The sequence below is a fragment of the Vigna unguiculata genome, chromosome 9 (genome assembly GCF_004118075.2).
Source record: "Vigna unguiculata cultivar IT97K-499-35 chromosome 9, ASM411807v1, whole genome shotgun sequence".
NCBI lineage: Eukaryota > Viridiplantae > Streptophyta > Magnoliopsida > Fabales > Fabaceae > Vigna > Vigna unguiculata.
The window spans coordinates 35,636,841-35,708,929 of record NC_040287.1 but is presented as its reverse complement, the minus strand read 5'-3'; the positions used below and the strand labels follow the sequence as shown (position 1 = coordinate 35,708,929).

Here is a 72,089-nt window from a genome sequence, read left to right as displayed (position 1 = left end):
TTATTCTCAAAATAACCTAGATTCCTACCTATGAAACATCGATTTCTGTGTGTATTCAGTATGATGAATAACTTTTTTTTTCTTTTTTTCTAAAAGGTAGCTTTTCGGATTCAATCCAACTACTAATCCTAATCATATTTGTTAGATTCTCTAATAATTCTTTATATATACCGGAGATACGTATATCATTAATCATATGAGTTATGTAATGTGAATTTGCTAGAAAACGTTTATTGATTAATTTATGGGTTAAATGTTTTAGTTTTTGAAAGTAAAATTAGAATTTGTCAAATAATATAAAAAGTTCTAACGTCATTTTAGTGTGTCAATAAATTTATCTCAAGTAAGAAGGATTATATTTATTTATTGTAAATTATGAAAATAACAAGTTTTAATTTTGTATTAAAATTTAGAGGTTTAAAGTATATTTAACTTTTAATTCATTGTTCTTTATTTATGTGTACACTTATACAAGTTTTAGTAAATTTTTTATGCATTAACGGAAAGTAACTTATTTGTAGTACTGCAAAACAATTGATTTATTACGCAGTGATGTTGAAGTTAATGATATTCAAATAATTGATTATTGATATATTGCCATAAAGTAAATAGATTCATGATATCTTAACATGTAAAGGAAATTACACATTGAGGTAAAATAATTTATTCTTAACATACTAAGATTAAAGTCAATGATACCTTGTGTTAAAAAAAAAAGTTCAATAGAAGTCACTAAGTGTTTATAAGGAACTATAAGAGATGTTTTTATGTAAAAGTTAAATAATTAGAATTATTGAAATATCTATACCAATTAAATATAAACTAAATATTTAAATTAATTATTAATTTCAAAATATCTATATTTTAAAAATTAAAAGAATTTTAAAAAATCATAACAAAAATTCAATTAAAAAAAGTAATTGAGAAATCCTATCCATTTCTCATCCACCTATTGTCAAGAAATGAGTTTCATGGTGGTGTGAAGTGGATTTACAGCTAACTGATTTCTCCCGACAGAATGAGATCTTTTGATAAATAAATTTAAAGAAAGATTATTTCAGTAAATAAAAATAAAAGAGATATTTAAAAAATAAAAATTGTTTAAATTATAATTATCATCTTAGTTTTTTTAATTTAATAAAATAAAAAAATTATCATTATACAATATACACATATTAGAGCTTATTATATTTACATCTACAAAAGTATCCACCGAGATTTGACTTATTATTATGCTATCATGAATTTGAAAGTGTAATTTGAACATTATTTGGCGGCCTTTCCACATGTTTCCGTTGTGGTGGTGGGATTTGGTGGAACAAAAGTCAAAAGCTATTATTCTCAGTTTGAAAGCAATTACTAATATTTGACCCTTTACAAGTTTTAACTTTTAACAGATACATTTCAAACGCGATTATTCCAATGACCGTGATTATCGTTTTCTTCTGCTCTTCCACTATGACACACTCTGATTCAATTCTAGTTTTGCACCTAACTTCGTTCTGCTTGATGGGTCACAATCATGTAAGCAAAAACTTCAACTCACTGCAGTTTAAATTTTTGAAAAGACCCAAATGTTTTTTTTTTTTTTAATTTGGTTAAAATTGGAACATAATTAATTTTGAAATAGTTGCTATCAACATAAATAGAAGTTCTATCATCTCAAATTATCTCAGCTCTGCAACTGCATTAATGGGATCAGACAAATACTTAATTGGTCTTCTTGTTCCATTGACTTTCTTTCAATATATGATAAAAGAATTTATCCTCATTTTCTTTACTCATTTAATTAACAAATTGTCTAACTTTTTATTTATTCTTTGTTTTATTTATATTAAAGGGTTAAATGATTTATTTTTAAATCATTATAAAGAATTATATTTTATTTCTAAATTAAATTATAAACTTTCTTTTTTTACTTTTTATAGTTATGTAAAACATCTTCTTCTACAGTAAAATAATGTTAAAATGTTTTTTATGGAACATACGAACCGTGCTTGCTGAAAAATATAATTTTCAGAGCTTTCAAAAATTAAAAAACATAATAAGCCTATACTTTAATTAAAAAGGAACAAAAAATTATAATAGTTTAAGACCAATAAATATACTATAATCCTGTATCATGACATCATTAATATGTCACTTTACAATTTTTTCGAAGGTTAATTAATTTGATTAAAATATTATTTATTTTTAGGAATAATCTTTTTTAAATCTTAAAAATATGAAAGTCTCACATCGATTAGAAATAAAGATATAAGACCAATTTGCAATATATAAGTAAGATGCAAATCTCACCTTATATTTATGTTTGTACCAGCTCTACTTAGCAAAGAAGGTAATTTGAATGAAATTTAGTTTAATTAAACATAACATTTTAAAATTAATTGATAATATATATATATATATATATATATATATATATATATTTGTGATTTTTAAATCAATTGTTTATGGTGTGTAATCAAAGAGAAGTAAGTTTGCAAATATTTTCGTCATAAAATAAATTGTTTTTTCAGAATTATGCTTCGTTCAACTATCCTCTGAAAAAAAGAAGAAAACTGAAATAATTTAAACCAAGCATGATTTTAAATTACATATTCAGAAGGAAAAAAAAAATGATTGTGTGAATTTGAATGGTGAGGTTGGATGTAAGATAAGTGGAGAAGGCAAAGAGAATCATTTCATTTAACGTTTGAAATGAGATTGAGAAGTGGAAGCTGATTTTCAACATCTCTCACTCTCCAAAAATCCAAACAAATAAAGAGACAGTGGATGGTCAAAAGCTGAAGAAAACTACAAACAAAAGCAACCAACGCACGTTTCAGAGTGTTGTTGAAGCCAAACACTACCTTAATGTTTCCCTTCTGTCGCTACTCACTTTCTTTCTTTCACTTCACCTTCACCTTCACCCACTGTTGCTCAAAAATATAATTCCACCTTCCCATTCGGATAATGTTTTAATTAGGTGTGAATTTTTCAGAAAAAAAAAATACTGAAATGGACACATTTAAAATAAAAATAGAGAAGTGGTGATGGAAGTTTAGGATTTAAAATTTAGAGTTTAGAATTTATGATTTAGGGTGATTGAAATAGTAAGTTAAAAATAAATCAAAATATCATTTTTTTTTAAATATATTCAATTAAAATCATATCACATTCACTTTAAAAATACTCCATACTAAAACTATGTCTTCTCAACACAGCTAACTTCTCAATAATATCATGTAAAGATGATAAGACCTACCTATGTCCATAATTTTTTCTAAATCTAACTTATTTTGGTAATTTTTCAAAAATATTACACTAGAACGTACTTTTACTTTTTAATTAACCTTTTTCCACTCAATATAAATATTTAAAATTAATCTAAGCAAGTTTGAATATTATAAATAAGTTAAAAAGAAAAAGTTTAACTGTTTGTAAGTTAATAAATATGACGTTTGGTGACTTAGGAACGTGAAATTCTGCGTTGGAAAGTGTAAGTAAACTGATTCTCAAACCATGCCAACCCTGATAAGTCTGTTCATATTTAAAACTGAAATTTTGTTGCTTGTGTTTCCAGTTTGTGTAAACTTTTCTGCATAATAACACAGTTCTGTACCAATAAAAAAATAACATAGGTGCTTAATTTTTACTCCTTTCTTTATTTTTAACCGCGTTATTTTAAAAGTTTTTGAAACTGTTATTTTTAAACTTGAATATATAATTAACGATCTGTATATGTATCTTTATCTTTAATATAATATTTTAAATTAAATATATTTTTAGTTATTAAACTTTGATATAAAATTAAAATTCATTTCTATCATATTTTGATATAGTCTTCAAATATTAAAAATGAATAAATATATCAAGTCTTTTTTACTTATTTTTACTTAGTTTTTCGTTCAAACACCAATTTAGAATACCGTTTAACATACAAACAAATTTTTAATTTTACATAAAAGTTTAAAACTAAAATTATATCTATAATTATTTTCTAACAAAATATTTACTTGATGACCACCACAACTACATGAAGAATTATTGATAATTATTTGAAATAGACCGATCTCGATCATTGCTTCAATGTGGATTTGATTTGATTTGCAATGAGTCGAATGTGTGAAATGATGATGAAGATTATTAGAGAATCATTTCCTTTTACTTGTCAAATGAAGGAAAAATTAAATATATTTTGTATTTTCTGAATATTAAAAAATAATTTAATAATTGTTGCAATTATTGTCAAACTCAACGAGTAGAATATTAGCCTCAAAGCTCGCCAATCAATACCATAAACCCAGCAAATTGTATATTAAGAGTCAATTAATGGAAATTTTGTCTCACTTAGCTGTTCATCGTGTTTAGCAACTGTGTATGATAATTGTAAAATTCAACTAAGCATCTAACCTAGATATTAGGAGGATCCAATTCTTATTTAAAAAATATTAAAAAAATTAATAGGAGTATATAATAAAATAATATCATAGACTAGTGGTTGCAAAACTGTATCGTGCACAACAAAACAAGGTGGGTTTTCTTTAACAATCTAAATTCAAAACAGAGAATGCGTCGCACACACGTGTGGAATCTTCCAGTGTTTAACTATATATAATTAATAAAGGTTTAATTAGTGGGATGATATTCATTCTTTAATTTAGATGTGTTAGATTGATACCCCTTTTTAAAAATATGTCAATTTAGTTTTAACTTTTCAAAAATTGTCTTAATCAGGTTTCTTCCAGACAAAAATTACTAAAATTGTTAACTTAATTCATGACTTTTATCACTAAATCTTAATATAAATAGTTAATTTCGTAAATCAATTTAAATATCAATACTGTTAACTCTGTTAATAATTTTTTTCTGAAAAAAACATAATTAAAACATCTTTTTAAAAGTTGTGACTTGTTAAAAGCGGATACTAAACTGACACATATGAATGAAAGTGGGTATCATTCGATTAATTAAAACATTAATAAATTAACCGGAACTCATATATATATATATATATATATATATATATATATATATATATATATATATATATATATATATATATATATATATATATAATGTTTGATCTATGTTGTGAAAATCAGATTGAGATTGTTCGTACACACCCAAAGGTCTTTTTCTTTTTTTTTAAGAATATTCGGGTTACTTCAAATAGGGTTTTGATAGAAAATGGTCAAAGAGAGGGTAGGTGTCAAGAGGAAAAATAAATGTCATTTTTTTCTTTGTATTTTATGTAAATTTATTTAAAGAAGCTAACATCAAATGTTATAATCCAGCTATCATGAAACTGATGAACCATCATTTTCCATCGAAATTCATTTGACAGCATGAATTATTTGAAGTTTTTTTCTACTTGAGAAAAGTCTTATTTTCAGCATATATTTGAATGTCAAAATTTTATTTATAGGGATATAAATTCAATAAAGTTATATATTGGAATTAAAAGAAAATATTTTTTATTATATTTAAATTTAAATTTATATATAAAAAAATGGGAAAACCAATACCCCTTTATTCTGGCTTAAGATCGTCGAGTGTTGCCACCTATACACGTATAATTTTTCTTCATCAGAAGGGAAAAAAAATCCATTATTATCTATAATAATATATAAAGGGATTCTTTTTTTTGTGTCCATTTTTTAAAATATCGATTTTACCCCTTTAAATATAATAATTTATTAAATTTTTAAAAATTGACCGTTATTTTTACAATTTTTTAATAAAATCAGATGTTTCTATTTCTTCTCTTCTTCTTTATCTATCAATGGTTAGTCTTTTATCTGTTCTGATATATTTCACTTTATTTTTAATAAATATAATTTTAGTATATATATATATATATAAACTTAATAACATTATAATATTATCACCTATTAATATAATATTACGCATATTTAAAAATATATATACACATACGCGATAGCGCCTGACGCTAGTTATAATAATAATTATTAGTACTTTAATATCAATTACTCTGTTCTAATTTCTTAATCGAGATTGTCTTTTTAAAGACTTTTATTTTTCGACCCATTTTCTTCTGGCAACTGGAAAAGTATACGTTAATGGACAGAAATCAGTCTCAATTTTAGAATACTTAATGAAACAAGTATTTAAACCAAATAAATTTGTATTCTATATTCAATCCCCTATTAAAAGTTGATATATCTAAAAATTGATTATTATTATTATTATTTTTTTTTGGTTCAATAAGTTCTTGCAAACAAAGATGATGTCATAGAAGTTATTTTAATTTCTCTATCAAGTAAAGTTTAGTTGAAACAAAAAACAAAATAGTCTAAATTATTTCATAATTTGTTACAGAAATATTTCATTTAAACCACAAACTAGTATTTTTTGATATTAAGCTTCTCTTAGGCCTAAATATTATGAAAGTCACATTTCAATTATAAATCTCAGGAGGCCAGTCAGAAATTTGAACATTATATATAATATACATCTTCAATTCTAGGTACATTGTCTCCGATTTAAACATTAAAGTGTATTTCTAAAGTATTTACTTATATTTTAAGAACTTCGTCCCAATTCATGAATCACAATTTGTAAACATTAAAAACTAAATTTACTTAACAACCACCACCATATTTTTGAAGTATTATCCATTATAGATGAAGAATATTTAAATTACACTTAATCTTGATTCATAAACAATATAAAATTTTTTAGGTAAAATTTATTAGATGTATCGGATCATATATTATTAACATTAATCATAAATAAATTAATTAGTTTTTGAATAGTAAGATTTTGTTTGGTTGAATTTTTTTTAAACATGAGGAGGAGAAAAATAAATGTATAATTTCTTTTTCATAAACTAAACATGTGCATGAGTTAAAAAACTATCTTTCTTACAAATCAAACATATTAAATACATTCTACAGATTAATTTTAAAAAATTGTTTTTTTTTCTAAAAATATTTACAAAATAATTAACCCCAAATCACAGCTTTAATTGAAAGAGTAAGAAAATCGAAACTCTGGCTGTCCAAATTGAAACTCTCACTGTCCTAAAGTATATCACCCTCCTCTAAATTCAATCCTAACTAATTACAAATATTAAATCAAACACACTTTCATAAATGTTAAACCATATAAATATAGTAATCAAATTTAATTGATTTTAGCTTACTGTGTAGAACTACCTTAAAGAAAAGAGAAGATCAGGTACTTCTTTCCATATGATTTTGTGGAGGTCATGGGTGTGCCTGCTGCACGACTTTGCATGCAGAAATCATTTAATTATTAGAAAGCACAGAAGAAGAAGAAGACGGTACTAGAAGAGATAATGGAGAAAAAAAGGAAAATAGAAAAAGTAAAAGCAGAATGAAAGAAAAAGAAAAAGAAAAAAAAATGAATAAGTGTGCGTCCATGTTTGGATTGCATTCACATCATCCTAAAGCTGCGAATCACTTCCCACTTTAAAGTTGAAAACACCTTTCTTTCCAGTTATGGGTTTTGGCGCCCCATGTGTTCCCTTTTCCACCGTCACCTCTCTCTCTTCAACTTCCCTTTCTCTCTCATTCCTGCAAACCCATCCCAATTCCCACTCTCATGGGTTACCTCTCTTGCAATGCCCAATCCGCAATCGCCACCTGCGACCCTCACTTCAAGAAGCACAAACCCATCGCTGCCAAACCAATCCGCCACTTCAACTACGCCGAAATCGCCGCCGCGGCTTCCGGCTTCTCCGCCGAGACCTTCCTAGGCAGAGGCAGCCATGGCAGAGTGTACAAAGCTACCCTCGACGGCGGAAAGCTCCTTGCCGCCGTAAAAACCACGAAGCTCGTCTCTGCCTCGAAGAACCACTCCACTAAATGCACCGGCTGCGGCAACTGCACCAGTCCTGTGGAAAACGAGATCGAGATCCTCTCTCAAGTCCCGAGCCCCCGCGTGGTGAACCTCATCGGCTTCAGCACCGACCCAAACGGCAACAAACTAATCGTCGTTGAATACATGCCCAACGGTTCGCTCCACGATCTATTGCATTCCGTTAGAAAACCGCCCGGCTGGAACCGGAGGGTCCGGTTCGCGGTTCAGGTTGCGAAAGCGGTTCGCGAATTGCACTCTGCCAACCCTCCCGTTATTCACCGCGACGTTAAGTCTTCCAATGTTTTAATTGACGAGAGATGGAACGCGAGGCTCGGTGACTTTGGCCTTGCGTTAAGGGGACACGTGGAGGACGTTCGCGTCAAGTGCACGCCGCCCGCGGGGACGATAGGGTACCTCGACCCGTGCTATCTGGCGCCGGAGGATCTCAGCGCCAAGAGCGACGTTTTCAGCTTCGGGATCTTGCTGCTGGAGATCATCAGCGGCCGGAACGCCATCGACGTCAATTACAGCCCTTCCTCTATTGTGGACTGGGCGGTGCCGCTGATCAAGCTCGGCGACTTCGCCGGAATCTGCGACCGCCGGATCGGACCGCCGCCGGACCCCGCCGTGGTGCGGCAGCTCTCGGTGCTTGCTGCCAGATGCGTTAGATCGACGGCCGAGAAGCGGCCGTCCATGATGGAGGTGGTGGAGTGTCTGAATCTGGCAAGAAAGAGGATTCGCGCGTCCCCCGTGTGGATGTCTCTGCGGCGGCGCGTGGCGCGCATGGAGAGCGCGGTGCCGGTGGTGGCGTGGGAGGAGTGTGATGATAATAGTATTAATGATTGTGATAGGAGTGAGAAATTTGCGAGCATGGTGAAAGGTGGGAGTGGGAGCAGGAGGAAGGGAAAAGTATCCAGTGTGTGGGGTGTAGGGTATGGGAGTGAAGCCTCCAATAATCATAAAGTGATAAGGTCAAAATCCATTGGTTCTTCTTCTGGTTCCATCAGAGGTAGCTGGGTTAAAATGCAGCCACACCAAACCGAACACGGGTTTGGAAGGAGGAAGGTGAGGTTAAAAAAGTCAAAATCTTTGGGGGTTTTGCAAGGTTCTGTACTTTCACATTACACTGAGAATAGTAACAATAGGAGTTATAGTCACAGTTATAATAATAACAATAATAATGGTGATGATGTATCAGTAATTGTGTCTGCAATGGCGAAGTTGGTTGTTACAGATAAGCTAGAAAAGAAAATGGTGGAAAAACCGTTAGTGAAATTGCATGATGAGGTTGAGAGTGTGAGGATAGAGAATGAAGCAATGATTTGAATTGCATTAGATTGTGGCAGGGAGATGAAGGTGATGAGATATTTGATGTTTCACCTGCTGTGCCTGTGAGTGTGGCATGATTTTGTTTTAACCTAATTATTTGTGTATGGAGAAGTGAAGGACCAATGTTTTGCATTGCATTGGATGCTTCTCTTCACTCACTCCCTTCACTCCAAGCTACCTCATACACTAAACATCATTCAACCACATTTGTACTGTAATTTTCTGCCATTAATATTACACCTAAAACAGAACTTTTGCTGTCCTTGTCTTTTTTCTTCTGCTCTTAATCCTTTAATATATCATCTCTTTTTTAAGATTTTAATACCATTAATTCTTGTATGATCAAATATATTACTCAATCTAATTGCCATAAATAGTTTAAGATTGAAGGAGTCAGTGTCTTTAGGAATATTCTTACTTTACGGTCCATCTTAAACTTGTGAGAAAGTTAATGAATTCTAAAGAACAGGTACGAATAAAGACACAATTATGGTGAGTGGTTAACTCTGGTTGTTGGAAATATAGTAAATAAATCGAAATGTATGAAAGGACAAATCCTTAATAATCTAACCACAATCCTAAATGTTACCTTAGAGACTTCAACTAGAAGGATTGTGAAGTTAAGAATCGATGAATGATAAAGTTAAACTTCCTGACAAAAAATGTCGCCAATGTTATGTTAGTATAGGGTATATACAAACTAGGAAATCAACTACCCACTTCTCTTATTTTTACTTTTTTATCCCAAAACATTAATGTTTTAGGAACATTAGTCTAAATACGATACTTCTTCCATTTCAAAATTTTAGTTTTAGAAAAAACCTTGGTTGTTTTAGAATTTTAATATTATATGTTTGTACAAATATAAACTTTGTTTTTTGGTTTATTTTTAGTGGAGCATTATTAAATTTGATTTTTAAAAGAAAGTTGTGGTGGAGTGTTTTGTTTTTCTTCTATGAAAATGTCAGATAATTTTTTTAAGATGAATGGTCAATTTACTCTCCCAAATATTGTCATGTTAAATTACGTTTTCTATTTAAAATTCTAAATATTAAAATTCTACTACTATCAGCTATAACAGGTTTTATAAATGTTATGGTACTTCTTAATTAAAAAAACGTAATAATTGTTTCATTTTAAGTGAATTTGAACATTTCTCGAATTGGTCGTTTTTATTGATCAAATATTACATCTTTTGGATGAAAATTAATATCAAAAGGCAATGAAGATGGATTATATATAAGTATATTATAGTATTTAACAAATTAATATTTTTTAATTTGTATAAAATAAATTTTAGGACATATATTTGATGTTAAATGTAGAGATGGCAAATAAACCCGTCCCTGTGGGTATTGCCCGAACCCGTCCTCGTTTTGACGGGGAATCTCCGCATTGACTGGGTATGGGTATGGGTATGGGGAATCCCCGACTTTTTCAGTTGGGTATGGGGATGGGTATGGGGATGTACATATACCCGCCATAATATTCGTCCCCGCCATATCTCCATTCTCGTTTAAATTATTAAAATATTCACAATTAATCAAGTAACCCCTATATATATATTTTTTTTTCTATTTTTTATTTCTTTTAATTATTTCATTTGTCATGAAACTCATTCTCATCTCCAATATATTTTTTATCTTATCATAACCTTTATGTAATTATGTTAAAATGATGTATGTTAATTAAAAAAAAATTATGCCTCACATTTGAATATTTATATTATTTTTTAATATTTTTATTTATTATAAATTTTTCTTTCACATGAGAATGTTTATACTCTCAATTTAAGATAATATAAAAAAAATTCTTTACTTATTATTATTATTAATTTTTGTTTAATTTGAAGAACTCTTTTGTTTCATTAAAATAATTTTCGTTATTTTTCAACCATTAATTATATGTTAATATTTGAAAAGTTTTCTTAATTCTCTAAGATATTTTTCGTCTTATCATACCTTAGTTATACATTTGATTTCCTTTGTGTGATTTTTTTCGATAGTCTCTGAAATTATTTCTAAAACACACATTTGTTAGTTTTTTAATATTTTTATTTATTTTTTTTATTTTCATCATGTAGAATAATATTTCGATATATTCTATCTAATTATTTTTTATTTTATAACTCATTATTAATCATAATGTAATTTTTTCACTTTAAATTCTGTTTGAAGTGGTTAAAATTTTATATATATATATATATATATATATATATATATATATATAATGATATTTAGGAATAGTATATGATAATTCACTACAAGAAAAACATGAAATGGTGACTGATTTAGTCAGTAACCCATATCAGTCACTATTTTTCGTCATTGGTGGTAGTAGTTGACTTATTGTCTGAATCAATGACTAAATTAGTGACCGATTCAATGATCGAATCTGTACTTGATTTAGTGACCAATTTAATTACTAATTTATATGTAATTTAATGACAAATTTTTTGGTCACTAATGATATTTCTATTTAATTTTAACCACTTCAAACATAATTTAATAATTAGTTCTGTAAGGTATTTTTCATTTTATCATACCTTAATTATACATTTGATTTCCTTTGTGCGATTTCTTTCGATAGTCTCTCAAATTATTTCTAAAACACACAATTGTTAGTCTTTTAATATTTTTATTTATTGTTTATTTTCATCATGTAGAATAATATTTCGATATATTCTATCTAATTATTTGTTATTTTATAACTCACTATTAATCATACTGTAATTTTTTCCACTTTAATTGTATAAATAATTTTTATTTACTACAATATAAAAATTTAATGTAATTGCTATGAATATTTTTTTGTCACTATCCAACATATATTGAAGTTCAAAAGATACAAAATCTATGTCAAAATTTTATTATTATGTTTATTATTTGTTCTTTGTGTCATTTTGATCAAGTGATGTATTATAACTTTTATTAGTGTATAAAAAAGAGATTCATTATAATTTAAAAAATTGAAGTAAACAAACATTTAAAATATATTTTAATTTGAATATTTGTTTTCCTTTTATTATTATGTTTATTATTTATTCTTTGTGTCATTTTGATCAAGTGATATATTATAACTTTTATTAGTGTATAAAAAAGATATTCATTAGAATTTAAAAAATTGAAGTAAACAAACATTTAAAATATATTTTAATTTAAATATTTGTTTTCCTTTTATATTTTTTGAAATATTTTTTAATTTTATCAACTAAGTTCATCAATGTTGTAGTTTGCAAATTTAACAAATGTTTTGGTTCACATGAAATTTTATTTGGTATTCTAATATAAAATGTAAACAATTATAATTTATTTTAAGGTATTTGGCATCGAAGAAAATCCTCCTAATATTGAATATTTCATAATATTATGTTTTTTTTACCGTAATTTTTTTTCTTTTATAAAAATTAATATTGAAGTAGTTAGAACACGGGTACGGGTATGGGTACGAGATTATACCCGTTACCCGGTGAGGATGGGGATGGGAAAAAAGTTTGATACCCGTTGGGTTTGGGTATGGGGATGGGGATGAATTTTTTATGCGGGGATGGATATGGGATAGCGAAACCCGTCCCCGCCCCGCCCCGTTGCCATCCCTAGTTAAATGTTATTTCTTTAAATATTTTAGAATTTATATTTAAATTATTTCTTCATGTAATGATTTATTTTTAACATCGAATATAAGCCGCTTGGTCAACCTCACTATAAATTTTAACAGTATTATGACCTTTGACTTGACTAGTAGCTGTCATAGAGATTTTTTTTTTTCCAATTTTTAAATTGATTGAGAATTTTCCATAAGAATAATTCATTGTTCAACAATGTGGTTTGACCTAAGGTAACATAAATACGAAGATTGAAACAAAACTTCGAGAAATGTTAATTTATTAAGCAATTCTAAATGTTTGAAGCGAGGTAGCAAATTGAGTTAAGATGTCTAACATAATTTTGTTCCTATATAGTGACTTATTCAAATATATTTTGTTTATTTAATTTGATTTATATAGTTATTGTGGAATGATCAAAATGATTATCTATTTATAATGATATAGTTAAAATGTTTTACTTATTTAAATAAATATTAATTACAATTACAAAGTAAATATTAAAAATGTTAATTTATATAATTTGATAAGCAAATATACTAAATATCTAAACCATTTAATATTGAGTAAAATTCTATAGTATTAGAAAATATTAAATGTTAAACTATGTAAAATAATTATAATGAAAAATATTAAAAGGATTCTTGTTAATAAGTTTAGGGTAAACTTAACTCCAATCTAACTAAAATCTTTTTGATTTGTAGTTTAAGGGAATTGAATTCAATTTGTCACACATTTATAAAAATGAAAAATATTTGTTTGACAAATTTATTTTTGACATATTTGACAATATTTCTGTAAATAAAATTAAATAAATCATTTTTTTTATTTTTTATCAAAATGAAATAACAAAGTAGTACATTTTTTATCCAAAAAAATTATTTGTCAAACTTTATTAAAATTTTGTTTATCAAAATATCATTACCTTTATACAAATTATATTTTTCAACTTAATCCTACTCACACTCATGATGAGTGATGAGTTGTGTAACTCACAAAGTTAATGTCATTTCTACACCTCCATTAGAAACCATTACAAAAATTAAATATGATATACTTAATTATATTAAAATATTAAGTAAGGAGAAAATGAAGAAGATCTGTATATTAAATATTATATAGTTGTCTCTCAAAGATTTCATATGTTTTTGGTGCATCAAATTAACTCAATCTAAATTTTGGTCAACGAACTAACAATCAATTGTTTTTCGATCTAAATTAGAGAATTTTAATTCAAGATTCTTTTACTTCAATACCCTCAAGAACAATGGATGCAAGTAACCATATTAAAAACATTGAATGTTACAACTATTTTTTATATGTTGAGAAATATAATTGTTAGAATCTCACGTTAAGTATAAATAAAACAAATTTATATATATATATATATATATATATATATATATATAAAAGTGAATACAAACTTCATCTTATAAGTTGATTTAATAGGATTGAGTTAGACTCAAAATTTAATTCTTAACATGATATCTAATCCATATGTCAGAGTATACCGTAACAAAATTCGTTGTTTGATGATTGTACTGTTCAATTTGATGTTGAACTGCTATCGGATTATCTAGACTTAAAGTCCACTTTTTAATAATACTGAATTATAATAGAAGTGTAATTTATTGTTTCATATTATATTATATTATATTATATTATATATATATATATAATTATCATTTTTAAATGCCAAGTTAAAAATAATCTATTTTAACAGTATTGGACTGTTATTAAAAAAAAGACTGACAAATTATTTAATCTCAATCTAATTTAATCTTAAAGATAGTACTCATTTATTAATTAACATCTAAGTCACTGCAAATACCCATTTCATACTTTCCATCTTTCTCTGTTTATTAATTTCTTTTGCCACATCACATTAATCTTATTACTTATGTATTTTTCCTCTTATATATGGAACTCTATATATCCACTCCTTTTAAATTATCAACAGTTTTCTTCTTTTTTTTTCTTCTACGTAAGATGAGTCAAAACAGATTGATAAATTAAAATCTCAAATTATTTCAAATTTAAAAGAAAAAAGAGTTAAACTCATAGCTCCAACAAATGTAACGCATTTGTCTCCTCTAATTTTGATAAGAAATGTCGTTTCCCTGTTATTGAGACAACGTTGAACACGCAGATGCTAATGTCTTCAAGGTGTCCTAGATAGAATTTATAGTATTTGTTAAATTCCAATGTAATCCCGTTGAAAAAAATAAAATTACTTTAGTTTCTACATTTTTACAAGTTTTTTTTTTTTGGGAGACCAATTTGAGTTACTGTGATTAATTTTGTATTTTTCAAAATTAAAAATAATCATCTCACCTACAACCCAGTCAATACAACTAAGTAAAATCTAACTGATAATGATGAACCTTGATTAGTCTTGGATCGTACCGATATATTTTATTTTTTACTTAGATTCTTGAAAAAAATATTAAATATCCTTTCATTTCTTTATTATTTTTTGAAATATATTGAAGAATACAAGATTTTCGATAGTAATTTTTTTCAAAAAATTAGTTGTTCAAACGTTTCGAAGGATGATGAAATATTTGAGAGAGGAGTCAAACTAATTCTCACTCAATATGTAAAGATATATATTTTTTTAATATATTTGGTGTGCATTATATGAAATTAGTAGAAACTTCTTATGAGGAATGTTTCAATTCAAGGTGACAAAACCTCTTCATATGGCTAAATTAAATTGGAAAACGTGTGCAGAAAATATAGAAAATGTATTCAATTTTATGAGTTTTTATAATTTAATTTTGAAAAGTTTCGATAATAAATTTATATAAAGAAAAAGTTCATACACTAATGTTTATTAAATTCCATTGGCAAACATTCGAATTGGACCTAAGTCAATTGTATTTGGTAAGAGATTTATCAACTTTGGGCTAAAAATGGGTTTGGCCATATTCTTTTGGGCTCCAAGTTAGAAAAATGATCACAGATCTCGACATTAAAAACTAATAGGTACTTGTTCGTGTAAATTAGTTTGAATGAAAGGTACTATAATTTATGTTCTTATTGATGTGCTATACTATTTTCATAATTTCGGTTCCAATAATTAATATTGAATTGTATTTGTGCAAAACAACAACTCGTTTTATATCAATATGCTTAGAGAAAACAAATTATACATATTTTTATTACTAAATTGGTATTTAAATAACTTATAAGTGCTATATTAATATAGTTGAAAATATTTCATAATAACATAATTAATTATTATGAGGTTAAAATGTTATCTAGTCATGAAACTTTGACGCGAAATTAAAATTTGTCCGTATCTCAAATCTTAATTTTATTTGCTCCTCAAACTTTAAAAATAAATAAATATAGATTATTTAACTCAATTGTGTTACACTTTTTTGACATGTCAAACAATATTTTATTTTGGTGTTTGAGTTGCTTATACCATTTAACACGTTCCAACTCGAATATAAGCTTGAGATGTAATTTAGAACATACAAATATTTTTAATAACAAGTATTTGAATTTATAACATTCGTTGTTAGTGGAAAAAACATAGTATAAATATAAAAAGAAAGAAATGAAGCTGACTTAGACTCTCTTTCACCATACTCTAACTTTCACTTCTTTTATAGTATTGTCAATGTCCATATCCCATTGTGTTTTTTTTTTTTGTTATCATCAAATTCAACATACACCATTCTTAGAAATGTTCCTTTTCTGTAGAATCAAGATTTCATATTAATAATTATCGTTAATTTTACTTCAAGATAGAAGTTACATTCATAGAAAAAAAAAATCTAAAGTTTTTTTTTTTTTTTTTAATTTGAAAACATTGAGGTGGAAGAGAAAACAAAAGGGGTGACAAAAAGAAAATGTAAGAGAAATCCAGTCCTAAGCCCAACTAAACGTTCCTTTTGACCTACCAGTCTCTACTCTTCGTCACCTTGATCCACAAAAGCTTTTAGTTATTTAAGAAAAACGCATCAAAAGTCCACCACAAATAATTTCAGGAAATCATATAAAAAAATTGAGCTTTTCAAAAACTACATACCAAATTTAAATAAAAAAATATCATAATTTAAATTAAGTTAACCCCTTCTTTGAAATTGAACATATTATGTTCGATTTAAATGTTTTAATAGAAAACGAAAGTAAGCCACACACACCACAAACAGAAACAAAGATTGCATGAAAGTTAAGATGAGAAGTGAATTGAATACAGAAATTGTGATTGAATTTTTGAGTGAATAAAGAGAAAAGTGAATAGAAGGAAAGGACATTGGAATTGAAAAGAAAGGATAAGGAATTGAGAGGGCGTGCGTGTGTTATTTGTTGGGAAAATGGATGGATGTGAAAGGTGGTTTCCAGCCAGCTGACATGAGAGTGACACAAGTACAATTGCCAACAACATAACTCAAACCCTCCTTTTCTTTCTTTCCCACTTTTCACTAAAATAATTTACTATCACTAGTAAAACTTCATTTCTTATAAAAGTAAAAGTATTTTAAGAAATGTCCTTTAAAATTAATATTTATAGGAAGTTTTTTATCTTATAACACACACCTACCTTTGTATATATCAAATATGAGATTAAATATTAACATGTAGTCATGACAATAGCTTAATATCATGTGATACACAATAGATCTAATAAACATAAAATTTCACTAGCATTGATCTCAGATGATCCAGATACTACTTTAAGCACATTTCAATGTCACTAAATTTGTAATATGAGATTTGCATCTACTTATGAGATTTATACACACTTATATGATTTTTGTTATTTTCAAGATTTACATCTACTTATATTTCTTTATCAACAATAAATATATATATATATATATATATATTATAGTGGTTTAGAGTTTAGTTTTGAATCAGATGTATTTTTGATTGTTTTATAATGACGTTATTCTTAACTAGTAACTATTTTTGTTGGTTATATATATATATATATATATATATATATATATATATATATATATATATAAATAAATAAATCATACCAATCATACCAACCAAGTTATTCCTATGATAAACTTAGTTGAGACCTTAGTTTGAATATGAAATTTGCTTTTCATCTTTTTCACATTTCTTTTGGAAGTTTTATGAAAATTAAGCAGAAAAAAAGAAACGTGAGGTGGTTTAATTGGTTGATACAATAAAAACCGTATTGATAATATACTGTTTTTTTAATAATTAAAAAAAATGATGTATTTTACAGCTTGAAGTGTCTTTTTCATTTTACAGGCTGTATGTAATATTTACTACACTTTTTATTTGCACATAGCTTATAACGGTAAACTAGTTGAGAGAATCTCCTTAGACTACCTTTGGTTGGACAAATTTTAGAAACAAGGAAGATGAGTGGATGAAAAACTTTCAACTTTTTCTTATCCCTATATTTTTGGTATAGGAAAAATTAAAAAAAAAAAATCATCTAAACCATTGGGTAAACAGTTTTTTATACATTTATTTTTTTTGTCAAAGTGTTTATATTATTATTTACACATGCTTACTTTTATTTTTTAATTATGTCATTTTCTACTATCCTTTTTCTCTTCCAACCATTCTTTTTATAACTAGTTAAAGTTCCCATTGTCACGATGGGCTAAGTTAATTTTTCTCATTAAATTCATATGTTGGTATCATAATAAACTCAGTAGTTCATATTTTATAACGAGTTCATCCAAATATACAGGTAATTAATATAAAGGTTTAGTTAAAAATTGTGAAAAATAAACATTTTCTTATTCATTGCACGGAACACTAGTAACAATAGTTAAAGAACATTAAACACACTTTTAAAAATATATCCTTAAATAATTGAAAAAAAGTCAAATATTTGTGGTATATTAATTTATAAAACGTTTTTTTATACATTATTCATATTTTTTTTAATTTCCGTGCTTCAAATATTGAATTAAGGAAGGTTCTCTCAACATACTTAATCCAACATAGTAACAGCTTAGAATTTGGAACTAAAGCAATCCGAAAAAGGTGACAAGGACTCTTTTTTTTTTTTTCTATACATGTAGAAAGGTATTTATGTTAAAAGGGAAATCTTGAATTTTTGTAGGTGAAAACAATTAGTGATGAAACATGTCACATATTTCGATATGAAATGAATAGAGTCATAGGATATCTACTATTATATTGTTGATCCCATTCTGCCAAGATATAGTTAGGTGTGTGAAATAAAGTGGTAGGTTTGTGTGAGGGTTCTTCTCTAACTAGGTCACACATTTACCATATCTTATTGGAGCATGCACAACATAGCAATTAAATAATTTGAAGAACCACTCTTGCAATATCGAAATCTATCTAAAAACCTAAATTCAGGTTAACATTCACGTGCATCGCCATAGATCCCAGCTTTCCAGAAGTTACAGCTGAAAGTCCTAGAAATTCATTTCCAATTATTTGCAATTTTTTAACGAGACAATGCCTAATAATCTAAAAGTTCTAACATTTGAAGAAATATATGCATGTGAGGGAAGAAGAGAATGGTACTTGAGAGTTAAATTGTTAGATAAAAATTTATGTTTATTCATTTAAAAGCTTATGTTTATTCATTAGCTTGTATAGTAGGGGTGGCATGCATCATGGACTTTAGCTTTGTTATTAGTATAATGGTATTATGCCTTCAATTAATAGTTACGAGAATATATTAATAATTATTTACTATTATAATAAAAATTGTGATTGTGTCAACAAAAGGACATACTTATATTCATAACAATCATATATAGTTATATAAACATGTATTTTAACTTAAATGTTTTTAAATTTATCTTATTCGTTTTGAAATTTAAAAATTCTATCACAATTTTGTGCATTTTAATAAATTAAAAAATAGTATTTAAATCTTCTTTTATCTTAACTCTTAAATAACAAAATTATTAAATATATCAGAACAACATATAAATAAAATTAAATATAAAATAAAAATATCAAAATTAATCTATAAACATGTGGATTGAATTGGTTGTGTATACCCACAAATTAAACTAACCTACATTTATAGATATTAACTCTCACGAAACCAGATAAGCTCACATGTTCAACTATGATTGGAACAGTGATCAATAACAAACCGAAGAGAGAAATTATATAACAAGAAATGACTATGACTTTTTATGGACATCTTGTTCTATTTACTAACATTTCAATTTATGATGTCATGAAAAATAATAAACTATTGTAGCAGTGACCAAACTCACAGTAAAATGATAGTCATAAATGTAAGTTTACACGTATGAATTATAAATAATAAAAATATAATATTTTTTTAGCGAAATAAGAGAAAATGGTGAGAGATGAGTGATGTCATGTGATGTCGGAAGAGGAGGGCACGTAGGCAGCTCCCATGAATGCCGACAGATTAATTTTTCCGATGACAGGTCGGTGTCCTAAGTTTATGGGGCCTCTCATCCTTTCTCTTCTGCTATTATTATTCTTCATGCACCACTCCATACTTTTCCACTATTCTATTCTAATCACTCATTAAACTTTTACTATATAACACTGAGTGAGATCCATAGTCTTGTAGATAGAAGGTGAAAAAAAGTAAAAAAGATAAAAAGGGTAATTTTCATATTTTTTTTGGAAAATAATATTTCTATAAAAATTTGTATTTTCAATGTACCTCTTTCAAAAGCGGGTAGGTCCCATGTGTCTATTTACATCTCCAATAAATCCAAAATATATGTTGTATTATTTTCTGTGTTCTGTTATATTATTGGTTGTGTGTAGAAATATTGGTGTTGCTGAAAAAAAATAAAAGTGTATTGGAAAAATGTTTATGGAAAAAGTAAAAGATTAAAAAAAAAAAAGAGAGAAGGGGGTTAAAGTAAAAGTGAATGTGTGAAGATGATAGATGCAGATGTTAATGTAATGGGAAGTATTTGAAAGGCTTTGGAGAGTGAGACACCTCTTTTTCTGCAGACGGGTCATTGATGACCACATCCTCTGCTCCTCTCTTATCTTCAACTGCGACTTCAAACAAATTAATATTACCATCTTAATATAAAATCTCTTAAATTCAATTAATTAATTAATAATTAGTATTTATTAGGAGCAATATAAAATATTAAAAGAAAAGCAGTAGTATCTTACTTATACTTATTATCCATTGCGGTGGGTTATGACTTCATCATTCAATTCAATTGACTCGGCTCCTCTTCTCTCTCAGCTAGAGTAGTTGATTGTAGATCTTTCTCTGCTACTCCCATCTCCAGCACACACCAAATCCCAAATAAAACACAAAAATTTATTTATTTATTCATAAATTTATTCTATTCTGCTATCACAAAAGGTGGAGAGCGATATGGAATTTGACGAGCAAGAAGACCATGAAGAGGAGGAAGAAGAGGAAGACGAGGAGGAAGAAGAAATGGGATTCTCGGTGGCGGCGCCGGGTTATGACTCCTTCGGAAACATGGCGGCCAGGTCTAAAATAAGCGCAGCTGAGGGAGTTCCGGCCACCGTCAACTCCGGTCGTAAAGGCAGCTCCACAGGGACGGTCAGATACAGAGAATGTCAAAAGAATCATGCCGTCAGCATAGGTGGTCACGCCGTTGATGGCTGCTGCGAGTTCTTGGCCGCCGGAGAGGAAGGCACGCTGGAGGCCGTAATTTGCGCGGCGTGTAACTGCCACCGCAATTTTCACCGCAAGGAGATCGATGGCGAAATCAGTCCTTACCAACTGCGCTCGCAGCCGCAACCGCAACCTCTGCATCCTCAGTATCACCACCAATTCTCCCCTTATTACCACCGTGGGCCACCACCTTCCTCCGCAGGATACCTCCACCACCACCTGTTAACCCCTCCGGTGTCGCAGCACCGGCCTTTGGCGCTACCACCGCTGGCTTCGGGAGGAGTGTTCAGTAGAGAAGAGGAGGACATGTCAAACCCCAGCTCAAGCGGCGGCGGAGGAGGTGGTGGTTTTGGCGGTGGTAGCGGCAGTGGAACGAAGAAGAGGTTTAGGACAAAATTCACGCAGGAGCAGAAGGATAAGATGCTGGCATTTGCGGAGAAGCTGGGGTGGAGAATTCAGAAACACGACGAAGCTGCTGTGGAACAATTCTGCGCTGAAACTTGTGTGAAGAGACATGTTCTCAAGGTCTGGATGCACAATAACAAACACACTCTTGGTAAGAAACCCTAATTTTCTCTCTTCAATTTCTCTCTTTCAATTTCCAGGTCCATATCCTAGATTTTAGTCTCAATAGAAGGAAGTGAAGTGGTGTTAATTATTCCTTAATTTGTAATCTAAAATAAGTTTAACTAATGGAGATCGATCTGGTTAGGGTTAATTCACACTCATTCTAGCTTGTTTTTTTATTTGATATATTCTGCATATGATTCCATGATGATGATGAGATTTTGGTTGTTGGTGATTTGCGGTTGTTACGTGTGTGTACTAGCTAATTCTGAGCAACGTTCAGCTGGGAATGGATCGAATCACTTGAACAGCTCTACCATGATTGCGAATTCTGAACTCTCTTAAGGGAGATTAACCAAATAAAGAGAAAGAACTAAAGTTGGAAGTTGATGGAAGGGTTTGCTATTGTTGATCATATGAGAATCCGAATCATCAGTGATGGGAGTATGGAACGGAAGTATGGGGATGAGCACAGAGAATAATTTGCAACACTGGTTGTATTTATGGTGCGTGGAATGCAAGTGCAAAGCTGTTTTAAGCTATGTTTCTTCACATTTGTCGTCTTCTATTCCTGTTTTTCCTCCCTAACACCACCCTACTTTTATTCTCCTTTCTCTCTCATATTAATGTCTCTTCTTCTTTCTTTCTTCACTTCTGCACCTCAAACTTCACAAACCATTTAATAATCACTCTAACCTTCTTATTCAACCTTCAGTTCACCCTATCTTTCCAATATTTTATGTTCCTCTTCATTTCATTTCTGCTGCTTAATCTGTATATTTTGCTCTTAACACTGCTGAAAAAGATTGTTTGCTCCATTTATCATTCGGAATACTAATTTAAATGTTATTCCCGCATGTGTGAAAAAAGCGAGAAAAGTAACCCCAACACTATGAGTGGGCGTTTCACGCGGCAAACTCGTACACTGTTTGCCTGTTGCGTCGCAGATCACAGTCTTGCAGACCAGACATGCAGACTTTTTCTGATTTTGATAACACTGCACCACGTTAATGCTGCTCTGTGCACTTTTCCTTAACTACTGTTTTCTCATCCTTTCTTTTTCTTTAACTTTCTCGTTAACCATTTCCCATTTTTTAACCACACACAATACTTTAGGTTTATTTTTCGAACGCTGTTAGTCACTAAACTTGCTGTACATATGTATATATATACATGTAATCATCTCTAAGCAGGATAATATTTTGTTCAGTTCAAGAGTTCAAAATGCATTAAACGCATATACATATGTATATGCGAGTAGTACAGACATTAACGAGACCGAACAACTTGTCTGTGATAACTTCCTACCATACGTGTTTCTTTGCTGTTCCTTTGCTTTTCAGTTTATATAATTCCCTCTGTTGGCAAAGCTTTCTTATGCTTAATGATCACCTTTCAGAGTGTCGTTTTTTCTCTTCTTTTGAAATGAAAAGGGTGAAAGTAATTTTTTATTTTGATTGGTCTTTTACTGTTTTTCTTTTTTTTGTTGCGTACTTTCAATATATTGAACATTTGAAACATGAATCTACTCGAAGCTCTCTGGAATGAGAATAGACAAGACGATCTATCATAAACTATTTCTTTATATTTTGTTTGGTTTCTGCTTTTTTGTGAGTGGTCCTTAGAACTTTATTGGCCAATTTCAATTTAGTATTTCATAACCAACAACAATTTTAAATGGTTTTAATAAATACTATTTGAAGAATTAATTATTAGTTCAGAAATGTTCAAAATAACTATAAATTGTAATTGTAATACTTTTTGAGATTGTTTTTGGATATTTTTGAGATGAAAGCATCCATTAGTATGTTTCTTTTTTAAAATATAATGTAATATTATTCAATCATAATAGAACCAAATTTTGACAACAAATTCAGATATTATACTCTTTTAACCATGACAAATACTCCTCAGTTTTTATAAATGTCTAACATTTAACTTATCAAATTTGTTAAACTTTTCCTTTCTGAATCAAATGCATTATTATATTCAGAAGGTTCAAACATAATACTCTCCTAATCAACTCTTTCTGTTAATCATTGTAATTAATTTTAATTATTTTAATTAAATCAATACAATTTGGATGCATCTTATCTGATGCCCAGGACCTTCTGATTGGTTGGTTTTAAATTTCTTTAAATATAACTGCAATCTATTAAAACTATTCACATCAAAATTGCCACTATTCACAGTGTGTGGTTCTACTTCAGTAGCACAGGATTCTCTTCCTCTGTGGTCAGTAAAACGCAAGAAAAAAAAAAAAACTAAAAGAATTCAATCAATATATACAGTAGTCTTATTTATTGATTAAATTCCAAACTAAGTACAATTAAAAGCTAATTTTATGTACGATTTTCGCAACCACATGTCTACGCCTGAGTTGATGTATAATTTCATGTTATATAGTTGGAAAGCGTAATAACTATGGAGTTTGATTTGTAAGGACATGCAAAGTGTCGGCAAAACTACCAAGTGTAATGGGGAATCAACTTAACTACCATATGTAAAGCTCAACTAATTTTACTGGCACCCCTTTAAATTGAGTACAGTAGTAGCAAGGCCAATTCAATCCAGTTAAATTGACAGGACATCTATGTACACTTGCAACCAAAATGTTTTTTCTTAACGTGTCATCTTCTAATGCACAGGGGTTGGTTCACTTAATCAACCACATTTACTGATTCTACCATTAGTTCACACAAATTATATTACCATATTGTAAGTCACTATAATCTTAATGTATAAGGTGAATGTTGGCTTTTAGAAGTATTAAACACGTCAATACACAAATTAAAAAAGTTTATTATGTATTCCAACTATATATATCTTTTAAACACAATCTTGCTAGCTGTTTTTCTTCTAAAGCAAATATGTTTTATGTTTATTTAATGTGCTCAAGTATGATAAAGTTATGATTGACAGTTGAATTTTATAAGGATGTCATTCACCGAAGAAAAAAGTCATGGAGGAAGAAAAAAAAAAAAACCCTCTGGTGGTGAGTGTACTTCTTCCTTGAGAAATGACAGTTTATTTGTTTTTAGTCTTTATATTTAGACTAAAAATTAAAATTTGTTAGATCCTCAAATTTTAAAAATAAAGTGATATAATTTTTTTAATTTAATTAAATAATTTTTTTTCTACATGTTAAATTGTTTTTCAGTCTGAGTTTAAATTATTTATATAATTTAACATGTTTAAACTCAAATATTACTTTAGAACACTGTTTAACATGTAAAAGAAAAATTTTATGATATTGAGTTAAAAATATTATATTCTTTTATTTTAAAATTTGGACACCAAAATATATCAAATTTGAAAAAAATAATAATTTTACCTTCAAATTTAACTAAAACTATTTTTTGACCCTTTAATAAATAAATAAAAATTGTTGAATGATATGTATATATGATTTCAATTTATTAAACTTTTATCGTGGATAAAAAAAATAATAAATACGGCGCTTAGCAACATCTTTCACCCATTGATGAACAACTCTTTAAAACTTCAATAAGGAGGATCACCAGCCATGCATGAAGAAGTATCTGTATCATTATCGTTTTTATGTTCTGTGTAAAATTTCAGATAAAATAATTATTTAACTTCATCACGTTCAGAATTCATTGAACCCATAACACCATAAGGATTTTACTTACAAGATCCTTCACAAATTCAAGTTTATTATATATATCGAGCAAAATTAAGTGATTAAAATACTTTTTTTTTCATATATTTAATAATAATTTAAAAAAAAAGAGGGTGTTTGTCTTTTATATATATATAAAATTTGCAGAAAATTACACAAGACGTCAATCTCTTTTAATAATGTCTTCAAATCCAAATAAACGATCATCCAAATAAAGCGTTAGACTCTGTTCACTTGGGTGGATGAGTTTGAGTGGATTTGAGAATGAAATGTATGTTGTTTTTTTTAAGGGATTTAGAGGTGGTTGTGAATGAATTTGAAAGTAAAGTTTGTGAGAATTTGTAAGTGATTTGATTGATATAATAGATAAAAAAATGTTTTAATATAAAAGAAGGAGATCACCATAAGTATTATAAATTAGTATTTGTGAGTTATAATTTTTTTTTATTTTTATTTAATACTACACTTTAAAGAAATAAATTACAAAAATTAATAAAATAATTTATTATATTATTTATATAAATAAAATAAAATAAACTGATTATTTATATATATACATATATAAAAGAAAGAAATAGATTTTGTTCACTATACATTCAATTATAAAAAAAGGTATTTTGGTCAAACATATAATGTGAACAATACATCCCCTTGTATCTTCCTCTTATTTGTGTATTTTGTGAAGATCAAATTTGTATCCATCCTTTTAAATCTGTTCTGGCATATCTCTTCAAATAATGGGAAACGAACAATTTTCATTCATGCAAATCTATTTTTGACAACAATTAATCCGCTGAAACAAGGAACGCTTAAAGAAGAAAACCAAAATGCAACACATGATTAAGGATAAAGTTACCAGAACCATTAACACTGTCATAGCAGCATCGGTGAAAGGAGCAATAGCAATAAATGCTTAACTCCATACTCCTTGTTTCTCAGGAAGATGATACACCAAATTTCAATACATTTTTTTTTAACTTTTAATTTTAAAAATTTATGGTAGCACTAACTACTAATATTTTCTTAGGCAGTACATTAAAATAGAAAATTTAATATCACTATACAAAAATCAAAATAATAAATAATGCATTAAAAAGGTTATAAATGATTTTCGTATGAAAGGCAAGTTAATTACATCTCTTAATTTCTGTATTCTACCTTGAAGAATGTACATAAAGAAAAAAGAAAGTATACTATATTTATATGCTTTTAATGCAATGGATTTTTTAAATTAAAATGACACGATATATCGTAGTCAAGTAGAGATAATTTGAAAAATACAAAATTAAAAATATATTTGACATTTTGATATGGAAATGCATGCTTGCTTATGAATTTTGGGTATGATAACTCAGAACAAGTTTGACGAACCAAAAATGATTTGACTAAAGGTTTTTTGGTTATCTCTGGAACGAAACAGTTATTATTATTACGTGGCCATGTTTTATAGCTTAAGCTGACTTTGTTGAGAGTATTCAAAATTTGATAACCAAACATGTGTTTGTGAAAGTCAACGAAAGAAGCTCTTGTTGTTGAATGTGATGTCGGGGAAGGAGCAAGACAATACAGAGAGCAATGCTTTGCGTTGATTTCTAAATTTGAGTGCATGCATTAAATGGAACTCTTACTTTGACTTCCGATTTCAACCTCATACAACTATTCTACACCAGTTGGTCAAATCAAAACTCCCACTTTTTGTTTCTCGTTCATCGTCAATTACATAGTTTTTTTTTCTTCTTTTTTCTCTTTTTGCGATTTGTAACTCAAATTTTACTATTCAACGTAAACACAGCTTTTACTTATTCTATCGTACGTACATAATATCGATTATATGACATGGCGATCATTCCGATAAACTTCGGATGATTTTAATATCTTATAATTTTAATTTATTTTGTTTACACCTAAAATATTTAAGTATCGCAGCGTCTTATTTTTTTTAATGAATATGTTTTTTTTCAGCAAGTTTCTGACAATTTGTATGGCAATTACCGTCAATGAATATGGAGAAGTAAAATACAATTACTATATTTGTTTTACCTTTCTCTCTTTCCCCGAATTACTACTGCATGCAACCACATGATCTTCTCTGTATAAATTTTCGACATTATCGTATCAATCATTAAGGATTTTTTTTTTTTACATTGTGGTCCATGCATAACTGTAGAGTTGGCTTGAATAAAAATACAGAAAACGCAGTTGAATGTTAGGTGAAATGGATTTGAAAGATGCCAAGTTTTTTTGTTTACCTTTTTCATTTTAACCAATAACTGCTTTGCTGTAATTTATGTTCTTCACCCGATATTATTATTTTCTTGCCGGGGGTTGGGGGAATTTTAAATTGTTTACTTTTTTTTTTATGTACTAGATTCTGAATTGTGATGGTTGAAAAATAATAATTGAGACAGGCTTCTGTTTTTTTTTTTTTTGACAAATAGAGATATAATGGGCCAAAATGACCTACTTGATATGAACCATAGCACATCAACAGTACTGAAGATGGACCAAAGAACCTTTTTTATTTTTTTTATCTTATCGTAATCTGACCAAGTGTCAGATCATGTCAGAGGCTATTTAGTTACTCTATGCACTAGTTTCCTGCAATTTGAAAATAAGAGGGGACCATTAGGTAAAAAGTTTCATCATATTTTTCTAAAAGATTTTGTTTTATAAACTTCTCTTTTGTCATTTTCAGTGAAAATAATATTTTGTTAATTTTTCCATGTTTTAAAATATGAAAAGTGGGGCAGATGATCCTAACAAAAGTTCACATGATACTCATTTCATTTAAAATATGAAATGAGAGAATTCTTTTTAGTGGTAAAATAGGGAGAACTCCAAAGCTGTGGAACAGAATGTTCATGATATGTTGGAACCCTATAAAAAATTAGTTTATATAATAATACACTGTTGTATACTCGTCTTGTTTAATATTACTGCCCTAACCAGTTTTCCGATGAATGAAAAACTGAATACTTCTGTTTTAATTTTGATTTTCATTCTTGAATGTTTTTAGAGTTTTAATGTTAAACATGCATAGTTATTCTAAAATCAAGTTACTAATGTCACCATACTTTCTTTAGCTTTCACCACCATTAAAGAACAGATTATGATTCAGCATACTGCACCAAGAACATGATAATAATAGTTTACTTTCATAATTTTTTGAGAAATATTTTAGATGTAATTTATTTATTCTGTCATACTGAAAAAAAAAAGAAAAAGCTGTTCAAAACAAGGATGCAGTTTTTGTTACCTCATGAGTGTAAGTCCTTGTCTTTTTCTTTTATTTTCTTATCATACTTTTTCTAGCTTGTTATGTTTGGGTCTATGTCCCTTCATTATTGAGAACATGTAAACCAACTATGTTATCATGTCTTTCTCAGCTTATAAATATCGTACTGGAAGTGACCCACATGATAAAAAATAGTGTATTAGAAAATATGTTCTGCCACGTCACTTCTTTTAGAATCATTTAGCTTGTAACAGTAATAAATCACAAAAATATACAGAAAAATTAAAGAGATAATTTAATAAAATAAAATGTAAATCCACCAACTATATATCCATTCAACTTACAACAAATTAATTAACAGGTAAAATAAATATATAATGCACACTAGATGAGTTTCAATCTATAACAGCTCCACAAACTTAAAATGTTTCATAATTTATGAATACAAACCTCATCTTTGGTATGAATGATACATGGTGTTTTTGAATCCCTTGTGTGTCACTGAGGCTGCAATGCTCCTTGAATATTTTTAACAGCGCTGTCATAGTGCACAAACCCCATAAACCAAAATTCATGGTTGTCAACAGAGATAATCTGAATATATTTTTCAGACGAGTTGGTTCTGCTTGTTGAAGCGTTCACTGCTCTCAGTTGATGCAATGGAATAACCACCTAATGCATGGGAACAAAAGCATGTGATTAAGAAAGAAAAGTATAATACATTCATGACAATGTGTCTATATGTTATCATGGAGGGAAATCAAATTTATGATTAATTGTTTTGATTAGAAGTTGTGAAATAATTAATTGATGTTTCATTTAGATTTGGATTCTTAATTTTTCTTGAGTAAAATATTGCATATTTAGAGGTGTGGACTGACTTAATACATTTTGGATTAAATATGTTTTTTTTTCCTAACGTTTCAAGCGTATTTCATGATAATATTTGAATTATTTACACCGTTTGACACATTTTTTGCTTCAATGTTAATTCAAATATTATCATAAAATACGTTTAAAATGTAAATAAACTTAATAAAATTTGATAAGAAGAACTAATCCACGCATTTCTAAAGAAGAACTAAACTGGTATAAAGTTTCGAAGAGAAACTAATTCTAAAATTCACTGAAACTTGAGGGACCAAAAACATATTTAACCCATATATTCCCACAACAGAAGTGGAAAAATGATGTTAATATTTAATTTTGCAAAGTCAAATGCTTGCAAAGTTTTTCTCTCTTGTTTAATCTTCCGTTTTTCATTCCTTTAATTGTGCTTTCACTTGCAGGACTTGTTCTTACAAAAAATGTAACGCAATTTTCTAATATTAAAATTTTAAATACATGAATACAAATATATAAATTCATATGCGGAACATCTTCCTTAGATTTTTCCTAAGAATATCAGCAAATAGACGAAAATTACATTGTTTAATCTAAAAAAAAGTGGACCAAATTACGGGAGGGACAAGTAATCTTAAGAGTTTTGTCCAAAAGCTAAATATTTTAGCATTGAAAATGATTTGGTGTTGTTTAGTATGTTTAATATGCCCTATAAAATATCAATTTATGTGGATGAGTGCTGAAAACGTTGGACTTGTTAATGTCAAGACTTTAATTTTCTATTAGTACAGTCTCATATTTTGTTAAATGCCATTGCCAAAAATTTCCTAGGATATACCTTAGGCAATAAATATTAAAATATTTTCAAAAATCAATTATTACTTGCTAATTTGTAATTGGCCTAGACCTAAAGGGTACTACAGCAATGCTGGCACATATCCTCATCATTCCATAATAAAATAACATGGATCATGATAACCATAATCTCAAAGGTGGTAAGCTTCTAAAAGATGAAATAAATTATATGGCCAACCTAACAAAAGATGGGGTCATGATGAAATAACATGGGATCATGATGACCGTAATCTCAATGGTGGAAAAAATTTAAGCCCTTACTACAAAATATATTTCTAAATAACGTGTCATCAAGGTTAGATTAGACATTTACAAACTTGTATCATATAAACATGTTAGAGTTGATTCTTAGAAAACTTCATCTACCTATTTCTACCTCAGTATCATACTTGAGGGTGAGCCCAGACACCGTAGTTTTGTGAACGCTGGTTACGGTTTTGAATTACTAAACAACCTAACAAAAGAATGCATTACTTTTTTCTGAACAATAATTATGAGTAGTTTTGGAAGAAAAAAGAATAAAGGTTAAGGACAAATTTAATTTTATTAACCAAATTAACTGATTTCCTCAATCTTACTGAATTAGTTAATTGGGACTTATAAAAGGGATTAGAGGGAGCCCGCTCAAGTGTTTAACGTTTAGACTTTGCCTAATTAGTAATTGAGATTCCTTGCCTAATTAGTAATTTTGAGATTCCTTGGCTTGTCCTTAAGAGTAGAGATATCAAAATGGGTTCTGATCCATGAGCAAGCCGACTCATTACGGGTTCTCACCAAGTAAGGTTGGAAAAGTTTCAGTTTCTTTTTCTTTTTAATATGAGTTGAACTGAATCCGACTCACTTACCCACGAGTTAAACAGGTGTAAGCCGAGTTGAAGGTGAGTTGACCCATAACCCACCAACAACACTTTATTAATCTTTTTACAATTTTTTATAAGTTTTTTATTATAATTATTTATTACTTTTAATTATATAGGTTCACAAATTAATCTTCTCAAATACTAGAATGTTATTCAATAATATTTAATAACTTGGATGTTTAACTTATTTGTTTGCCAAAGTTATATACCTTGATACTTTAATTTTCAACTACTATTTTTATACTAATATTTGGAGATTTAAGTGAACATTATTTTGTTTCTAGTGTTATAACAAAGTAAATTGAGTCAATCCACTTTCATTGTATTACAATAAATATATCAAATTAACTACAAAAATAGAATATTCGTAAGTGAGTCAACCCACTAACTAACTAACCGACCTATGATGAGTTGAGCCATGTTACAAAATTTCCATCTCACCAAAAGTAAGTCGGGTTGAGCTGACCCTTTTTAGCTCAACCCGTGATGAATTATCCCGTGTGAGCCGGGTTGACTCATTTTGACACCGGTACTTAACGGTCATCCAGTTCAAAGTTTAAGTACCTAGCTTAAGAGAAGTATTCTTGGTCATCATCCAACATCTAATCTAATACTACTTTTCTCTACAGTGAAATAGTAATTCACACATAAGCACAATAACTCTTAACTATACTACTCGGTTCTGCTTAACTAGCACACAGTTTAAAGCCAATCAAATTGCACCCTCACAAAGAGCCTACAGAGCACAGAACGACTGAACTCCATCATCGTCATTGACAGCAGTTCAAAAATACATTGCCAAACTATATAATAGTAATAGTTAATCACAATCTGAAGAAAATACTCATTCAGCGCTACCAGTGTATAGTTTAAAAACAATAGCAAACCTCATTTCTTCGCTTACAATCAGAATTCAAGAAATGGAATGTAAAAATATGAGTGTAAACAAACAAGCAACAATGTCAACAAATCATAGACAATGAAGCCATTCACGGATCAACATCATCAAATCAAACGAAACTGCATATGCATATCATAATTTCTGTTGTAGATCAATAAGAAGCAAGGAGGTTCCGCAAATACCTTATAATAGCTCCATTGAGTCTGTTCACCCATTTGGTAAGAAAGTGGGTTATCACTACAAAACGCCAGTTTCGCTGTTGACAAATACAATACTCCCATCACAGGTCCAGCCGAAGTAGACAAGTAGCATGCATACGTTTTCAGAAGCTGCTCCTCAGGAACTGTCTCAAAAGTTTGCCTAAAGATCTTCTCATACCCTCCTTCTGCAAGAACTTTAGTTCCCTGAGCAATCCTCCCCACAGCTGCATCCGCAAAACTTGGACCCGTTTTCACTGTTCCACACAAAATTAAATAATCATAATGATATTAACAAGACTCACGTTTACCAATATCCTTAGGCATTGAACAAGACAATAAAAGGAATTTGTGTATTTAGATATCATAGAGCAACTGCATTAGAAATCAAGGAGAGACACATTATTTCGCATCCCAATAGAAAATTCTAATTTTAACAGTTTTGGGTAAGTTTTCTTTTCCCTCCCGTTCAGCTGCTATACGAAACAATAAATTGTTTGTAAAATAAGTTGCAGCTAAAATCCTTTAAGTAACTTATTTTCATGAATCTGAAAATGTATCGCTTATGATTATTTTTCAACTTCATATATACGCAGACATACATCCCTTATGTGCAAGCCGGTTTGTATCATAACGAAAGCAATTAAAACACTTTTCAGTCAATTTATCTAAACAAAACAGATTTTGACCGCAACAATAATCAATTATAACATAATTTTCCCAGAACACATCCTTAATTAGCATTCTCCTAACAAAAATAGTAATTCTTGAGAATCACAGGTCAACCAGAGATACGAGCAAATGGTAGTCCAAGCCTCAGAACATGACAAACAAATTCAAACAATTTAAAACGGGCCTAAACTACTTTCTAATAATAAAAATAAAACAAAAAATAATATCGAAAAGAAAAGACGGGTTTTAAGAAATGACAGGAAATGAATACATACAGTGCTGCCACATGTTGCCGGCGAGATCCTCCGCCTTTTTGGTGGCCTCGGCGGCTTTCTTGCCCCATTTGCCGAGAACGTCCTTCACGGAATCTAAAGTCGCTGCGAAAATAATGTAAGTTTTCAAAGAGTGTTCTTGTGTGAAGTAAAATCAAAAAAAGGAAAAGAAAAATGATGAGTTAGTTACTCTTAGTAGAAGAAGCGGCAACGGGAGCAGGAGTGACATAGGGATTGGAGTCTTTGGGCATGGTGGTGGCAGCATCGCCGGAGATTGGGGCACGAGATTCAGTATTGAGGGGTACTTCTTGTTGTTGAAGAGGAGGTGGCACGACGTCGTCTGGGTCCAGTTTAGGGTACGGAGCATAATCAGCAGTGTGAGGCTGAGGTGCGGATTGGGATTCTTCATGTTTTGTGTCGACGGTTTGAGTTTGGGTTTCGTGAGGTTTGGTGGCGGAGGCTTGGGTTTGGGTTTGGGTGGGGGCTTCGGCACTCATGTTGCTGGTTTAGGTTCGGTTTGGTTGAGGATCGGAGTATTGTGAAGAGAGGCGATGGATCGCGGTGGAGAGTGGAGGAGGAAGAGTACACGTGTGTGGGACTTCAATTTCAAACGTCAAATTCTGCCAAAATCGTCAAACTGGTTTAAAAAGATTCAGTTCATGTTTCAATGCTCTTTCTGGATCTGCCCGTTTTATTCTCTGTCCCCTGCCCGTGTTTTTTTTTTACGATGTTTGTTTGGGCTTTTACGTCATTTACACACTGTTACTATGGGCTGCAAAAACAAAAAGCCCCGTAAAAAGCATGTTTTCACTGTTTGAGCCCATTACTCTTCCCTTCAACTATAGTTTTCATTTCAAGTTGTTTTTTTTCTTCCTGCACCTTAAAATTACTATCTGCATCTCCTTAATTTTTAAAATGACCATTTTACTCTTTAAGTATAGTTCAATTGTACTTCTATAATACATGTTTTAAAAATATTTTAAAACAAACTTTTAGAAACATATATGATGTTTTCTGGAATAGAATTTTCCAAAATACGATTTTTAGAATAAGTTTTTAAGAATATATAAATATGCTTATTGAAACGACTTTTCAAATAATTTTTTAGAATAAGTTTTCTACAATGTATAAGATCCTTTTTAAAATAGGACCTTCTAAACAAGATTTTTCAAAATAAAATTTTTGGAATAAGATTTCCTGGACATATAAGATGGTTTATAAAACACTTTTTTCAGAATAAGCTCTCCAAAAAATATGAGATGGTTTCTAAAATAAACATTTTGAATCAAGCTTTCTGAAATATATAAGATGATTTCTAGAATTCTACATAAACATCATCTTCCTTTTTCTAGTAATTTATAAATACTACCGATTGAAAAATCTATAAGTTTTCTAGATTAGAAAATCAGGAAGGTAAAACAAATTACAAAATTATATAATTTCTACTAGACGGGATAAACTAATAGAGATAATGTTTTAGATACCAATATGGTAATATGGGTAAATCAAAGCACTCAATCTTACCAGGCAATTACTTCGGTACCATATCCGCCACCATCGTCTCCAGAAATTATTTACCGGAATACAATAAATAATAAATAATTTTAGAAATTTTTATTCGGAAAGTAAAAAATTTTTCCTTCTAAGGAAAACATTTTCAGGAAACATTTCGATGGTGTGGGAGAAGAAGTTTGATGGGGGTGCACCTCTTACCAACCTCATTGTAATAATCTTTTGTGAAAAATACTTAAGTTTAGATCCATAATATTAAAATAAACTACTAACTTAAGTAACCATATTGTGGATGTTCTAAATTGAAATATTTAAATAGGAAAAACCCAGAATTTTTTGTCATTTATATGTAAATTCTCTTAAATATGATAACAGTAGTTACAAGCGTTGTAATTTGAATTTCTTATCACAAAATGGTTTTAGCTTAGATAAATTTATGACAATATAAACAAATTTATGCTATCATAAAACAAATTACAAATTACGAGTTTATGGATTTTTATAATAATTAGCACAAGTTATGTTAATAACAATAATATAGAAAAACCTAGCAAAATCACCAGAAAATTTAAATTTTCTTTTGCTACAACCATTCATTTCTTGAGCTACCTACACTCATTCTAAAATAAACTTTCTGAAATGCAAAATATATGTTCCGAAAAATCCATTTCAAAATGAGCCAATGTCAACACTTTTGAATATCTCAAACTTATGAATCTGAGGTACCACGATTAGTTTCATGAAAAAACAAAATGCACTTACATACTTGTACACATATAAAAGGACAATCGTACATTGACATTTTTTTTTACTCTTATTTGGTCCTTCATCATTCTTCTCTCTCTTTTTTCTTTACCAACGCAAAAAGTTCACTTTTATTAGAACTATTTAACTCTTAGAATAAGTTATCAAATGGTAATTATTGGTGTCAAATATTTTTTTTTCCACTTAAATGTGGCTTTGGAAAAAAAAAACTGAAAAAGATTACCAACATAAGTGATGTAGTTATAACATTTGGTAGATTACAAATGTGACAAATGTAAGCGATTTCAGATACGAGGTACGGGGATAGCAACTAATATCGGACAAGTACCAGGTATTCACACAATTGTTATCGTTTACATCTTACAAGACATTGTCTAAGATATTGAAAAAGGTTTTGTGCTATCGATATTTCAGATAAATACAGTTCAAGTTGACTAATTGAAGCTATCCCATATCATACGATATCAGCCGATTTAGTTATTTACTTTTACCGAGCTATAACAATTTCCGAAGGAACTGCTGTCGTTCGGGAAAGTACAAGTATATATGAACAAATAAATAGAGCACAATTCAACGTGTCGAAAGAAAAAAAGAGGCTGACATTTAAATACAACTTTATTTCCTTTGTTTTTCACAAGTTTGAGACATTTAACAGAAAAAACAAATTATCAGGGAGCCAACCGCTCAATTTTCCACAGCCGCTGTCCATTGATCTCATAGGGAGTATATTGCAACCTGTCAATAAAAGATGCACACAATCTCAGGAAAATTTTGTGGAAATTTACTTCACTATGAAAATGTGCTCTGCACAGAATGATAGCCAAGAATGCACTCTAGGACAGGGTTTCAAACAAATCTTATAAGGAAAGGAAGCCTGTGAAATATTTCTATTAGGTGTCAGTTAGTGTTAGATATCTTTTAGTAAGTGAGAGACTGGGAGTTAGAACTCTTTTCAGAAATCACAGTTGTTTGCCATGATGATAACAGGTAAATGTTTAGGGGCACTACATATCTTTAGCATCAATCAGTAATTGTTAGTGAGGGAGTTATTTTAATTGGGAAAATAAGAAAAATAATACATCTTGAAGTTTTCCGATGCTTTATCTTTGTAATAGGATATCCATATTTCTTCCTAATAAAATACCAGGTTCCTGTGGACGGGTTGTTTATAGACCAAACGTAACAAAACACCAGGATCAGATAGATAACCATAATATTCTATACCACAATAAAAAGAATTCCAAATCAAAATTACCCATCAAAGACAAGTATATCCAAATTTTAAGCAATGTCAAGATAAGGTTCGACATTTAAAAAACTTGTAAGTGGTAATTTTCAATATAAACCTCAGACTTATTTAAGTAACTCAATTTTTTCTTATGGGGATAGAGTCAATAAATCTTTAAAGTAAAAATGTCATATATTGTTGTAGATGTGGTTGATTACTTTATAACGTTATCATAGCCAAGCAGGCAGACTAGGATATAGATAAAACTCAAATTGATAGGCATACGACTCGGATCTTGAACCTAAGCCGTGGCTTGAAAACATAATAGACGTTACTGAAAAACTATTAATGTACATATTGTTTGGCTTCATCCATTCATAGAAAAAAAAAACTTAAAAACAAGAAAACCTATCACAAACGAGGATGCAACCACCTGTCATGCAAGCGAGATTTCTGTCCTTGCCAAAACTCAAAAAGTTGTGGTGTGAGTCTATATCCTCCCCAGTTAGGTCTAGGGATCGTACTTCTGCAAGTAGAAAATATGAGGATTATTAACAGCTTCCCTAGAGTTAACAAATGGGAGAAAAGTATAATCGTGGCCAAATGAGATGGTTAGCTACTCAGGTTTCCAAGTCCAAGCAATGAGAATATATGGGGTTATAGACCATCTCAAGGGAGTAACATACTTTATCAGAATTTACAAATAACATTGAGTCAAACGCAGTTGTTCAATAACTTACCCATCGGCGTATTTTTGTACCAGTTCTTCGTACTCCTGGTAAAGAACATGCCTACCAGGTACAACAGTACTCTAATGATCCAAGAAATTGAAATTATAAGTTTATATATCATATCATTTCCATAAATAACAATTAAATTTAAAGTGAGGCAGAACTAGACCTGCTTGCTAACTATTGCTCCAATCTGACTTCCTCTAGGACGGCTATGGAAATATTGTTCCGATTCCTCATCAGAGACTTTCTGAACAGGCCCTTCTACCCGTACCTAGGAAAAGAAATAAACAAAAAAGTAATGGATAACAATATGAATTACAGAGGAAATAAATTATGAAAACCGTACACAATTTCAGAAGCCTAAAATAGAAAGGAAAAAAAAATCATTTCCCTAAGATACAGATAAACTATTGATTAGCTGGTCCAACTAAAAGTCCTGGGAAAACAGAATCAGTCAATCACAATTGGCAGCCACTTCAGATTTTCCAAACTAGTATCCAACACTCCTAAAATATCATGAAATATCCAATAGTTGAGGCATGCCTCCAAAATGCAGTGACACAGTTTGCATTATCAAAATGTATGTATCAAGTTAAATTGACATGCTGACCGTGGTTCTTCGCCAATGTAAATCAAGTCAGCAAATGCAAAATAACGACAACAGCAAATTAAATTTGTATAGCCGAAATATGACTCATGTTCATCTACTATCATTTGTGCAGGTTTCCTAATATAAGATCATTTCAAGAAACAAATGGTTTAAAAAAGGTATTCAACAAAGAATGCAGGTAGGTAACTGCAGGAAGTTTTGGTGGTATTAATATCAAACTTAATGCAACTAATATAGATAAATAAACAGACTGGATTAAGATCAATATGGATTATTATTTTGCTAGATAAAAGAGAGAAAACAACAATGATAATGGACAGACTTCACATGTTCAAGTTTTATCATGACTAAAATTTCTAGCTGTGTGTTTTGACTTTAACATGGAAAATCAGCTTTTGTTAACCTAGGCTTAAGAAAATTAAAACCACATCGACAGATCGGCAAATGGATCAAGTCCTTTTGAATCCCAGGTTAATCTTACGATACACATCAACTCAAGCCTCCAAAAGTTGAAGTCTAGCGATAGTAGATATTTTAATCCCCTATGTTAGACAACCTGAGGTTTTAGTCATCCAAATCCTAAACGGTCTCTTAGGTGTTATATTGTAACTACCGATTATCATACTGATCCTCCATTTCCCTCCAAATCAAAGTACATTATGGCATGATGCACCATGTTTCCAAGAAGGCATGGTTGGATTGAAAATAAACTTCATTAACTCCATGAATAATAAGTCAATCTGAAGATGTGGCTAGCCAGAATGTAAGCAATACTCACCTGACGGTTTAAACCATCCCAGTAAAAAAGCAAAGATGCTCGAGGATTTTCAGATAACTCACGTGCCTTTCGACTTTCATAGTTTGTGTACCTGTGCAAATCAATTGCAGTAGCTGAACACAACTAAGCATTCGCTCAAATATAACAGGTCTAAAATAAAAATAGCAGATCATTACTGACCACACAAATCCATCTTTCTCGAACCCTTTTAGCAATACCATTCGTGATGAGCTGCAGGCAGATCAAGAAGAGTAATTTGCAACTTTTAGTTCAGATATTAAACATTATTCAGAAGTACGGAAAAGTAATTAATTTTACAAGACCCACTTATATTCAGGCAAAAACCATTTTAACATTAACAAAATCTTACGGTTTTCCATCCTTCCCTACAGTTGACAAGGCCATGGCATTTGGTTCCTTCAAACCAGCAGCCATTGCATCATCGAACCATTTGCGAAACTGTAGATAACAAAAATAATATTGTAAAATGGAAATCATTTGTAGTCATTAAAATCTCAGGTTTGGAAACCGAAAGAGATCATGGTAAAGTACTAAATTCCTTGACACCCACAAAAAGGGTAAAAGGACAACTCTGCAACAAAGTATTGTTTCACAGGAAAGATACCTGATTAATTGGGTCAGTCTCCACCTGCTCTTCAAGAAATTCTGGTGAGATGTAATTCTCTCTTAGAGCTGAGATATCAATTTGTGGAGGCTTTCCAATTCGAACACACATGGATGTTCCAGGATAAGGTGGAAGTACAAGTTTATATTTTTCTGCAATAGCAGGTGGGACAAATCTACCTCCTAGAAAGTGGTGAGGACCACCAAACTTCTTTGCGCCTAATTTCGGGGCTGTCAAAGAAACCTACAGAAAAAATAAACACGATGGAGGAATGGTATCTCGATAGAAACACAGTTTGTGTTGAAATAAATATCCGAGGATATTATATCTAAATTTCAACATTTAGAGAAATAAATAATGATCTGAAACATACCAACATATCAGGCTTAATGCCTGTACCATCAACATCTCCCTCTTCAACATGCCAACCAGAGGGAATATCTACAGAGACTATAACTGGTCTTTTTTGATCAATTTCATTAATATTGTGCAAAGAAACAAGTCTCTGGATCAAATCATCAAAAGGAGGTCTGGGAGAACCTGAAGAAACAGAAAACAACAAAGTATAGCCATATAAAATTTAAATGGAATTATTTGTTGATGATCCATACAGTAGTTCAGAATTCAGAGCCAATGTGATGGGATGTTAAAGACTTTGAAAACAAAAGAAAGAGTTATCTAATTTAACTGAGTGCTACTGCAGATTATAATTGTAGCAATTATATTGATTCTAACAGTAAGCATATAAATAACAAGGGGGAATAAAGGAAAAAAAAGAAGACAATAAATGATTAGAGGAAGAAAAACAGTGGTAACAGTATGTTGTTCAGTTCCTGGTTTGAAAAGCATAGGAGAGAATCAAATAGATGCTCTAGATGTGCAAATAAGTCTCAACAAGAAAAATACCTACCATGAAATGAGAATCCAAACATGGCATCCACAAGAATGTCAAACTCATTTGAAAGATCCGACGGTAGTTCTTCCACTGACAAGAAAGGGATAGACAGTGCTTCAAGCTACGGCAACAACATTCATGAGACAACGTAACTCATTAGACCAAAAAAAAAAAATAGATGGAAAGAAGACAGAAAATCAATAGCAAAAACAAAAAGAGTGGAGTTCTAAACTGTCAAAATGAGCTCCATCCAACCTGAGTAACTAATCCAGAATAGAGAGGCTTGGGGGTACGCTTAGGGTAACACACAAAGGGCTTATAACCAAAGTGATGCAGGTGCCGAGCAGCCACCAGACCGTCACCACCATTGTTACCAGGGCCACATATAGTAAGAACACGACTATGCTCAGTGGGTTTGTAAACCTGTGAGATAAAAATAATTCAAGAACAAATTCACCAGCATTAACAGACAAAAAGAAAATCATAGAGAAAGAGAATAAACTTTAGCAAAAGGATGTTTCCTCTATCAAAACTCATTCTAGTCACCTAATGCAACAAAACACCAATAAGAACACTTCACTGCGTAGCTGAAATCAAATTCACATGCGGAAAGCAAGTACCTCAGAAATGGAAGCAGCGACGCTCAAACCAGCCAATTCCTACAAATTAAGAACAAAAGACATTAACTAACTTAACCAACACAATACCACAGGAAATGAAAAAAAAAAAAACACACACACACACCATGAGCTGGTCGACGCTGAAGCCGAGAGGACCCATGAGAGTCTCATCGATCTCAGCGGCATCTCGCTGTGTGAGGTAAGTGACGGAATCAGAGGAGAAATTGGCCATTAGTGCAGAAGAAGATGCAGCAGGCGTGGGTCCACCCTTGAAGTTAGTGGAAAATGGACGAATTGAAGGTCGGAGAATGCCCTGGAAGAAAAGGAAAAGACGAAACAGAAACCCCAAGATTTCAGAGAAAAACATGGAGAGAGTTTATAAGAGAAGATGAGAGAATTGGAATTGGTTTTCTCACCGAGACAAACTGAAAGAGGGGGTTTCGGTTATTGTGGAGAGAAGATGCAAATGGATTATGAGTTTGAGTGAGAGAATGGGTAAGGCATAGACATGTCATGCTTCTTCTGCTGATTCTTCCTTTGGGAACCAATGAACGCATTGATTTAGCAATTCCTTTGGTTTCTGCATCTCTACTGTTGTTCACTAAACTCACTGACACTGCATATAGCTGAACTGGTGATAAGGTTAAACTATACACATCAAATTAAATCATAATCAAATCATAATCTACCTCTTTAAACTTTCACCTCTCTTGTCTCTCGGTGGTGCCCAGTGATCACCCTGTGAATTAAATTAATTAGCTGTTACTTTCGTTTACAAGTTGGGTTTATTTCACTCTTCAGTCAGTTTAATAATAACTATTTTTTGTAACTTGTTTTTTTACATACTTTATAATTAATTATATTTTTATAAATATAATAAATTTGATTAACTTTAAAAAAAACTAAATAAATAATAACCATCTGATAAACTATTATAAGTATTTTATAATATTATAAAAGTTAATAAGTAAGTTAATTCTATAATTGTTGTCTGTGTATCTATTTTTTTATAACTTTAATATAAACTTTATTAATATTTTTATTTTAAAAATTATTTTTTAAATAGTATATAGTTTATAACAATTAATAATGTTGATTTTTTATAATTTTATTGTGTACACATCTTTGACGCTATTTAAACATGATCAACTTTATATAAAAATACAACTAAGGTTAAAAAAGTTCTACTATAATAGTCAAAAGTTAAAAACTTAGTTTGTCAACACTTAATTTGTTTTGTAGTTAATTCTCTTGTTTTGTTTCATAATCTTAATATTGATCAATTGTTTTGTTATTTAATTTGTCTCCATCAGTAAAGTAGAAAAATCAAACAATATCTTTAAAACATAATGAAATACTAGCATGTATTGTAGTAGATCTTATGAAAAACATTTTTTATCTATTTTTAAGTCCATGGTTTTTATTTATTGAAGAATTTAAATTATCTCTCTCATGGAGTAACATTCAAAACTGATTAATTTAAAAAATATGAGTTTAAATTTAGTCAGACCTTTTTATGTTAAATAATTACTAACACGGTTTGAACATTACTTGGTTTAACAAAATTACATACCCGGTTTTATTACGATATTATATTTTTTCCAGTACTGTTATTTTAGTACGATTAGTTGTTAAAATATAAACAACGATTAACATGTTTCTCCACGCTCTAATTTTGAACCCATATTTGTTATTTTCAAGTCACATCCACCTTGAACATTGGTAATTAGCTTTTTTATTGGTTTCCACTTCACTATTTGTAAGAAAACATGTTAACCCTAGTTTAACAAACAAAATCAAAAGGAACAGTAGTAAAATTAAGTATGAAGCTTAAGATGAAGAAGGGAACTTGAAATTCATCAAGAAAAAAAAATCCTGCTATTGCCAGGTTGAATTGTATCTAAAGTCCGCACCGCAGGTAACTCCCAATTTTGGCCGCAGAATGAACTAACTAATACAACCCAGCAACGACACTATTTCAGTATACACATTGGTGAAGTAGAACCTAGAAACAATTCAAAAGTAATGTAAGGAAGCCATATCTATCTCTATCTAGTTATCTACAAATCGGAATTTGTCACCGTGCCCTCACCATTGCATTCAACAGGCATAAGTCGCCGCCTCTTTGGAGCTTGTTCCTCACACATATCAGGTGCCACGCCATCAATAGTCTCACCATCATCTACTGCATCAGAAATTTGTTGCAATGGAATTGCGGGAGTGTCCTCATCAACTGCCGCCTGTGAAACTTGTTGCAATGTTATCGTTGGCGTTTCATCATAATCTGGTACATGAGAAACCTGTTGCAATGGTATTGTCAGAGTTTCTTGACCAGTAGAGTGGAGATCTCCATTGTTATCATCACACGTCATAATTGAGTCTCCAGAATTTCCCACAACAGTGGTGGAAATATCTCTGACATGCTCAGCATTTACCATGTCCGAAAAAGTTTTCTCCCCTTGTTCAGCTTCATTAGATGACCTGGGCTCATTCACAGAAGGGCAGTTTTCTGTGATCCTTACGTCTTCTGAATCTTCTAAGGCACCATTTGATGAATGTAGAGAAGACTCAACCACATCATGGTTCGCTTGAAGAGAGATTTGTGGTCTATGACATGTATCATCTCCACACTCCCTGGGAAGATATGGCAAAGAACATGTTTGAGGAATAATTCCTGCCACTTGCTGGAAGTTGGGATCTGTAGGCAGGTACATAAACTGCTCACCAAGATCAGTGTCCTCCTATTATAATACAACAAAAAAAGAGAGGTGAAAGGTTAGTTTTACAACATAAATGTAAAAGAATGTAATGGGATCTAAAATAAATATCTTGCCAGCATAAAAATGTACTCATCACTGAACGGCTACATTTAGGAACGAAAGTTGATTTTTCATTGTATAATGTACAGCAGACAGAATAAATTATTTGACAAAAATACAAAGCTTCGGTAGTACCGGGCGTTGTTCAAACATATTCAAGAAAAAAAATGCAAACACAAGTAGGTACCTCCATCGAGTATATTGAACCATTGAAACGCTGGTCAAAAGATTGGCATTGTCCCAACATAGCTCCTGCAGTAGCTCCTGGCTCAAAAAGCTCTTTAAGAACCAAGCCTGAACTGTTAAAAGATTGATGATCTAAAGATGACGAACCAGACAATAGAGTGATTTCTATTCCCTGCCCCACATGCGAAGTTGTTGACTCCTTATTGACTTCAGCGTGATCAATCCCAGTTCTGTTATCATTATTTTCTAAGCACTCATTGTCAGCACTACAGTCAGAGGAAGAGATTTCGTGTGAACCAAGGTTTTCCACAAGTTCAAAGATTAACTTCTGGATCAGTGTTCGCTTGAGATAAGCCTCAGCAGGCAGAAACCAGTCTACATTGAGCTGGAAATAACTAGTTATATTAGGTCAAAATCATAAGAATCCGTTACTAAGATGCCAGTTACCTTTCAAATGTTAAAAATAGAAAGCATTAAGACAACTAAGCAAGGAACTACAAAAAATTGGGAGATTTAATACTTAAATAGGCACGATCAACAACTAAAACAAAAAGGCTAAAATCACACCCATTTAATACATTCTTCATCTGCAAATAAAAATGCTAAAAAGTTGGAGAGAATTACTGCACCCAGGTAATAGGACATGTACTCCACCCAATTAGTGCGTTGGAGAGAATGCTAAAAAGTTGTTCGCTAGAACTACTTGGATGAAGAGATAAAGGAAATGAGGAAGTTGCAACAAATGAATTACAAGTAAACTAGTTTCAATCTATAAATATTGAACCACTCGAGTAATTAAGTCAACCAGCATTTATTAGCAAAACAACTATTCGTAAATTGATAAGCAATCTAGTAGATAATTTATTTTAGAATGGAAACTTTTTCCAATGATTTCATTTGTATTCAAACAAAAAGTGTGAAATACACCAAGAACTACAAGAATAAGTAAATCACTTACGAAGTTGGAAAACTTGGTTAGTTTGATAGGATTGAAATTAAGAGGTGCTTCAGTAAGGAACAGCTCTAGGTAGTGAAGCAGAAATAGGCCACAGTCATACGAATTTTCTTGCTGCGGCAACTGTCACGGAGTGAGAGCATTCAATCATAACAATAAAAGAAAACTCAAGCAGAAAAGGCAAAAAGTGGCCAGTCTTAGGCAGAAATAGGCCAACTAGCATGGAGTTATAGCATTCAATTATAAAATTTAAAAAATTATTTCAGAGAATAAAGCCAACAAAGTGATTTGTGTTCCTTGAATAACCCACCTAATAACGAGACATTTAAAGAAGGGTTAAATATGTTTTTGGTCCCTTAACTTTCAATGAATTTTAGAATTAGTCCATTTCGAAACTTTAGACCAATTTAGTTCTTCATCTTTCGAAATACGTGGATTTAGTCTTTTTATTTAGATTTTGTTAAATTTATTTGACATTTCAAGCGTGTTTCATAATAGTATTTGACTTAACATTAAAGTAAAATTGTGTCAAACAGTATGAACAACTCAAATACAATCATGAAATGCGTACGAAACATCAAATAAACCTAACAAAATTTGATTAAAATGACTAAATCCACGTATTCCGAAAGATGAAGGACTAAATTGGTTCAAAGTTTCAAAATGGACTAATTCCAAAATTCACTGAAAGTTAAGGGACCATAAACATATTTAACCCTTTAAAGAAAGATACAAATGCAAAATGTATGCAATTGTTTATAGAAAAAAAATAGAGGAAAATTGAAATTATCAAGTGGTGGGATTTTCCTCTTCAAATGTATGTCACAAGGTTTGCACAAAAACCCAGTAAACCCCAAATTAGTCTACAAGATGGAATGAGTAGGGCAGTTTAGTCTGAGATTTTTCAAAACTCTCAATTCTAAAATGCTTAACTTTGAAAAACATCAATGGGAAACAAAGTAAAAAAAGATTAAAATGAGTATTGCTTTTGCAAAACCATCGTTTAACAGCTTTTAAAATCTCAAGAGCTAAAATGCCCACCCATTCAATCTGGTTAATTTTTGGGTCTACTGAAAACAACTCCTAACATATAATGGATTGAAAGAATATGTATATTATATATGAATAATTAAGCCAGTGAAACCAACCAGCAAGATTTTTCATAAAAAAACAGCCAGTTTCCAAAACAATGTAGAATCTACTTCTCAGCAAATAATAAAACAGAAATTTGTTTCATTCGACACTAATGGGTCTCTAAAAGAAAAATGATTGCCCTAGTGAAAATCATGAAAATGTTAGCAGGCATTACCGCAAGTGGAAGAAAACGCATGTTGAAGAATCTTGATGAAAGGTCCTCTTCCAACGTATCCTTGTGTCTCTCTTTCCACTCTTCCCACAAGTAACTGAAAACATCAGATGAGAAAAGAACAAATACAACTACCTTGAGTTCAATTTTTTAAACGACAATGCAAATATATTCTGCACAGTTGCAATGGAAATAAACATGTATAACAGAATAAACAATGGATATTAATGTCAAAATTGAAAAAAGGTAAGAGAAAATGCCAATACAAATAAGCAGCATTCTTAAGCACATTAATTTTGGTTCTTATTTGTATTATGAGTTAAGTCCTAATCTAAGCCCAAATTCTAAGAGTTTCAATAACACATTTTATCCACAAGAATCGCTTACAGTTTGATAAATAAAAATGCATGATCAACTGAGCTCTATTATTCATATTTATATGTGTAACGCTGTGCCAAAAGTTGAGTACAACACACGGACTGAATCATTATACACAAATACTGGCTTAAAATATCAGTTTTTGTTCTAAAGCCTGTGTTAGAATAGTCTTTCTAAGAGTTTCAATAACACATTTTATCCACAAGAATCGCTTACAGTTTGATAAATAAAAATGCATGATCAACTGAGCTCTATTATTCATATTTATATGTGTAACGCTGTGCCAAAAGTTGAGTACAACACACGGACTGAATCATTATACACAAATACTGGCTTAAAATATCAGTTTTTGTTCTAAAGCCTGTGTTAGAATAGTCTTTAAATAATGATTTATTGTATTGTGTGTTGGAACTAGTACCTAGGAGCATGCTTTAGATCCAGTTCCTAGGAGTATCTTCTAGAGTTCTCTTCTCTTCTCTATCCATTGTATCTAATGTATCCCAAACTACTATAAATATGAAAACCTAAGAGAGGGGGAATACACTCTAACAAATTCACTCTAAATATTCTTCATTTTAATCTTAACTGCCTGAAAAGCTCCCACAAATTCTAATTTACAAATTTTGGGTATAATAAAAGTCATGCAAAATTTCAAGACTAATAATATAATTAAAGCAAGAACACTAACCACCAGGAGATTCATTATCAATTGCTTTATAAAATCACAATTTAACAAAGAGACCAAATCAATAATTGCAAACTTCAGCTGCAGGGGCATAGTCTACAAAGGTCTCAAACATGAAGCCAATGACAACATGCACTTTCATATAGAACACTGAATTCAGTTTCAATAAAATCATAAAATCTGCATACATTTTTTGGGACAGGAAAGAGATTAAGAGGGGAACAAAAGAAAGTGAGAAGTTTTAGTCTACCTTTGCACCAAGTTTTTCAGACCACTATGACTTCCTTTTATAGAATCCATATGCAATATACTGGGTACCTTAAGTGAATTGTGCATCTCCTTGTCTGGAATACACAAAATAACATAAATCTCTGAAAACAGTATCACAAGAAAGAATATAAACTGAGATCTCACCATTAAAATTAACCACTTCACCAGGATGGCATATGACTATTAAACTCCAGTGAAGACTATCATCACATGACAAGAAAATTCTGATCAGCACTTGAATACAAATAGAAAGTGAGAGAACCAAAACTTCAATAAAGTCTTACTTGAAGTTCACAGGAATGAAGATATAATCCTTTGCAAATAAATTTACTTTTCTTGTCCATTTACGAACACGTAGAAATGCTGCTTTTCCATCAGAAGCGCTGGATGGATTTTTGTCCATATCAGCCAGCTTTCTAAAGAAAAAACTGTTAAAAAAATGAAATCTAGGCTTTTCCTCCTCCGGTATTTGATTCTTAAGATACCTGCCAAAATTGAGATTTGAGAATCGTCAACTCCTTCAAGAATAAAAATATAAATTTAAAATGGTCCTTTAACATAAGTATACAAAAAAAGAAAAAAACAAAAATGAGAAGATAGAGGAAGCTCCACGGTTAAAACTCGTAGAACAAGATAGAAATGTTATTGTACAGTGTTAGAAATGATAAATAAAATATTTCTTAACAAAAAATGCAACAAAAGAATTATATGCATACAGATAGAGAAAGAGAAACTTACTGGATGTAGAAATCGATAATTGTATCATTAATGAATGTGTCTGGTTGCAGGAGATCCACATCTCTCTTGCTTAGGGAAACAGCATCTGGATCCCCTTTTGGATAGATAACATCATCAAAATTCTCCTCAAAACTGTTTCAGATCATATATTTTCAGAGTTAAACATGCTATAAAAAGTTATACTCCCCTTCCAAAACACACACAAAAATATGAAAACAAGAAAATGATAGTATAAGGCAGTAGGCTCTAATGGTTTCATAAAAGATATCATGATCTTTTATACCCAGTCTAACAGAAAGATTAAAAAAGTATAAAAAATCACTAGATTTATGCAAACTTGATTTCCTCAACATGACAGAACTTGTGAAGTTTCTACTTAAATCTATGGAAAATGTAACCATAGACTTTAGCATCATATTTCCAGTAAATGATATCTTTGACACTCTCCGTTGGAAGAATGAAATGCAAAAGTTACACCCTAGACCATCGTCATAAAGCCTCTAACACCATGCCATGAACCATCAATCCCAAAAGCTACAACATCCTAAGTCAAACATATTAGAGACCCACATTAAACCATATAGAATAAAGGGAAAAGAAAATAAAAAGACAACATATACCATGCAACAGCAAGGGAAATGAATACCATAAAGCACTAAACCTGAAAATGTTTTTAAAATAAAAGATATGGACTACAACATCAATACATAAAGGTAAACTTGTCTGAAAGGAAAGGAAAATTAATTATTCTTACTTTGGGAAGTAGCATCTTGATGCATGTGAATCAGTTTCATTGCCTTCTACATCCGCACTACACAAATATCAAACATGAACATAAATACTTCACTAAAATGACACAAATTGGCATTCAGAGCACAAACCATATCCTCTTCCAAATAAATTTTACCATGACAATGAAATCACACATCACTGGTTTATAAAGAATTTAATGACTTACTGAAGCTCAATGTTCCAAGAAGCCAAGTATTTTGTATTAAGAGATGTAATTTGCCTATGTCTCAGGGACCAATTGTAATCAACAACCGCAAATTTCAATTCCTCAATGCCTAGCATACGTACAAAAATGCACATACAGTAAGTAACAGATAAGTTTCCATCTGCAAAACAATCTACAAACTCCTAATACCAGAATTCACCCATATAATTTTAGCTACAGTTTGAATAAAAATAATAAGTTACGTCAAATATGCAAGCCGTAATGAAGAATATTATTCCCCATTAATCAACCTTAGTAATTGCACTCACCTGAAGCATTCGTTACATGATTTGACTGGTTTGCATTACTTGATATTACTCTAAGCTTAATAATGACGGTTCCACTCTGAAGAAAAGGCATAACAGGAGAATTATAGAACTTACACATAACACACACACAGTGTAATGAAAGCAATAGAACTACAAAACTCACACTTTGAAACAACTGACAATTAATGTCAATGAGATCATCCAATGCCCATTCCAGATCAAAGGCTTCCTGCTTTATACAAGCAGTTGAAACATTGATCTTCACACAAAAGGGTGAAAAGGTTAACGTTGGCCCCAGATAATAATTATCTTGGTATATGACATAATCGGGATGAAGAACGACTTCCGTATTTGTGTCATCCTGAAAATATATCAAAGAAAATAATAGTGAACAACACAATAAAAATAAAGCAACATAATATAGCACAAAAATAATAAATTAAAAGAGATATTACAACGACTTATATTCTCAGGTAAAAAAGGTATATTTGATGAAGCAGCAGCAGGGGAAAGACAAACCAATGAAAAAAAATAACATGTATCAATGATGAAAAAGTAAAAAGAACAGCAGTAAAAAAACAGCTAAAGAAATACCAAATCTAAAAAAACACAAAAGGTGAAAAAACATTGCATGTCATGTCAATGTCGTAGCACAAAATGGTTGTTACTGAAATAAACTTTACCATGTCAGAATTGTCTGTGCCATTCAATCCAAAACCATTTAATGAAACTGAAATAATGAATACTTAGTGAGAAAACTGCAATATAATTTTCAAATTGAAAGTGAAAGAATTATAAGGACGTAAAATATACAACACCATTCTCTGGAATATCAGAAGCAGGACTTGTTGGAGCACTCTCATCAGCTTCTGAATTGACATCAATTGATTCATTCTGTAAAATAATTGAACTTAGATATAAATCTCACAATTAAATCAATTCCTTAGACTATAATCTGACAAAATTGAAGTTACAGTACACTGTACGAAGTCCCTGAAGGCTCAATGTGGCTTGTTTCAGGTGAAGATACTTCGCCACATATATCCATTTTCTCTAGCTTGTCATGGTTATCAACATCTTTAAGATGATCATTTTCATCACTAATCAAATTTGATTGTTTGTCAGCTTCCAACACAGATTTCTTCTCTTCACTATCATACATATCTTCCAGTGTATCAGGAGAAGGGTCAGAAACACCCTTTTCCAAATTAAAAATAGCACCAGCTACGCCAACACAAGGTATACTAGCAACATTCTTTATGCCAACCTTGCTCACCTGGGAATCTGTCAATATATCATTGGCTATATAAATCAATTTAATTGAAAACCAGCTCAGAGATGAATGGAAGCAACACAAGAAGTCATGAAAGGCATATTAGCTTAACACTTATATTTCCTTAACGAGAGCCCTGTTAAGCATTAGTACGTATTTAACCCTTTTTCATCACATGACAATAATTATAGATAGTCATTCTTCATTATCCATCTATTAAAGAAGACAAAGTTCAATTTCCCTACACGAATTCAGCAATCATGACATGCCCTAAGTTCATCCGCATACTACAATCAAAACAATAATGTCTATAGTCAACACAATCCAACTCATGTCAAAAAAGATATCCAACAATCATGATATCATAGTTTTAAAATTACCGATAACCTCAAGTCAACAGACAAACAAAAAAAGTTAAGAGGAAAAACTCTACTGTGGGTTTCATCCCTCTCCTTCAGTTCCTTCAATTTAACTGTCTAGGAAGCATACACTATACCTTAAAATCAAAACCATTAATCACCAAACACGAATAACACAATGGCGACACCTACCAAATTAACGTTTTGAAATTAACATTTTAAAGGAAAACGTGTATTATACACGAACAATTTCAATTGAAGATGACGTTTGTTTTTGCGAATTAGAATTTTAGGGAAATCGTCTTACCGTGAGGATCGTGGTTGGACAGGGATTGGTGATGGAGTTCTTTGTCTGGGGCAGTGGCATCATCTTCTTCATTGAAATCAAAGACTTGCAGATCTCTGCGCGGAGACTTACTCATGGTCTCCAATAAGGGTTTTTGAGGGAGCTGGTTGAGAGCGCGAAATTGATCCAAGCTGTGTAATGGCACTCTCGAAATTGGGGAATTTGCGTTGAAGAGTGACCTAAATAGTAGTGAAATCCGCCAATTAAAATGTGACAGCTGTCACCTCAAATGAAGGTTCGTTTATCTTTATCTTCACAGTGCATGGTAAATTTTTATATCTATTTGTAAATTTGTAAACTGCTATGTAATTATACACAAAATCACGATAAATTTGTCTATTTTTACAAAAATTATTATAAATAGTATTGAATAAGACTTTTAACTAATTGATGTAACAAAATTTCGTATATTGATAATATATCTATTAAACTGATATAAATTTCAATTTTAAGCAAAAATCCTTAATTGTAATTTTTTTAAATAAAAAAGTATTTCTATTGAATGAATAGTGCAAGTATTAACTATTGAAAAAAATAGTGTAAGATCTTAAAATAAGATAGATGTGGCTTTTAAAGATATCCTAAAATGTTTGTAAATCTAGTAAGTCGTATTTTTTTCTCTTAATGTTTAGCATAATCTGTAATAAAATATTTATAAATTTATTTAATTGTAGCTTTGTTTAACTACTTGTATGAATATGATCTAAACTTGCATGAAAATATATTTATAAGAATTTTTATCAAATTTACTAAATTATTCAGTTAACAATGTAAATATTTGTTATTTAATATGTAATGTAAGCGAGTTTAAAACTAAATTTTTATAAGGAATTTAATTTATTAATACCAGTAGAAACACTTATATCTATGCTTGTCTTTTTTACTGGATAATGATATTTTAATTATTTTATTTATTTATTTTTAATTCATCATTCCAATCAACTTTAAATTACCATATCACTAAAAAAATAATTAAAGAATGATTAGAATGATAAAATAAAAGTGGATCAAAATACCATTATTATTTTTTTATTATAGAAAATTAATTTAACTTAAAAAATAAATGAATTTAAATGAATACAATAATAAAATAATAATTTTAATTTAATAAATAATTAAATTTAAGCTAAATATGATTTAAAAAATAAAATAAAAATAAAATTATATTAGTTTAGAATAATGACTACTTTTGGAAAGAAAATGTTACATGAAAAAAATTATATATATATATTCGACATTTTAGAAATTTAAAAGTGATAATTATTCATAAAAGCATTATTTAAATAATAGACACGGTTAAAATTTAAGGATCATGCTAATGTGATGGACACCGATGATTAATATGTATTAACTTTCACAAAAGTTCACGATCAACTGTGATATTAAATGGAATGTAATTTAATAATTATTAATATTATTTTATTTTATTTAAATGATAAAGTATTCATAAATATTGTATATTTGTGTTAATATTATATTTAATGTTGACCGATAAAAAAATAATTAAATAATAAAATAATTATATTTTAATATTATTAAAAATTAAAATAAATTAAACATAACAAAATTTGAATTAAAAAAAATACTGTTAAACATTTAAAAAGATTATAAAAAGAAATTAAAATATCAATTTAAATTTTTTTTGAATTTTTAAAATGTTTATTTGTGCAGAAGAGTTATTGTTACAAATATAAAATGATGTTTTTGTTATGAAATAAAACGAATAACAGAGAAGATAATAGAGAATAAACAATAGAGAAAGAGAATAGAGAATGAGATAATAGGGAGAAACTCATCTGTATATTATTATTGATAGGAAAAGTCATATTTATAGATACAATAATCCATAAAGGAAACAAATTAACTTAGTTAATACAAATATTGACCATAAAGAGTAATGAATCATATGAGTAAATCAATGGACAATCATTAATTCATAACACTCCCCCTTGAGTGTCCATTGATAAAGAATGTGCCTCGTTAAAACCTTACTAGGATGAATGAATTTTTGGATGTTTATATCATCCTTTCAATTGAACAATACACTATTATCTTCATATATGGTTGTTGATTCCATCTTTGTTGGGATAGTCACAAGTTTCTTGCACATGTTGCATTATAGGCCTTAACTAAACATATTCGCAACTTTTCTCGTAATTTTGTATGATTAAACGATATTGCTACTATGGTTTGTTTCATATAACATCATGAAACCATTGTGCTACCACATGTGAACAAACATCTTGTTTGTGATCAACCATTGTGACATTGTAAGAATATGTAAAATAACATGCATATCCATAACCCATTGGTCTGAATCTGAATCATTTGGATGGAATAAGCTCATATTCGTAGTACCCTTAAAGTAACGAAGTATATGTTTTACTCCAAACCATTTTCTTCTTGTAGTTGAAAAACTATATCTTGCTTAACAAATTTACAACAAATGCAATATTAGATCGAGTATAATTAGCAAGATACATTAGTGTTTCTATGACACTAAGATATGGTGCTTCTAGACCATGAAGATCTTCATCATTTTCTTGAGGTCTAAGAAGAGTCTTTATCAACATCTAACGACCTCACAACTATTGGAGTGCATAATGGACATGACTTGTCCATTTAGAACATTTTAAGCACCTTAATTATATAAGCTTCTTGACGTATAAAAACACCTTTATTTAAATACTTAATTTCTAATTTCAAATAAGACTTTGCCCTTCAAAGATCATTCATCTCAAATTATTTCTTTGAGTAATCAATTGCCTTTGGGAGCTCATTAGGAATTCCAACGATGTTTCTGTCATTTACATAAACAATAATTATGGCAAATTCATTATTTGGATCTTTTCATATAAATACAAACAAATAGGATCATTTTTATATCCTTCTTTTAATAAGTATTCAAAAAGACGGTTATGCCACACACGTCTTGATCTCTTTAATCAATAAAAGAGCATGTTCAATTTTATTGAATAACCCTCTTTAGAATTTGTCTCGTTGGGCAAATAAAATCCTTTAGGGATTTTCATATAAATATGATTCTCAAAAGAACCGTACGAATAGGTTGTAACATCATTCATTAGATGTAAATGCAAACATTGTTGTGCAACTAGAATAATCGAATATTGCAATGTTATTGCATCCAATACTAGTGAACATGTTTTTTTCACTAATCAATACAAGGTTTTGTGAACAACCTTGAGCAACCAATTATGCTTTGTATCTAACAATTTCATCATTTTTAATTTGATTTTTGCGCAAAAATCCATATGTACCCAATAGGTTTCACAACTTCAAGAGTGCGAACTATACGTCCAAAAACCTTTCGTTTAGCAAACAAATATAATTATGCTTCTTTGCATATTTTCATTTTGGTCAATCTTTTCTTTGCCGACAATCTTCAATGATCATTGCTTATTGATCCTCATTGTCATTCATAGCATTCATCGCTATGTTATAAGTAAAAGTTTCGTCAATGTTAACTTCATTTTGGTTCCATATTATATGATTCATGACATAATTTATTGAGATCTCATCATTTTCAACCATTTCAGGTACCTGAGGTTCTTCTGGAACCGAACCATTAATTATGTCAAATGAATCTTTTGGGATTTCAACCTTTTCGATTAGGTTATTTTGCATATTAGCCCCCTTTCTCATTCAAGAGTTTTTATCTTTGGAACCAATAGGTCTACCACGCTTCAAACGTGTTCACATGAGTTTTTCAACCCTTGTTTTTTTTCGCATCATAATAACTGATCATGTCAAACAAGGCAATCATTTTGATTTGTAAACTTTTGGTTTACCATGACATGCATTTAAATTGTACTAATAAACTTTGTAGTACAAACCATAAGAGAATGTTGATAATTTCTCCAATACACTTTCTTTTTCAACTCAATTATAGAGATATAAAAATATTTCATATCTTTTTCATTGTTTGTCTCAATATAATATCCATTTAGACAAATATCATTGAAACTTAATAAGTTTCTATTCAACTTCTTGGTAGAAGTATAATAGCTCTTATAGAGTCTTCAAATATATTTGTAGTACTATAAATAATACTAACATCGATGTCTCACATTATCAAACAAGAGAAAAATTTATTACTCTTGAGAATTGTATAAGTTGTTGCACAATCAATAAGACACATATCTTTTGGTACTAGTGCAAAACATTCGTTTTTCATATAAACGTAAATATCAATATGAGATTTTTTTTTTCAACACTCTCATAATCAATTAGGTGATCAATGCTTTCATTTGCTTTAGCAAAGAAAATAACAATATCAAGATGAGTAGCATCCATATGGCCATAATCAGAATCACCATCCTCATAAGCAAAGTGTGTTTCTATGTTCTTCTCATTATTTGTAAGATGCTCTGGTGTACAATAAGTACAACTCAAATGGCCTTTACCATCGTAATGATAATATATACCTTCATCTTTTTGTCAATATTTTCACATTTTCCTTTTCCTTTTTTTCACATTATCGTGCCACTTCTGGTGACAAAATGTGTTTGAAAGTTTCTTTATAACCATGTCCAAAATCAAGATCATGATCGATCATGAAAATATAAATAAAATGTTGCTGCATTCACTTATGGGAATGGAGCATAACCAATTTGGATATGTTTCATGATTTTTTATCAAAAGCTCATTGCTTTGTTCAGCCATACAAAGGCATGAAATAAATTCATAATATTGATTGCTGCTTTCACTTCTGGGAATGGAGCATAGATTAGGCGGATCTCATGATTTTTCATCAAAAGCTTTATTGCTTTGTCCAGCCAGCATACATAGGCATGAAATAAATTCACAATATTTGTGAAATCTCTTTTCACAATATTTTTGTTAGGAGCAAATTAGTTGCTTAGATGCTTTATTTCTTTATTTAATGGTATCCCAATATCTATTGCATCTAAATATATTTCAAAATTTAAAATCCAATATTAGGAATTCTTCCTTGTAATATCAAAGGTCACAAATCCAAATTTTGCAAAGTTTCGCGTGTTTAGAATTAACACAAAATAATAATATTAATAATAATAATAATCATCATCAAAATAATCATAATAATCACCGTCATAATAAAAATAAAAATAATAAGACGGAGATGAAAATTGATAAAGTTAAACAATTCTTATCGCAAGAGAAAGAATATAAGGTAAAATTATAATTTGAGAAAGGATTAGAAAGAGCTTGGATTGAAACACATAAAGCAATGTCGTTATAGAGAAAAAGCTTCCACTAGTCCTCAATTGGTTGGAGCATCGTGCTGATAACGTGTTATGAGATAAAGCGAATAACAAAGAAGATAATAGAGAAGAAACAACAGAGAATAGGGAATGAGATAATAGGGAGCAACTCATCCAACTCATCTGTATATTATTATTGATAGAAAGAGTCCTATTTATAGATACAATATGTAATCCATAAAGGAAACAAATCAACTTAGTTAATACAAATAGTAATGAATCATATGAGTAAGTCAATAGACAATCATTAATTCATAACAGTTTTTATTTTTATAAAATTTATTATATTTATTTCAACTTTTAATATAGAATTTGTGGAATTAATACGTATTAGTTATTCTTTAACCGGTCATTAGGACATATTTATTTATTTATTTTAATATTTTGTTTTTTAATATGATATGTATGATGACATAAAAACTATTAAAGCGATAAATTATCAATAACGATAATGATATTATGACTCTCAGCTTTTATTTACTAACATTATTAATTAATTAATGTAATATTATATTCTACTTTAAAATAATTAATGTCCACAATAATTAGAGTAAAAAAATTAAAAGTCAAAATATCATTTTTCTAAAAATAAATGAAAAGATAAATTAAGAAAATTAGTTCAAAATATCAATGTTCTATCTTATAAGATTACATGTCCTAAGATAAAGAAATAAAATTTCCAAGCATAAACCAATATATGTATTTAAGATGTTAACATATAAGATGTGTGCTGGAGTGAGTTGTTGCAGTGGGGCAAGATATCAAGATATCAAGTTCAATCTTAGAGAAAGTTTGCAGTGACTCCGAAAATGAACGACGCAGATGTCTCTAGGCAAATCCAGCAGATGGTGCGGTTCATCCGCCAGGAAGCGGAGGAAAAAGCCAACGAGATCTCTGTCTCCGCCGAAGAGGTATCTCTTCTTTTCGCCGTGTTTTCTTCTCTTTCGCTCTTCATTCATGCTCGCAAACCGAATCGTACTTTTCCTTCCGCAGGAATTCAATATCGAGAAGCTGCAGTTAGTTGAAGCCGAAAAGAAGAAGATCAGGCAAGAGTACGAACGCAAAGAGCGCCAAGTCGAAATTCGGAAGAAGATGTAACTTCCAATATACCTTTCTCTTTGTCTCTTCGACTTCAATGTTCATTTGGTTTTGTTGTTAGATGTCTCTAAATTCTGGAGACTAAGTTCTTCTCGTATAGATCTTGATCCATACGCTAATGCGGCAATGTCTATTGACTGTGATTACTGGTACCGCCGATGCTTGAATCATTATGGAACGTGATATAGTGTAGTTATTTTTTTATTTTTTTTATGTTATCACTCATTCTGTGTATTTATAATTGAACTTCTGTGATTGTGGTTCTGTGTGTTTTAAGTACTAGAATATGGTCTTTTGTCCAATAGTTATACTTTTTAAATTTGTGAATTAGGACGGATCTGTATTTTTGCACTGACGGATGCATGCAATTCATATCAATTATGAGATAGTCTACCAAATCCTTGTTGTCTTGTCATACTTTTCAGTAAAATCCTCGTTGTCTTGTCATGCTTTTCAGTAAAATCAGTAGTTAATGTTAGTTCCAAACTTTTGCATTTGGAAAAAACGGCCAGAGGTTTAATCTGTTCTCTTTTATTTATTTACTTTGTTTGGGTTTGAGTACTTTGGCTTGTTCAATTTCTTTCAATCTGTTGACATTTGTGGCAAAGTGCTCGAACTCAAGGATATTGTCAAAGTTTGACGGAGATCGAGGGTTTAATTTCAGAGATGTATTTAATTTCATCGTCTGAAATACAGGGCTATGTTGTGCTTCAAAGTGGCAACGAACAGTGCTACTTGAGATAGTTTGTGTTTTGATGCACAACCAATTGATTGTGTTTGCAGTGAGTACTCGATGCAGCTGAATGCCTCTCGAATTAAAGTTCTTCAAGCTCAAGACGATGTGATCAGTTCCATGAAAGAAGCTGCTTCCAAGGAACTTTTGAGTGTGAGTCATCATCATCATTTGACTGTGACTCATCATGATCATGTGTACAGAAACCTTTTGAAAGATCTCATTGTTCAGGTCAGTTAAACTTTGAATATGGTAAACCTATTTATGATTTGATAATTTGAATTTTCTGTTTTGCCAATTATTGATGTCAGATTATTGTGTCCATTTTTTTTATAAGAGCCTTACACATGCGAAACTGTTTTAATGTTGTTTATTTATTGTGTCTATAACCAGTATTTTCATTGAAAATTACTATTACTAGAGACATTATTTTATAACATCGGCGATTATTTTGTGATAGCAAGTGCTTGGGTAGTTGTCAATTATTCTTTCCATCTTTTTCTAGTAAGAGCCTTGCACCTAGGCAACCGTTTTTAATGTTATTTATTTAATGTGTCCTACTTTTGTATTATTTGAGATGATGGGCGCAACATTGTATCTATAACTAGTATTTTCATTGCAAATTACTATTGCCCACAGGCACCATTGAATCAGCATCGTTAATCGTTTTGTGATAGGAACTTGGGTATTATGGGGTGCAGTGGAGAATTTAACTGTTTGGTTCTCCCCATGTGATCGCTACTTCTTTAGAGTGGGTTCCCAAGTGCTTGGGTACTTATCAATTATTATTGTGTTTGGGTACCTTTGAATTATAACTATGACATGGGAACCAACCTTGGTGTCTATGGTGTATTGAATGGCATGGGTTCAATTCCTTACCCTTCCCTCTTTCCTGGTCAACATGACCTTTTTAATCCTTTGTAATGATATAGATACAGATAGTCTCCTTGACTTCTGTTTATAGAGTACCTTCTATGCGTAAGTATATGGACTTGGAGTATAATGTTAGGGCTATGTGTTACAGTGTTTGCTAAGACTGAAAGAACCTTCTGTCTTATTGAGATGTCGGAAAGATGACCTACACTTGGTAGAGCATGTGCTGGATTCTGCTGCACAGGAGTATGCTGATAAAGCAAATGTTGAGCCCCCAGAGATCATTGTTGACAACCAAGTCTATCTTCCACCTGGACCCAGTCATCACAATGCTCATGATATCTACTGGTAAAGTTCATATTACAAAAAATAAATCTTAACTAATTGTTTGGCTCAGCCAATCAAGGATTTGGTTTCTCACCCTAACAATTTATTTTTTCCTCTTGGTTAATTATAATCCAACATTATCTTCTGAGAAAAGTGCAAATTCAAATCTTATGATCATAGTAATCTTACCCACAACAATATGATGCTTCCTAAAATCGCATTACCTGTGTTAGCTGCTTTGTTATTTAAATTTCAGTTAAGGCAGACCTGATTATTTTTGTTGATATTCAGTTCTGGTGGGGTGGTTCTGGCTTCTCGTGATGGAAAGATTGTGTGTGAGAATACTCTTGATGCACGACTGGATGTAGTGTTCCGTAAAAAGCTTCCTGAGGTAAATTTTTTTATGCGTTGTAATTCTTAGTTTGGTTTGTATCCTTTGTTAGATATTTTCTGCTGAATTGTTTGTGGACTTTCCATATTATTTGAAAGTAGGAAGGTGGGTTATTTTTGAGATATTGAAACTTTGACATTGATATTAAAAAAAAAAATTAGGAAAATCATATCTGATGGGCTATTAGGACAAGTAATGGAATGTGTCAGTGGTTTTCAAGAGGAAATAAGAAACGGAGCTTGTTTAACAGAGAAGAAAACGTATATTAAAGGGGGAAAGAAACTGAACTTTCATTTTTTAATATCAGAAGCATTACAATTTATAAAGCTATGAATACAATCTGGAATAAGAAAGTATCTAAGATTTCTTAAGAGACTGTTTAACACTAAGACAGAAACAACAAACAAAAGATAAAGGTATACTCCTTGCTGTTATCAGATGTCACAATCTGAATTTGGTTGCCACTTGTGACATGAATTTTAACAATATATATATATATATATATATATATATATATATATATATATATATATATATATATATGATGGGAAAAACAACAACACAACCAAAATACCAAATAATGCAGCGGATTAATTTTCCCTAACTTGCAAGAATCTATGAGGATCAACAACAATAAAATGGCAACAGTAATCACAATCAAAGAACATACCAATTTTGGCGTCGAAAACCCCTCAATTCAATGATAAAAATCACGGGTCGTCCAGACAAAAAAAATCGCTCCACTATAATCAAAAGAGTGTACAAATGAGTATTAACAAACTGCACAAATAAGTGCTAACATGCAGCCAAACAACAAAGCATCAAATCTTGCTAATTGAAGAACAAAGTGAGAAAAATCCCTAAAATAAAGCTACTGTGAGGGACCAATATCTCAAACCTGAGACCTTCGATTAACGATCCGAATGGTCATAATGAAGAATCGTATGCTGCGAACCTTGTATCAAAGTTTTAGCCCGATCTAACGGTTAACGAACCCACAATCGTCAATTTATCGAGACTACACAGTGTGAAAAATCTGCAGAATTTTCTCCCCTTTCTCTCTTCTTCTTGGCTGTGTTTTTGGTCACTCAATGCTCTCACACTCTACTGACTTGGAAGCTCTCTCAGTACGGTTTAAAGAGAGCGCTCAAGTATTCGTACAAGAAATTTGATTCCTTCATAAGCCTCGGTTACAACAGACTGGATGTTTAGACCATTGATGTTGTATGTGGATGACATGTTGGAGGTAGGCCCCAACAAAGTTCAAATCCAGGAATTGAAGGCATAATTGGTTAGGGAGTATGAGAAGAAGGACTTGGAACAAGCAAACAAGGATTTCAGGGATGCAAATTCACCGAGACAAAAAAGATAGGAAGGTTTGGCTTTCTCAGAAGAAATACTTACTGATAATCTTGCGGCGCTTCAACATGTAAGATTGCAAGCCAATTTCGACCCCACTTTCTATCAATTGTTCCTCACGTATGAGTCCTAGCAGTGAAGCGGAAAGGATGGAGAAGCCTTGAGTACCAAGTGCATCGGTGGTGGACAGCCTTATGAATGCTATGATGTGTACAAGACCAGACATTGCACAAGTAATGGGAGTGGTTAGTTGGTTCATGGCAGGTTTGTTGGAGAGCAGTGAAGTATTGACAAGAGGTTCTTGGAAGGAACCTCAGGTGTTGCATTGTATTTCGGAGGATCAAAATTATGTGTCAATAAAGTCTACGTGGATTCGATCCTACTGAAGTCTATTAGAAGAACAAGCAACATGAAGGCAGAGAATAAAGCATGGTGTGAAGATTTGATTAATTTCATCAAAATCTTCAAGTGGGAGATTGTGAGAAAAGAAGTCCCACATCGATGGGAACTTACTTTGGGGCTTACTTTTAATGTTATAAAAGGAGTCCAGTGTTTCCTTAGGAAATCATTCCAAAGTCTCTCCCTTCCTATTCCTTTTGTTTTATTTGCTTGAGAGAAGAATTAAGAGAGAATATTCGTTTCTCCCTTAAGAGAGAATGTTAGTTTCTTCTATTTTCAAGAGAGGGGTTGTCATTGTTTTTTCCTTGGGATTAGAGAGAATTACGTCCGGCAAAGATTGTCTTCTAAAGCAACTTTGAAGCCTTTTTCAATTATTTAGCCAACACTCAAAATTTTGTTGATCTTTGGGTATAAAAGCAGCTTGCTATTGCAACAGTCCCCTTTCTTTTGACTGAAATATAGTCACCATGGCCTATTCTAACTTTGGTGATGTTGATTGTCTTTAAATCTTTGAAAAGCTCCCTATCAATGGTCATTTGATTAGTGCAACCACTGTCATTTAGCCAAATCTTACTTCACGGTTTGCAAAACACATAGTGACAAAGTGTAGAGCTTCCTTGTCTTGATCAACAACCTTAGCTTCTTCCCCTCGTTATTGATTTTTGCTATTGCATATGATTGCTCTTTCTATTGATTGCATTGAAGTAATAGCCAACTATCATCGACTATTAATTCTGTTCCAGATTCAAAAAGTCGTTTCTTTCCCTGTCTATTTCAGTGCCTTTGTATTTTCTAGACTGGTTTGGGAGTTCCTTTTCACTAATTTTTCCTCACACTTCCTTTCTTCTTCCAGACAAAATATATACAGTAATATTCCATTAATGGCAACTTTCTGTCTAGTATGTTTACTTTAGATATTATTTAGGATGGTAAATTTGGTAAGTCATTGGAGTAGTTGCAGTTGTGATAACCAACATTCTTCTTTATTTTCTTTCTCCTTGGGAAAGGGGGAAGGGGTGTAATTATTTTGAGATGATGAACTGGTTAATCACGTCAAACCACTAGATTCTTAGATTCTTATGAAGTTTCTTGTTCTTTGTTGCAGATTCGAAAGCAGCTCTTTGGACAAGTTTTTGCTTGACGATTTCTTCGAATGTATTGTTTCCGTACCCTGGAATGTTTATATCCCGAAGAATAAGCTTGTCTTGGATCTGAATAGCTCTGCTGCCGTTGAATTATAGTTGCTGTCTTTTGAATAACACCATTTATCGGTAGTTCAGTTGCTCCCATACCGTTTATGGTGGGGCATGTGGTGTGCTATAATTTCTCTCTCATTCCTGCTTTTAGCTTATTGGTAATCATGTAGCAGATATTTATTTATTGAACATAAGTACATTATTGTGAACATTGTGACAGAAATATAAGTGTTCTCTACCATCGTGTCTGGGGCCAGTGGAAACAGTGAAATGTCGGCGCCCACGCATTCAGGTATATTCCTACATGTTTTTGTGATTTGGGAAACCATGTCATTTGATGTAAAGTAGGCATTATATTTTAGAGAAATCCAGTAAAAATATATTTGAAGGGACAATCTGAGGTAAAAAGTTGACTTAAAATAGAAAAAAAAAGAAGCAAAAGCACAATACAAGGCTACTTATTTCTAGGTTAGTTAGTGGGCCACATTATTGTGGGTTGCCTTCCCCAATGTATCAGTTATTAGGTTTGAGTTTGGATTATGCTGCGACTAATTAATAGTTTAAGCAAGCTAAATGAGTATGGATAATGGCTTAAAATCCCGACAATTATAGCAACGTACAATTCCTAAAACCTTTCATGTATCATTTATCCTTTCGTCTCAACAGTTGTCAGAACATCTAACCTTTTTTTTTACAGTCTCTGTTTTTGCGTGTTTGTTGGTCTATGTGCTTCGCTGTCTCTAGGTTCCTTAACATTTTGCAACTTCTTTGTTGTCACAACTTTCACGCTTATTTTCTTTAACTGCGGTGTCTATCGAAAACCCCAAAAGGATTATTTCCACATTATAGTAAAGAAACACATTTTCTCACTTTTAGATATTGGCTCATCTTTGTTTTGTATATGCTGAAATGTGTAGAACGACTTCTCTTGTTCCTTCCTTCCACTCAGGTTCCAATAGTACAGAACTGTGACAGGGATTTGCAAAATGTTGTGCTAATTCCTCATTGATTTTGTGGTCCTAAAACCAATCGAGTATATTCTCGTAGGAATGTGCCCCTTAATCTCGTTGAAATTCTTGGATTTAGTTGAAGAAATGAGAGAAAATAGATGAAGAAAGAATTAATATTGGTTTAGTGAACAACGACAGTAGAAATAATTTATAGAGAATGATAAAATTCGCAGTATTGTTTTCACATATTCCTATTAATCTCTTCATGTTTCTCCAGTTTCGTTTTTCTCTCTCTTCAATAAACTATTCAATTTTTCAGTTTATTTCTTATCTATTTTCATTAAATCTACTTATTTTCATCTTATCAAATTTTCTAGAGAATTAATTGTTTGTTTAGTTAAAAGAAAAAAAAATCTATTATTTCTTATCTACTTCAATTTAACAAATAGTGTATTAAGACTGTGTAACTACGTGTAGATAATTTATATAAAACTAATTATAAGGTTCATTGTTTCTTAACAACAGTTAAGCTTAAAATATATGAAATTTTGGTTTGTTAAAATATTTTATTTTATTTTAATATCAAATTGGTATGTCCATAAATTAATTCAATCCTGTGTAATAAAGTAAAAGTAAATCAATCCAAAGACTATGAAACTGAATAAATAGAAAGTGAAAATAACCAAAAACTAAATCCAATTCCTTTTATTGGATTGAATTTCACATTTGATTATGAAAACCAATCCGAACTGAATCTAGTTTATTTTATAAATTTAGTATAGTCATTTTATATCTTTATTTCATATATTTAATTAAAACTGTGTATAACTTATACCTGTTTAAGAAAATATACCTCTATTTAAATATTGCTTCTAATAACAATTTGAATATAATCAACAAGTCATGTAAATTTATTTTTATCAGTCTGTCAGAAGACCAAATCCATAGTAAATAAATAGACATGAAATTACACGTTGAATGCGGTCCGATTCCCATCCCTTCACATGGACCCCACAATTCACTATTTTCACTTTTTTTTTACTTGAACCAGACACGACAATGGAGAACGCTTATATTTCGTCAGTGTCGACAGTATACATGCATATATATATATATCTACTACATGATTACCAATAAGCTAAAAGAGGCAATGAGCCATAGAAATTCTAGAATACCACGTGCCCCCATCATAAACGGTATGGGTGGGAGCAGCTGAACTACGGAGAAATGGTGTTTATTCAGAAGACAACAAATTCAGGTTCAAGACAAGCCTATGATTCAGGATATAAACATTGCAGGGTACGGAAACAATACATGTGAAATCTTCAAGCAACAACTTGTCCAAAGAGCTGCTTTCGAATCTGCAACAAAGCGCAAGAAACTTCATAAGAATCTAGTAGTTTGACGTGATTAACCAGATCATCATCTCAATATAATTCCACCCTTTCCCAAGAAAGAAAATAAATAACAATGTTGGTTCTCACAACTTCAACTACTCCAATGTTTTACCAAATTTATCATTCTAAATAATATCTAAAGTAAAGCCAATAATGGAATAATACAGTATATATTTGTCTGGAAGTAGAAAGGAAGTGTGAGGAAAAATTAGTGAAAAGGAAGTCCTAGACTAGTATAGAAAAACAAAGGCACAGAAATAGACAGGGAACGAAACTACTTTTTGAATTTGGAACTCAATTAATAATCGATTATAGTTGGCTATTACTTCAATGCAATCAATAGAAAGTGTATATACCAGTATAATATTGTGGTAGAACTACCCAATAAAATACGTAAGTGGATGTGAATCAAAATTCTACATACAAGTTATTTGAGTGAGAGCAATAGTCCAAGTTCAGAGTTTAGTTTGAAGACCTTGTCTTTTTCCTGGCTCTAACAAATCTTAACGGCATCTCCTTCCCTTAACACAATAATTACTGTCATTCTTAATTTTATGTCGTTATATGTGGGTGTGTATTCTAATCTAGGATCTCTATTCAACAAATATTAATTATTTTCTTTCAAGACTACTTATCACAGAATTTTCGAAGTATCAAATATTCTGATTATATCCGTTCGCTGTTTCCTTTCCATTTTATTTTGGTCTCCTTTGTATTTCTAACAAACTATATTTTAATACTAATTTGTTATTATCTTCATTAAGTTCACGTCAATCTTTCTTTTCGTATTCACTCAACGATAAGTGAGTATTTGATGTGGTTAAGTGAGTCATACAGTTAGTCCATACAAATATATCAAAACCTTAGAGAACTCCTTCATTGGCAGGGAATTGTTATCACGTTGCCTTTATTGATGATTTCACAAGAATGTGTTGTATCTTTTTTCTTCCTTAAAATTCTAGTCAGAAGTGGCCACCAATTTCAGATTCTAAGATTTGATAATGGCTACGAAAAACTTCAATTTGTTTTGTTAGGTAGCTGGCATTGAGTAGAGCATCAGTTAACTACTCCCTATACTCTACGGAATGCTTACGTAATTTTTGTTTGTTGTTGCTGTCTGTGTTAGTGGGTAGTTATTCATTAAACTTTAAAAATTGTAATGCTTCTGATATTAAAAAATGAAAGTCCAGCTTTTTTTTTCTCTTTTAATATGCATTTTCTTCTCTGTTAAACAAGCTATGTTTCTTCTTTTCTCTTAAAATCACTGGTACATTCCATTACATGTCCTAGTAGCTCATCAGATATGATTTTACCGTAGTATTTTTTTTTTTATTTCAGTGGCAAAGTTTCAATATCGCAAAAATAACCCACCTTCCTACTTGGAAATAATATGGAATTTAGTAGAATATATCTAACAAAGGATACAAAATCACAGAGTAAGAATTAAAATGCATAAAAAGTTTACCTCAGGGAGCTTTTTACGGAACACTACATCAAGTCGTGCATCAAGAGTATTTTCACACACAATCTTTCCATCACGAGAAGCCAGCACCACCCCACCAGAACTGAATATCAACAAAAATAATCAAGTGTGCTACAACTGAAATTTAAATATCAAAGCAGCTAACAGCTAATAATATTTTAGGAAACATCCTCAATTGTTGTGAGAAAGAATTACTATGCTCAGAATATTTGAATTTGCACTTATAATGTTAAATTACAATTAACGAAGAAAAAATAAAGAATAGGGTAATAAAGCAAATCCTTGATTGGCCAGGCTCAACAATTAGTTAAGATTTATTTTTTGTAATATGAACTTTACCAGTAGATATCATGAGAATTGTGATGACTGGGTCCAGGTGGAAGATAGACTTGGTTGTCAACAATGATCTCTGGGGATTCAACATTTGCTTTATCAGCATACTCCTGTGCAGCAGAATCCAGCACATGCTCTACCAAGTGCAGGTCCTCTTTCCGACATCTCAATAAGACAGAAGGTTCTTTCAGTCTTAGCAAACACTGTTACACACAATCCTAACATTATACTGCATGTCCACATACTTACGCATAGATAGATAGATATATCATTACGAAGGATTAAAAGGATCATGTTAAGCAAGGAAAGAGGGAAGGGTAAGAAAAATTGAACACACCATGGACACCAAGGTTGGTCCTCATGTCAGGAGATAGTTATAATTTAAATGAACTCAAGCACTCGGTGAACCCATCCTCAAAAGCTAATTATTAAGGAGAGAGAACCACGCCATTATTGAACACACCATCGACACCAAGTTTGGTCCTCATGTTGGGAGATAGTTATAATTTATATGAACCCAAGCACTCGGTGTGAACCCATTATCAAAAGCCAACTATAAAGGAGGGAGAACCGATCACTTAATACTCTGCCAAGGATCCCATACTACTCGAAGTGAGACTTAGACACCCCATAATACCCAAGTTGTTATCATAATACCACCTCTAAGAGACGAAATCTTGTCAGGTTTCATTCTAATCTAGCACTTCATTTGGTGACACTTCACTCAACTTCCATACTGATGTGAACCCTACGAAGATGGACCAAGCACTTGGGAACCGACTCTAAAAAAAAAGTAGCTATCACAAAAGTGAGAACCAAACAGATAAATACTCCAGCCACCCCCCATAATACCCAAGTTCCTATCACAAAACGATCAACAATATTGATACAATGGCGTCACTGGGTAATAGCAATTTGCAGCGAAAATACTAGTTATAGATAAAACTTTGTGCCCATCATCTTAAATAATACAAAAGTATAACAAATAAGTAAATAAACATCAAAAACAGTTGTTACTAGAAAAAGATGGAAAGAACAATCTGATATCACATAGCAAAACAGCGAAGTCAAATTATCAATTCATAAGTAGAAGTACCATATTTAACGGACCTGAACAATGAGATCTTTCAGAAGGTTTTTGTACGCATGATCATGATGACTCGCACTCAAAAGTTCCTTGGAAGCAGCATCTTTCATCGAAGTGATCACGTCATCTTGAGCTTGAAGAACTTTTATTCGAGAAGCATTCAGCTGCATCGAATACTCGCTGCAACAAACAATCAATTGATCCTCAAACCGTAAACCATCTCAAGTAGCACTGTTTTTGTCACTTTGAAGTACAACGCACAGCTCTGTACTTCACATAGCTAAATAAAATACATCTCTGAAACTAAATCCTTCATTCCCCTCGTCAAACTTTGGTAATATACTTGAGTACGTCAACAACTTGAAAGAAATTGAACATCAAACCGAAGTATTCAAACACAAACAAAGAAAATTAATAAAAAAGGACTAAACTAAACCTATAGTCATATTTTCCAATATTAATTACTGATATTCATTGTTGATTGATCTGACTTGCATGCATTAGGGAATTCAGCAATTCGGAACAGGTCGATAAAGATCTGAAACATCATATTCTAGTACATAAAACACTCTGTCACAGTATTTCAATCACAAATAAATACACTGAATGAGTGATTACATGACAAAATAACTGCACCGAATCCGATTCCGTAAGAATCAAGTCTCAAGATCTATACGAGTAGAACTAGGTCTCCAGAATTTAATTTTAAGCAATGTCAACGGAGGAAAAAACCTAAGGAATTTCAAACTCACAGACAAAAACAGCATAAAAAAGAGTATAGAAAGGTATATAGGAAGTTACATCTTCTTCCGAATTTCGACTTGGCGCTCTTTGCGTTCGTACTCTTGCCTGATCTTCTTCTTTTCGGCTTCAACTAATTGCAGCTTCTCGATATTGAATTCCTGCAGAAGGAAAAGTACGATTCGGTCTGCGAGCATGAATGAAGAGCAAAAGAGAAGAAAACACGGCGAAAAGAAGAGATACCTCTTCGGCGGAGACAGAGATCTCGTTGGCTTTTTCCTCCGCTTCCTGGCGGATGAACCGCACCATCTGCTGGATTTGCCTAGAGACATCTGCGTCGTTCATTTTCAGACGAAACACCGGTAACTTCCTCTATGATATGATTGAATTTGATAGGGATTGCTGCCTCACTGCCACAAATCACAGATGCACACTTCTTATTTATACACCTTTGTTTTAACAGTTTAAATGCATATATTTTTTGGGCCTTTGAAATCTTTTTAGAAAAAAAAAATATAGAATATATAACCTTATGAATATTTTTTAAATTTTTTTGTAAATTAAAGAAACATTTTTTTCATTAAATCATTCTGAAATTAAGAATTAATTATATGCTTGTATCTTTTTGTTAGAACTAAACAAATGTGAGAATTTAGGCACGAGGGAGATGAAATTTGAATTAAATAGAAATTAAATAAAGAAAAAAAATCGCCATTTTTAAAAAAAGACCTTCGTTTTCTTTAAATTTTTTATTTTATTAAAATCTTTTTTTAATTAATTTTAAACTATTCCACTTGTGCTAAACATTCCATTAAATGGATTTTTTAAAAGATTTAAAATATTTTTCATTTGAGATAGCATCTTTTTTAGGAATACAACAAAAGTTTGAAAACACCCAATACGAAGAATATGTTGTTTAGTGTGAAACATTTTTTAGCAGTGAAAATCTCTCTTTAAAATAAGTGATGCTAAAAAACTCAAACCATATCAGAGGACACTTAACTTTTCAACCTCTTGTGTCTTATTAACCCTTCCATAGATAAATAAATAATAAAGATATTTCATTAAAAAATGAGAAGTAGAAAATGGAATTATTTAAATTGAATGACTTGAATGGAAATATGTGAATATATATATATATATATATATATATATATATATATATATATATATATATATGTATATATATATTATTTTTGATTATTTATTGTATTATAATAACAAAATAAATACTAATAAAAAATTGTTGTAAAAACAAAATTTAGATATAATATAAATACTACAAATAGTAAATTACATAGTAAATACTTTAATATTGAGCACATTGATCATCTTTTGGTGAATAATCGACTATATATCACGCAAACATTTTCGTATTTGTTTATAAAGTTTACCAAATATTCTTTTATGTTTTCTTAATAGTTTAGTATCTTGATACTTTTGGTATCCGACCCAAAAAAACACATGAGCACGACGGTTCCGTAGAAAACATTGAATTTGTCCTATAAACGATAAAAGCCCTATTCGATATTCATAAACGAGGATGTAAGCCTGATCTCTTAACAACCTCTTCAAATAAAATCAACTAGATGAACTCATTCTTTGATTCTAAAAACTAATTGGTTTAAAACAATTCTTATATTACCAAAAATAATATTTGGTTGAGTGTCAAAGAATTTCCTATTATGCATTTAATAGAGCATGTATTAAAAAGATACCTATATTTTTTTAGTTTTTATTCGAGAATATAATTTGTAATATTAATATTAATCATATTATTCTTTATTTTTTACATAGTTTAAATAGGATTCAGATTTATTTCCTCGTAATTATTAGACTTACTCTATCACTTATTATCGTATCATTCCTAAATATTAGTCTACCGTTCAATAATTATATTCAATAAAGCATTGACACTACCATTCTCAAAATTTTAAGGCGGTGAGTTTATGAGTGTTTATTTTGATATAGTGTTATACTTTCTCATTTTTATTCAATATAAGACTTAGACTCGTACTTGCATTTCTAACTTTATTGAATATCATAATAACGTATGATTAGTGAAATTCAATTAGAATTATCCAATTAATTGATGTAATGTTAATGTTTATATTAACTTGGAGTGAACCAGAAATCAAACAATTCCACCAAGCTCCTCATCAACTGTGTTCTCTATTTCAGGGTCCCAATTCAGTTTCATCAAGCTTCTTTAACTTGTAATATTAGATTATGAGAATTTGTAGAAGATTAAGAAAGACCAAGTTATTATCGTATATATCTATGATTTGAGGATAACAAATTTATCTGGACATTCTACAACATATTGTTCTCAAACTAAAATCAGCAATTGAAGATTATTATGTAGTATGATATTTGAAAAGAAAATATTTGGATAGGAGTCTCTTTCTAAATAAAGATTTTTTAGTGAGAAAAAAAATATATTATAAGTGAACCAATATTTTTGAAAATTCTAAGGGAACACTTTTATACAAAGAAATAGAATTTAAGAGAATAAAATGAGAGATTTTATATTTTATGATTTGTCGTTACAAGTTCTTAAAAAATTATCTCTAAACATAGTTTAACTTTACAAAATCAAATTTATAAGATGAAGATGAAATCTAAATAATTTTGAAATCATATTAAAAAGGTAAACTTTAAATATAATTCAATTCTATAAAATTGATTGAGTTATAAGGTGAAATTTGC

At 30.8% G+C, this 72,089-nt stretch overlaps 7 protein-coding genes across 7 annotated transcripts; 3 read left to right on the top strand and 4 right to left on the bottom strand.

The window, feature by feature from the left end:
- The first annotated feature begins 7,342 nt into the window (after nt 1-7,342).
- LOC114195838 (serine/threonine-protein kinase-like protein At1g28390) lies at nt 7,343-9,423 on the top strand. The gene has a single exon (XM_028086258.1). It carries the CDS (start codon nt 7,573-7,575, stop codon nt 9,154-9,156), a length of 1,584 nt encoding a protein of 527 aa, XP_027942059.1. The 5' UTR covers nt 7,343-7,572; the 3' UTR covers nt 9,157-9,423.
- An 11,458-nt stretch (nt 9,424-20,881) lies between these two features.
- On the top strand, nt 20,882-22,761 carry LOC114162095 (zinc-finger homeodomain protein 2-like). Its single transcript, XM_028045872.1, has 2 exons — nt 20,882-21,912; nt 22,186-22,761. The coding sequence occupies exons 1-2, from the start codon at nt 21,087-21,089 to the stop codon at nt 22,266-22,268; spliced, it is 909 nt and encodes a 302-aa protein (XP_027901673.1). The 5' UTR covers nt 20,882-21,086; the 3' UTR covers nt 22,269-22,761.
- A 6,312-nt stretch (nt 22,762-29,073) lies between these two features.
- On the bottom strand, nt 29,074-34,068 carry LOC114196029 (GEM-like protein 1). Its single transcript, XM_028086522.1, has 4 exons — nt 33,592-34,068; nt 33,405-33,506; nt 32,443-32,714; nt 29,074-29,473 (listed from the first exon to the last, which is right to left on the bottom strand). Exons 1-4 carry the CDS (start codon nt 33,896-33,898, stop codon nt 29,300-29,302), a joined length of 855 nt encoding a protein of 284 aa, XP_027942323.1. The 5' UTR covers nt 33,899-34,068; the 3' UTR covers nt 29,074-29,299.
- Nucleotides 34,069-36,108: 2,040 nt separating this feature from the next.
- LOC114164327 (pyridoxine/pyridoxamine 5'-phosphate oxidase 1, chloroplastic) lies at nt 36,109-41,825 on the bottom strand. The gene is made up of 14 exons (XM_028048962.1): nt 41,585-41,825; nt 41,293-41,481; nt 41,169-41,207; nt 40,804-40,971; nt 40,564-40,669; nt 40,027-40,193; nt 39,654-39,896; nt 39,399-39,487; nt 39,209-39,259; nt 39,029-39,119; nt 37,807-37,911; nt 37,647-37,717; nt 37,340-37,432; nt 36,109-36,413 (listed from the first exon to the last, which is right to left on the bottom strand). The coding sequence occupies exons 1-14, from the start codon at nt 41,723-41,725 to the stop codon at nt 36,347-36,349; spliced, it is 1,620 nt and encodes a 539-aa protein (XP_027904763.1). The 5' UTR covers nt 41,726-41,825; the 3' UTR covers nt 36,109-36,346.
- A 1,155-nt stretch (nt 41,826-42,980) lies between these two features.
- LOC114163217 (probable ubiquitin-like-specific protease 2B) lies at nt 42,981-51,893 on the bottom strand. The gene is made up of 16 exons (XM_028047393.1): nt 51,711-51,893; nt 50,751-51,055; nt 50,590-50,665; nt 50,455-50,501; nt 49,935-50,132; nt 49,772-49,847; nt 49,464-49,572; nt 49,260-49,316; nt 48,506-48,637; nt 48,052-48,252; nt 47,912-47,967; nt 47,748-47,841; nt 46,438-46,531; nt 45,132-45,251; nt 44,175-44,558; nt 42,981-43,909 (listed from the first exon to the last, which is right to left on the bottom strand). Exons 1-16 carry the CDS (start codon nt 51,823-51,825, stop codon nt 43,229-43,231), a joined length of 2,745 nt encoding a protein of 914 aa, XP_027903194.1. The 5' UTR covers nt 51,826-51,893; the 3' UTR covers nt 42,981-43,228.
- A 5,814-nt stretch (nt 51,894-57,707) lies between these two features.
- LOC114164759 (V-type proton ATPase subunit E-like) lies at nt 57,708-63,781 on the top strand. The gene is made up of 6 exons (XM_028049516.1): nt 57,708-57,924; nt 58,007-58,107; nt 58,895-59,075; nt 59,869-60,065; nt 60,336-60,435; nt 63,299-63,781. The coding sequence occupies exons 1-6, from the start codon at nt 57,823-57,825 to the stop codon at nt 63,332-63,334; spliced, it is 717 nt and encodes a 238-aa protein (XP_027905317.1). The 5' UTR covers nt 57,708-57,822; the 3' UTR covers nt 63,335-63,781.
- Nucleotides 63,782-65,229: 1,448 nt separating this feature from the next.
- Nucleotides 65,230-69,840, bottom strand: LOC114164320 (V-type proton ATPase subunit E-like). The gene is made up of 6 exons (XM_028048954.1): nt 69,624-69,840; nt 69,441-69,541; nt 68,663-68,819; nt 67,559-67,755; nt 67,202-67,301; nt 65,230-65,700 (listed from the first exon to the last, which is right to left on the bottom strand). The coding sequence occupies exons 1-6, from the start codon at nt 69,723-69,725 to the stop codon at nt 65,665-65,667; spliced, it is 693 nt and encodes a 230-aa protein (XP_027904755.1). The 5' UTR covers nt 69,726-69,840; the 3' UTR covers nt 65,230-65,664.
- Nucleotides 69,841-72,089: the final 2,249 nt, after the last annotated feature.

Bases quoted from the DNA above. Each gene is read 5' to 3' on its own strand.
- LOC114164320 (XM_028048954.1), bottom strand. From the start codon at position 69,725: ATGAACGACGCAGATGTCTCTAGGCAAATCCAGCAGATGGTGCGGTTC. The intron at 68,820-69,440 runs GTAACTTCCTAT...TGTTTGTTGCAG, and splicing joins GTCGAAATTCGGAAGAAGAT to CGAGTATTCGATGCAGCTGA. The intron at 67,756-68,662 runs GTCCGTTAAATA...TGTGTGTAACAG, and splicing joins TGAAAGATCTCATTGTTCAG to TGTTTGCTAAGACTGAAAGA.
- LOC114162095 (XM_028045872.1), top strand. From the start codon at position 21,087: ATGGAATTTGACGAGCAAGAAGACCATGAAGAGGAGGAAGAAGAGGAA. The intron at 21,913-22,185 runs GTAAGAAACCCT...TGTGTGTACTAG, and splicing joins CAATAACAAACACACTCTTG to CTAATTCTGAGCAACGTTCA.
- LOC114164327 (XM_028048962.1), bottom strand. From the start codon at position 41,725: ATGCGTTCATTGGTTCCCAAAGGAAGAATCAGCAGAAGAAGCATGACA. The intron at 39,488-39,653 runs GTATCTTTCCTG...TGTTATCTACAG, and splicing joins AGACTGACCCAATTAATCAG to TTTCGCAAATGGTTCGATGA. The intron at 37,433-37,646 runs GTAAGTTATTGA...TTCTACTTGCAG, and splicing joins GTACAAAAATACGCCGATGG to AAGTACGATCCCTAGACCTA.
- LOC114195838 (XM_028086258.1), top strand. From the start codon at position 7,573: ATGGGTTACCTCTCTTGCAATGCCCAATCCGCAATCGCCACCTGCGAC.
- LOC114196029 (XM_028086522.1), bottom strand. From the start codon at position 33,898: ATGAGTGCCGAAGCCCCCACCCAAACCCAAACCCAAGCCTCCGCCACC. The intron at 33,507-33,591 runs GTAACTAACTCA...TTATTTTCGCAG, and splicing joins TGCCGCTTCTTCTACTAAGA to CGACTTTAGATTCCGTGAAG. The intron at 29,474-32,442 runs GTATTTGCGGAA...CCCATGCATTAG, and splicing joins CTCAATGGAGCTATTATAAG to GTGGTTATTCCATTGCATCA.
- LOC114163217 (XM_028047393.1), bottom strand. From the start codon at position 51,825: ATGAGTAAGTCTCCGCGCAGAGATCTGCAAGTCTTTGATTTCAATGAA. The intron at 49,848-49,934 runs GTGAGTTTTGTA...CCTTTTCTTCAG, and splicing joins ATTGTCAGTTGTTTCAAAGT to AGTGGAACCGTCATTATTAA. The intron at 48,638-49,259 runs GTAAGAATAATT...GATCTGAAACAG, and splicing joins TCAAGATGCTACTTCCCAAA to TTTTGAGGAGAATTTTGATG.
- LOC114164759 (XM_028049516.1), top strand. From the start codon at position 57,823: ATGAACGACGCAGATGTCTCTAGGCAAATCCAGCAGATGGTGCGGTTC. The intron at 58,108-58,894 runs GTAACTTCCAAT...TTGTGTTTGCAG, and splicing joins GTCGAAATTCGGAAGAAGAT to TGAGTACTCGATGCAGCTGA. The intron at 60,066-60,335 runs GTAAAGTTCATA...GTTGATATTCAG, and splicing joins AATGCTCATGATATCTACTG to TTCTGGTGGGGTGGTTCTGG.